The following is a 72,089-nucleotide window of genomic DNA, read 5'->3' on the forward strand; positions in this document are numbered from 1 at the left end:
TGAGGTCTTAAGGTTAAGCAAATATGCTCCTCAAATGACTGAGGCCAAGAGAGTCTGTGGCTTAGGGTGTGTTGAAGAAGCCTCTTCACAGTCTCAAGCCCATATTGAGACGACCTGATAACATCTTCTGCTCATGAATAGCAATGACTTGTACCATTGGTAAAATGTATATTACCAAAGTCCACCATTTTGAAAGAAATGATCTCACATGAGATACTGAGATCTAAGCACGGGCCCTAACCTGTGCATTACTTTTACTTCATCTTCACAGCATCCGTTGTGCCAAATGCTGTTTTATTGCCAAATTTAGTGAAAGTGAAAACAAAGTGCTGGCAAACACATCAAAGTGGAAGCACAAACCTGTTAATCCTGCTCAGTTAGCGCTCTAGGTTGTTGTTGTTGTATATTGAATGTCAATCAAGTAATCAGTCATTGTTGTTGGGTAGCGCATGTCTGACATTAACTGTTTGAATAGTCAATCAAGAGGGGGAGTGTTCAAAAAAAACTGTTCAGTTACCCATGAATTAGATATTGTATCCCTGAAATTGACTCTGAAACATAGAAATGATTTAAAGCATGACTCGATTAGACATTGAAGAATACAATTGAGGAACACAGTAAACCAGTGTTCTTTAGTAGTTTGTCAACCATCAGCTGAATTATGACTTCTATTTCCAACCAGGGTCAGAAATTGTGGAAGCTAGTTGGAGTCTTCTTGCCCTTACAAGGGGGCTAATGCTGTATAGCTGGAGGCAAGAGAGGCTCAGTCTACCTCCTTGTGGAAAAAGAGAGTTACACTGGAAGCACCTCCCAGTAGAGATCAACTACTTAGACAGCCATTAATTCATCCATATATTCTAGGTACGAAGGTACGGGCCTATATGTCTATTTGGGTAAGGTCTTCACAAGGTGTCTCTTAAACGGCTGGATTAGATGATATTAGTATGCGACCTGTGAAGCATGCACAGGATCACATTCTGCAGACTTATTCCTGCTGCATCGAGCTTGAAGGGCAGACAAAAGTGGCCTTTTGTTGTAGCATCAAACATGGCCGTCTTCCACTTTCTGAATGTTGAATTTCATATAATTTTATTTTTCAAAAGAAATTGAGGCCACATGGGAGACTCCTCTTAAGTGACAGGTTTTAAAAACATTTACGGTAGATGTGATGACGGTTCATGCAGGCTCGGGTGGACTGATCATCGAACAGCTCTGGCAGAGCCACACGAGGCGTAAAGCCACAGAAATAGGGTCTCAAGGGCATCTTCAAAAGAGATATGAGAGTGGATCAAGCCACCTTTCAACTGTGTGCACGCTCGTTATATTGTGAGCTTTTCTCCTCACCAGGTATTTTTTAGATTTTGCCTGAAATGAGAAAGAAAACTGCGAGGAGAGAGGAAAGTCAAAGGTATTCTATATGTTATTCTTTGTCAGTCATACTTTGACTGTCAGTCATTCAAATGTATCCCAATTAATAACCAACTGCGAGAAAATCATATACAGTCATTTTCTGCCTGCCTGCAGGTACTGAGATTAATACCATCCATCCATCCATCCATCGTCAAACCGCTTATCCTGCACACAGGGTCGCGGGGGGGCTGGAGTCCATCCCAGCCAACTTTGGGCGATAGACAGGGTACACCCTGGATTGGTCGCCAGCCAATCGCAGGGCAACACAGAGACACACAACCATTCACACTCACATTCACACAACTACGGGCAATTTAAAGTCCCCAATTAACCTGATCCCCAGAGCATGTCTTTGGACTGTGGGAGGAAGCCGGAGAACCCGGAGAGAACCCACGCAGACACGGGGAGAACATGCAGACTCCACACAGAAAGGCCACTGGGCGGAATCGAACCCAGGACCTTCTTGCTGTGACGGAAAAAAATTGGATGAAAGGAACTTAAAAAAAAAAAATCCAAATTTTTGTCGAAACACGCTCAAGCAATCATTTCATTGTGAACTTTTTGTCTTCAGAGGAAGAAACAAAAAAAACATTGTTAGGTTGGCGAAAATATTGTGATTTGATTGAAAGTAACTAAAGAAGTGACCAAGACAAATAGATATTGATTTCTTGGCTTCACAAGGGACACAAACTTCAGCATAGTGGGGAAGGTCAGTCAGTTTTTTGACCTCCCAGTGCACCCAGAATTTATCGCTCTTGGTTCAAGATGATAGTATGAATTGATTTCTTGGGATAGGCTATATATAAAGAATTACAGTAAATCCATTATTGTAGTATGAGGATACTGAGAGAACAGACTGAAGGGCAATCTTTGTATATAAAATGAAAAATAATAGAATACCAGCAGCTGTGGCCACTGTAGTCTACAAAAGTACCCGTTTTTAATAGTTAATAGTTCTTTTTCCTCTTGTGGATCTATAGCTCTCCAACAAGGCACATCATGCCGAATGTCAAGGGACTTTAAACATCCAATGTTTCCCACATTGGATATCAGTCTTCAGCAGGAAAGACATAATGTGGAGAAACACAAGTGTAGTGACAGAGACCACCGAAAACCAACACCATCAATGTACGATGAGTTGCAGAGGAAGAGACACCACTGAATGCAAAGATATTTTTAAAACATGGTTATTGGATCAACAAATTTGCAGCGCTTGGACCTCCAACAGTAGGAACAACAAATTGAAGGTTTTGTTCAGAGTAACTGCGGGTGGGGGGGAGGATGCGGAGGACGGGAGGGAGCTCTGGATGGAGTCTGGGGGGGGGGGTGAAAGTAAGTGATGTGAGGAAGGTAAAGACTCCTCTGCTCGGAGGTGGGGAGAACACTGAGGATCAGAGCCGGTCACTGATGATAAGGGTGGAGACTCTTCCTAGGCGGGGGCCTCCTTTCCTGAAGGTCTGTACTGCGATGTTATCTCATGCAGCTCCCTCACACTCTGTACACCTTTTGGATTTTAATCGTAGACGAGCGACCAAAGGAAAAGAGGGTTGCAGTCTTTAGTTTCACCAAAACAAAGAAAAGAAACTGAGCTAAGACAATACACCGTATTCAGCTGTTGATTTTGAGTGTGTGCAATACATAAAACCATCCTTTTTTTTAGACAATTGTTACTGTTTTCATTGTCGAACAAACTTGAAACTGTTTGTTCTGGTCCCCCGGATACACTGACCACATTGTACCTTTTTTATGAGGCAGTGGACAGCCTCTGATCCTCCAGCAAAGCCCCTCTGGCTCATCCAACATTTAGAATCAAACAAAGGGACAACTGTGATTTGTGAACAGCCTACCTGAGGAGCTCGGGCAATAACTGAATCAATATAGTTTTACCGGAATTAAACGAATTTTTGTGTCTTTTTATTTGATGGGGGCACTTTTGCCTCCAAAGGCGCTTTTTTCTGTTGTTTTCCTCCTGCGGTCAAATGCCAAGCATGCTGGGAAAGACCGCTGCTGCACTTCTACTCTAAAGTGGCTTAAAAAGTGCATGCATTTTATTGTTTTGTTTTCCAGCCTCCTTGTTGTACTTTTTTTGATTTTTTTGTTATTGAGTTTTTAAGTGGTGTAGAAATTGCATTACTGTTTTTAATTTAATTTAAATGTGTTTAATTTAATTTAAATGTGTTTATTCACAAAATAAAACATATTTATTATCCAAGCTTTTAATGAAGTGCTCATTAGAACATTAAAAACAATTACGGTCGTCTCGCTTTATTAATCCAGCTTGCATTCAAGTCGGGTTTAATGTTTTTGCCCGTGCATGTAAATTTTTTGAGTGTGTCTAAAACCTGAAATTATTAGGCCGTACAGGATGGATATTTTCACACTCATATTTGCTTCCTTATGTTTAATCAAAGTGAAAAGGACATCTAAGAGCACACAGTTTTACCACAAGAGAGCAGTCAATTACTAAACTCATATCCGTCTACTTAGCTTGTGATTGGCCTCGTGTTGCCTTTCAGTAAGAGGGCAGGTGGGCATTCATACATTCACAAAGGCACCGAGGAATCACATTGTTTCTGTCGACAATGGAAAATAGTGCTGAAGTAACCAGCGGAACCTTCTACCCCTGAAAACTTGCTCGCTCTTTAACCTCCGCTTTCACAATATTGGTCACCTGACCTCCGGCCGTCCGGTTGACGTCGTTTTGTAGCGAGCTTGTCCTTAAGGCGCCCTCTTCTTCCGTCTGTGACTCCGGAGCTCGGGCTGACCTACATTCCTGTACATCCATCCAGACCATGACATTTGCTTGTCATTTGGCAAATGCTGTCGGGTTAAAGGCTGTGATTATTAATGAATGGCCAAATCACTTCTTGGCAAATTCACACAAATAAAAACATACAGTGTGGCAGCAATGAGGTCAATGCAGCGGTAACAATGTGCATTTTGATGAAGGCAGATGGTTTAAATGTCATTCAAATTGTGAGTTTGGACTTAATTTAATGACCACACATTTACCCAGGCTATTTATCAAAGCCCATAATGTTTCAACACTGTAAAATATGGTTATTGTTATTCAGACTATTGAAATTGTATGTAAAATGCCAATGCAAAATGCAATTTGACACTAAAATGTCGATTTGTCACACTTTATTTGCAAATGAACAAAATCTGCTCTTGTCTGCATCTTTCATATACTTGCGTAGACAAAAAGCTGCAATGCTTTGAATTTTCCCCAGTTGCTGCCACTTCATAAAAAAAACAACAACTATAAAACTTCCTTTTTGTTTAGCGGTGATGGATAATGTAGCTCAGCTCTCTAGTCAGTTTAGTCGGTGCTCAGCAGATAATCAGTGGATACTTTAGACCTACTGAGGATAAAAAAGCTGACCTTTTTTATTTGTAGCTGAAGGCAAGTAAATATGAATCCCACGGTTTGAGTGGCCATTTTACCTGCAGATCATAACGATAAAAGCATCAACGTACGCCTCAGCATCCTCTCGGCAGCTATGACAATTACAGTAGTTTGGCAGGAGGGAACCATGCTGAGAGGAAAGTCTTTGTTTGATGTGGCCTGTCATGTGGTTCGTTTGTTTCCATCCTGGGCTCTGGCTGTCCCCATGGTGTAAATGCAAGTTGGCTGCACAATTACTCATAATTCAGGTGACATCTAAACAAACAAGTGGCAAAAAACGTTAGTATTATATATACCTGGCCCCGATCTCATTTGCTGAGTAATGTTATTCAGTCATTTAAGTGAGATGTAGGTTTTTTTACCCAAAAAATTAAATATTTATTTCTTTTTTTTTTTTCAATACATTTGCAATTTCAGGTCAACAACTAACAGGTTGTGGATATCAAGCGGATGTGATGGGTCCATTCATCAGGTGTCACCCTTAAAGCATTCCCCTTTAATTAGGCACCTCCATCCGCTAAAGGAAACAAAATGGCCAAAAGAAAATCTGATGTCTCGGGATATCAAATGAATAAAACATATTGTACACACAGCCACAAAATCAGGAATGAAAGCTGGCTTCTGCGGGTCAATGCTGGCAACCGACCAATTCCATTGAACAGTAATTTTGTTAAGTGTTAAATCATTGTTGCGGTTTGTGCCTCATTGCCTTACAATTGGCTGTGGAAAGAATAAGAATAAGAAAAGAAACTGTTAACGCACAATTGTCCTGTGGTCGGAAACCGTCAAAAAACCTTTTATAAATCACTAAAATACAGCAAAAGTAAGTCAGTCTCAACAGTTCAATTAATTCCCAGCTTTTTTTCTACAGTTCTTTCACTCCATCTTTTCAATCTATTTGTACTTGCCTCGGCTTTTCAACAAAGACTTGAAAAGAAAAACGTTGGTTATTTTACAAAAGTGGTCATAGAAAATAAATACAAATATTTTCCAGAATGTCATTTTGTATGTCCCAGATGTCTCATCCTTAACTGCAGTCTTTTCTTCTTCCGTGTTGTCTGTCATTTGTTCTGATAATGTCCTCCTCCCCTCGATTCGTCTTTAGCACTTCAGCAGAGTTCATTCTTTCGGTTAACGTAGCGGTCATCGCGTTGATAAATAAATAAATAAATACTTAAAAAAAAAAAAATACATAAATACATAAATACTTTTTTTTCCCTCAATAAATACCTGTTTGACAGCTTGGCTTGGCATAGTTTGACCCCTCCCACACCATGTCATTACTTTGAGAACAGTCTCACCGCTCAAATTAAAGGTTGTAATGTGTGATTCTGGAGAGCGAAAAATCACCCATGTAGCGTAAGAAGCAATGTTCGTGTGTACATTTTTCAGTTAGAGCCAAAGGCTGAAAACTTTTAAACTGTAGTTAAAAGAAAAAAGCAATCTTGATTTCAGAGTTTCAGAGATTTTCGGGTTGTACACAGTGCCAGAAGGACAAAGCAGTTCAAACGTCTCGCTCCGGAGGGGACGCTGTGCTAGGACCCTTCCTCCTCAGGATTTCCTGGCGCGTAGTAGCCCGCCAGTTGCCTGAAACGTGGTCCCCAGTCGCTGAGGTAGGAGAAATCTTGCTCGGAGGTGGTGGACAGCGTGTGGATGGAGCTCAGCGACAGCGCCGGTGAACTGGTGCCCTCGAAGGCGTACGTCTGGAAGGAGTCGTACGGCGGCACCGTCAGATCAGCGTCGGCCTGCTCCACCTTCTTTCGGATGTAGCCTTTGAATAGTGAGAAGTCTGCCGCCGCTGCCGCCGCAGCGCCCTCTGCACCGCCGCCCGCCTGGTTGGACTGTATCCATTGCGGCAGCGAGCGGATGTCCGGGCCAGAGTCGCTGCTCTTTGCCTCCGGGAAGTCGTAGAGGTTTCTCAGGGCGCTCATGTCGTACGCCTGAGTGTCCTGCTCCCCTCCGCCCTCGTCGTTGTACTTGATGACGTTGTCCCTCATGTCCTCCTCGTCCTCCGTCATCCTCTGGCCTTTCCTGTGGCGTTTCAGGGTCAGGATCAGCAAGACGAGGACTGATGAGGGGAAAGGGGAGTCATTTCATGTTAATTAAACGAGTTTACAAAGAGCACCGTTGTATAAGCGTTGGCGCACATTGCAGCCTTGTGTTGTTGCATAATGGCAACTTAACACTTAACACTCAAAAAAACACAAAATTCTCGATCATTCTAAGACAGCAAAACTCATATTCTGCACATTCTGTACACAAACATACGTGTGCTGAAGGTGTTCTTGGCTTATGTCGGTGGCTTCAGATCAAACATGCGCTGGATCTGATGGATCTACCGGGACTTTTTCATGCAAAAGTTTCTAAAAACGCCCATTGCAATTTTTAACTCACCTCTCAGGTTAAAGGTGGAGCAAAGGAAGATAATACATCAAGGTTTCCATTTCAGATGCATGACCATTGATTTTTTTCCACAATCCTGACTGCCTTGCCCAGAAATATGATTCAAATGGATTCATCCTAATCGAGTAAAACTAAGAACTTGTGGTTCAATCACTACTTAAAACCAGAGGCAACCGCCTACAAAGAAAAAGAAAATACTAAATAAATAAAGTCTGGATTAAAGAAAGGAAAGCAATTGAGATTGATCACGTTGCAGACTAATGAGACTCGAGGAAAACAAAAGCTGTATGCAGGGCTAAATCAAAGAGGCTTTTAATTTCAGTTTAGTTATTTTAATTACTGTCTAAATTTGTAATTAGACAAGTCTCTGTTAGCTCAGACACTGACCCCCCGTCTGCATCGGCTCTCCACGGGAATGCACCCAGAATTGTTCCAGACTTGCAGCAATATGAAATTACATTTCCAGGGATGCCAAAAATCCTATTACAGGCAGTTTATGAATGAATGATGCACAATGGAGAGTATGAGAAATGCAACGCACTACATTTACAATGGTATCATCGACAGATTCATACCTCTTTTTCATAAAATAACTAATAAGAAAATGACTAATATACAGTATGTAGGAAATACAGAAAGAAAGTAGGTACAATAAACCTATATATATATATATATATATATATATATATATATATATATATATATATATATATATATATCAGAATAGATTTAGTAAAAGTTATTTTATTCTCCATGATAACTAAAAACTGAAGTAATGTGATTTTCTTTTCGGAAAGTGTATTTTTTTCCCTATTCTCCCACTTTGCAGTAGCAACTGAATTATTAAGTAAGAAACGAGTGGCATTTCAGAAAATGTCATACCTGCTGAGAAAAAAACACAATGGCGATAAAACTCATTATTGGTCACGAATTTCGGTGACAAAAGATTAGAAAGTGGTTTGATTAGCAGCAGGATAAATTTCCTGTGGCCAGTTACAGATTTTTTCTTCCCCTTTTAGCCCAGGAACAATGAGTAACCACTCTAAAGGGAGGCTACGGAAGGGCTATTAAGATGGATTATTAACCAGTGGGATCCATGCCTCTTCTAAAACAGATAGCCTGTTGCCTAAACAAATGCCTACAAGCCCTAAGAGGTAAAAAGACTATCAATTTGAAAGGAGCCTGCGCTGTCTGGGACGGCGCACATTGTTTGATGCTCCGAACTCAACAGAACAGCCATCCATACATTGTGAGAATGAGATATGCCCCTTGTTGCGCCACAGCCAAACTGGATCAATGTCATGACTTTACGTGCTGTGTACAGGATATTCATGCGCGTGAAAGCACATTAGTATGCGAAGAAAAAAAGCCCCCACAGACGAATGCACTCTTACGAAGGGACCTTGGGAGTCAGGATGTGACTATAAAACATGTTTCACACTTCAGCTTTTTAATGTCTTTCGCTATTTCTTTTTTTTCTCCATAGCAAAGTGCAAAAAAATAAAAAACAACCATGGGAAAATATCGGTTACAAACATATAACCTGTACAAATGACTAGCTGCTCCAGCTAATTGTCTTGATTTGGCTCGAATGTTTTAGAAAATAACTCCGGGAGTGAAAACGCACAAGCTGTGCCAGCCTAAAGAGCCTTGCTGATCTTGAATGGAGACTTAATGCGGTATCTCTGTCTGATAATGTACGCTCGTTCTCCTCTCACATTGTTTGCAGGGCTCCATTGGGAGTGCGTTTGGCTGTAACCATTGTGTTTATTCTTCGGCTCCATGAATAGGGTGAATTAATTGCCGCGGGGTTGAAAACAGTCATGGTTTGTGGTAAATTGTTGTGTACGCCGCCGTGCATACTAATCGAGCCGTGGGACAATTAAACCAATTTCAGACTAATGAGGAGAGTAACAGGAGGTAGAAAACTTGATGCTACAAAATTCCTCATACACGCAGATCAGCTGCTTTTTTTTTCCTTACCTTTTTAGTAAACACTATTGAAGGAAAGGGAGTAGGTGGCCGTTTAGTCTGAATCCGATGACCTCGCTCTGAAAAACCCTTCCGCACTATTAACAATGTGAGTGTCACTGCCTATTAGGTACCCAGACGCTTACACTGTCAGGAATTGGAAACGTATTGATTCTATTAGAGATTAACACGCCTCCGGCAATGTTAATACAACACGGTGTACAGAGTTTACCTTTAGTAGAAGGCATATGTACCTGTGCACAGCTGCCTCTTATACATACAAAGCTTGTCCCTGGTGTGCAGATGTTGCGATAAGCGTTCCTGACAAGACGGTTAATATACCCTGGGCAACGCTGGTTGCCCCCACCCAGGAGTTCATCCCAAGCAGATGGGAGGTAATTGGAATGGATGCATGCAGATGCTGCTACGCAGTGGAATGGATTCATCACATCAGGCCTATAAACGAACTGATGGAGGGACTGTTTGTTTGTAAGGTAATTAGGCAGAAATTTGTTTTCATTTTTCTCATCATCCAGAAATTGATGTAATGGAGGCCGTCCAGCCTCTGGAGAGAGGGGGTGCAGGCTGGCTGGCTGCTTAGGTAGTCGCTGTGTGTGAGAGGAGGTTGGGTGTGTGTGTGTGTGTGTGTGTGTGTGTGTGCGAAAGAGAAGACAAGAAGCACACAGTAATGGCACATTGAGAGAACGGATTGCTTTGCAGTTTATAGGTGAGGAGTGATTTGTCCAAGAGTGGATGTGTGCTTACCATGCACAGATACCCTGTGTGTGTGTGTGTGTGTGTGTGTGTGGTTAAGCAGGAACAGGAAGGTGTAAGGCAATGTGAAGTTGGCATGCTGCCTCATGCCTCAGTCCCGTCTGTTATTCACACCACATAATAGTTGAGAAAACACGGCACATCACCACTGATGCCGGAGCCCCCGGCCGCCCTGAGTTTACGCTGCCCGCAGGATGACTGGCAGAGGCCGGGCCCTCCGACCTCGCCTGTCCTGCTCTGACGAGGCCTTTTGCGTCCACTCCGCCTATCGCTCACTCAACGTGGTACGGACTTACAGATGATTAGAGTCACTGATACCTATCGGAGCCGACGTCGAGATAAGACGCAAAAAACGGCACAAGTCACATAAGTAAATTGCAAAATAGTGGCTTCACCGCAGCCGTTAATGCCGGCATATTACTCTGCGTGATGGTTTCATCCAAATCCCAGCGGCGGCAACGAAAAACAAGCTTTACAATGCCTCAGTCGCGTCTGTTATTCACACCACACCATAGTTGTGAAAACACAGACTCACTACCACAATTTTTGCTTTACCCAGCAGCCTTTGAGCGGGTGCCATCTATCCCAGAACACAACCCCCAATACGCTGCAAACAGTTTTTTTTCTAGACAGCAGGGATTGCCTCAGATTTGTACATAACATTTTTGTTGAGGCTTTTAAATCCCTGATGAATAAATGATTGCTCTGCTTTTCACGTCGGCCTTAGAAGACGCTTTGCTTTATTGTAGACTGAGCTTCAACAACTCTCATTAGAAAAAGCTCTTAAGAGAAACAGACAGCGAGGTAAGTCGCTGTTTAAAGCTGTCGGGTGTCGCATCATCCGTCATTCACTGGCGCTACCGTGTAGAACAGGCGCGAGTCGGGGGGGACGAGGGGGGGAGGAACAAAACTATCTGACAGCGCTGTCGTCCCCGTCTGTCACAGAGGAGGGAGATGCTGGGACACGCGGGCGGGGAAGAACTCAAAGCGAACTCATAAAAATTTCAGATTCGACAATACTAAACCTCGCCTGGGCTCTGAGAGGGTTAGCTTGAGCACGTGTGCGTATAAAAATGGGAGAATGTCTGGAAAGTCGTGTCTATTTAAAGCCTGCTGTTGCAGGGGTACGCAAGTGCTGAGACAGCTCTTTTGCCTGTTTGCCTGCGCTCTCTAACCCTAACCCCACTCCACTTCATTTCATTTCCATTCATTCTCTCAGTCTGTGTTGTGAGGATCAAAGAGCCTTGGAAATCATTCATAAACCCGGGCATCATGTGTGCTCCTGTTTAAACAAAAAGCCTTCGGCTCAGAGAGGCAGCAACAAAAGCTCCAGTACGAAGTCCGCTCATGGAAGGCAAATAAAAAATTGATCTTATTTTTTTTTTTTTTTCAGGTGACTCAACGTTTCTGCATGAAATATAGACGACCTAAAAGAGCATTTAAAGACACATGCTTGGCTGCGTGACTTTATGAGCAGCAGACTTGTTGTGCTTGCCTTTTTTTACGTGAACGTACCACCATCGAACACACTTGATTGGCGGCGATCCTGCAGGTGAACGCAGTAATGCCTCCGAACAAGAAATACTAAAAGAACTGTGCATCACCTTCTGGTCACACCAGTAAATGCATACATGAGTGCATCCATCTGCTTACCTATGAGGATGAGCATGCAGACCAGTAGTGCTATGAGTGCCCCCGGGCTGAGAGCGGCACTTATTACGTAGGCCGTGGCGTTGCACGACTGGATGGCTCCTTCTGTGTTGGAAAAGAGAAACAGTTTATTTACTGTACAGATTGGAAGCTGGTTGTGACTCACTTCAGTGCATCAAGAAAAAAAGAAAAGAAAAAAACGTTTTTATCGTGTAGATATTACATTTCATCCCTGTGGAATCCCTGTTGAAGGCCATTTGTCTGCAGATTTATGCCCTTGTGTTTAATTCTCTCCGCAAACACAAGCTGATAAAACCTGTTTACCGACCGAAACAATGGCACATAGATGACCTTTGCAGCGGTGCCGCTGATGAACATCAAGGTGACGTCGATGCCGATGTGAATATGGCAGCGGCTCCTTCGGTGGATCTCACCTGTGTCGCAGCCACAGACGTGGATGGTCAGGGTGCCTGTGGAGCTGAGGGAGGGGGGCCCGCTGTCGACCACCAGGATGGGCAGGAAGTACACATTCTGCTCATGGCGGTTGAAGCCTGACCGCTGGGTCCGGATGCCGGCTGTGTTGTCTAGGCAGGGGGTGTGAGTGTGTCGAGGCGGGGGGTGTGGGGGGGGTCAGAGAGACGAGGTAAAGTGGAGGAAAAACACATTAGAGAAAACCTTCTTTTATGCTCACTCATGTCTCATTTTTTACCACGGGAGTGTTTTCATTCGTCTCTTCCACTCAAGTTGGAAGTAGAAAAAGGGTGGCGATCATGCAGGCTTCTTAGACGTTACTAAAATGTCAGGAAAAATCCTGTTTTTAAAGACTTCAGGCTTTATAGGGTAATATATTTACTGCTTGATTAAATAAAAAGGAAGATGACTTCCTCAAGACAAAGAGAAACATAGCGTCCTTGTTATCCAATAATTGGACATAATGCATAGTTCAAGGTCTCTGTCCAGGATTATCAAGTTTAAATGATTTTCCCGGGAAAGAGCACACTGCCTTTGTTCCATTAACATCCATCATTTGTCTTTGAGAAAATGAGTGAGAGAAAACCACTGTTTGAAATGAAACTTCACCAGCGTGTGTGTGTGTACATATGAGGCCTCTCCCGGAGACACAGACAAATGTAACAAAGAATACCGGAGGAGACTCTGATGAATAGTGTCGGGGAAGCTTTGTGAGTAGACTTGTGGAAAGCGAGCAATCCATCTCCCAGAGTATATATCAGCGTTATCCATGTCGCCCTGGAGCTCCTCTCTGGCACGTGTAGAACAATCTTCATATTACTGTTCATGTGCATGAACGTTACGCCCCTCTTTGACTTTAACGCAACGTATTGCTCCACGGCTGTCTGCTCCAGAGAGAATCTCTCTCTGGAGCAGACAGCATGAATAATCATAAGACTGCGGCACCTTCTGAAGTTTTTATCCAAAACAAAAGAAAACTAATAATGGCCGTTCATATTGTTTGATCAGAAAAAACTCCCGCATCCTTTTATCTTTTATCTGAAGGGAGTTAATAAATAGGGGCAGTAAGTCACAGGAACTTAAACAAAACAATGAGTTTTGACTGAGTGGCTGTGAGGAATTACTTTACCAACGTTGTGTGGCATTTGCAATGAAAGTTGTATTACTTCGAATGGTTGTCAACGACTGACAACAATAGGATTTATTTTTAAGAACGACATGGGACATTATCCCGGTAACATGAAGGCAGTTTGTTAAAGATGAGGTTGGGCTCTACAGACTGCTGCAGCCTCTTGAACACATTTAGCAGTATGTTGGGGGGGGGGGGGGTTCATCACTTTGTGTCACGACCTGGAGAAAGAACGCAATGTGAGGCCATGACGGCGAACAGAAGTGACGGATTGAAAGTGACGGGTTGGCAAATGTGTCAATGAAAAGAGACACCATGGTGAAAAAGAGAGAGTGGGGGGGGGGGGGGGGGGGGGAGTCTACGCAAGGTTTTGTTTGTCTTTAAAAAAAGATATATACAGTCATCATTATTGTTTTTGTATACGTTTTGTATATGCGGTGAATGGGAACATTGTTATATCCAAGCATCAATATACAAGGATTATTAATCATTCTCCCTTGTCATCTAAACACAAACAACCCAAGGTTGTTGTGAAAAAAACAAAACGAAAAGAATAGCCGACTGATGGTCTGCATGCTGTGTTGGTGGGAATGTGTGTCTGTGTGTGTATTTTGTGTGTAGGAGAGAAGGTGAAAGCCGCAGGGACACTATTTTCCTATTTCTCTCTGCACGTTTGTGTGCAGAATGTGCGTGCATGTACTTTAGGCCAGTCCAATGTTCGGTGTGCATCCATTCGCATGCATGTAAGGGGGCTGCAGCCGGCCTCGCTGCATTCGTGTGGTGACATTTCCCTTGCTAGGGCTGCTCCCCTGACATTTTCCTGGTGTCAGATCAATCTTGATTTAACCAGATGTCACATTCAGTTAGGAGAACTCCTCTAAACGAGGGATCTGCAAGCGCGTTTGCAAAAAGCACAGACAAGCGTGAAAAAAAAAAAGAAAATCTTGCTGACAAAGCAAAGTCATCAATGGGGAGGATGGTGATTTTAATGTTTCCTTACATACAGCACGTCTATGTTTTTAATTCAAAAGGCCATTTTCAAGATGACGCCCTGGACAATTATGTTTGCTGTCGACATTCTCTTCATGATGAATCAGGGGAAAGATTCACTTCACAAAGATCAACACTTTTTAAAATACAGAGACAATGATGTTAATATAAAACGCTGCAGTGTAAAAAATAAAAAAATAAACAGGAATTCTGAACACAGGAAATGATGTGTGATACTTTCTAATGGATAATGGTAGGAAAACAGGGATATGTGTTTATTCAAAGAAATATGTCTGATGCAAAGCAATAGAAAAAAAAAAATAAACTATTTGTCCATTTACTTTTAAAAGCCTCTGCGATTTCTCAAAATCCTCTGGTGGTGCACTCTATGAATGATCTTTGTTTGAAAAAATCAACCATCTGGCAGCTGAATTAGGTAACTAGGACATTGTCAAAATACTCTAAGTAATAAGCTGCAGTATTTTAAACTTGATATTGCGATCTACATTCCCGGGATGCCTTGAGGCATTTCACCAAACTCGCATTGCTGATCACTCGGGAAAAGAGGGAAGCGCTCTGAAACTCATCGGCATCCCAATATTTCAGTCAAGCATAATGTTGCTGAAACTGTGTATGTTTAAAATGCATCTTCGCATACACATCCCCACTAAAACTATATTAAAACGGGCTTAACGGATTCCTGCTGAGTAGCGTGTTATGCTCATTAATACGATATTGCACATATTTGACTTTACCGATATGCCCACATGTAGGACCTTTAGCGTTCTCACCTTTGACATCCCAGAGGGTGAAGTGTCGATTGCTGGAGGCCTCGGGGGCGAGGGTGAAGTAGAAGCGATGACCTGATTGTGGCTCGTCTCTGTCCACCACACTGATGGTGTGAATTAGCTGAGAGAAGATGCGACCGATGCAGGAAAGGAAGAGAAGGACGATGATGAAAGAGAAACGGAGATTAGATCAGCTGAGATACACACAATAGAAAGGACATAAATGTGAAAAACACTTTACAATATACATTTCAAACGTCTCTTTTATGAGGGAGGGGGGTGGAGCGAGGGTACTTGATGTAACACACTGAGATGGATTCCCGTCAAAGTGCAGTTGAAAAGGGAGATAAAAAGACATCTTTCTCCAGAAAATTGACATACAAGATGAAATGAATTTCTGAAAGTTAGAAATTCTAAACTATTGTATTCTTCCCTATTGGCTCCAAGACAGGATAAAGAAAAAATGCAGCAAGACGGATGCAGAGACTCAGTGAAGCTGTAGTCCTCCTATCTGATGCTACAAAATAATAGTGATCTACATTCAAAGATAAAACTCAACCGTGATCCAATTTTGAGAACTCCGTGTGAACACAATAAGGTGAGATACGATTCACCGTGAGCTGAACCGATATCAAACAGCCCCCGGAGATCGTTTCACCCAAACACAGGCCTCTTGGTGGCAGTTCCTCCTCCTCCTCCTCCTCCTCCTCTTCCTCCTCTTCCTATAAATCTGCAGCCACAAGCTGAACAACGATACTTTCATGTTGAATCCGTCAGCTCTGTTTTCTTCTCTGTCCTCCCCTTTGCTATCAATTCACTTTCCCTCACCTTTGGTTCAAAACGCGTCCCCCCTAAAAGTCAGATCTGCTGTTCAGTGCTGCTGAATATAATAAACCAAAGACCAAGCCCAGTTTTGCCAAGTCTTTTCCAAGAAAAGTGGCTAGCATCTCGAGCTGTAAGTACTATACTAAGTACTAAGTACTATAGTGCTATATTTAGTTTAGTGTGACAGAATCATAAGAAGTTTGGAGGAAATTTGTTCAAACCTACAACACAAATTACAATGGTGCAAATGTCCACTCGGAGTGAAGGATAAAGCGATTATGATGTAATGTTGATGAGCATGTTTACGGCTCAGCCCAAGAAGGAGTATGCTAATTATGACAAATCCACTGTAATATCTAATGGAATGAATGAATGACATTTTGGAGATGCAGCGACGCAAACCACAACACGGCTGGTTGGCGTAGGGATGCAACTGTGAGTGGGTAATTGTTATTCATCTTTGTGAAACCTTGTAAATGCTCCTGAATGTTTTGGAGACTTTTTGAAATATATTTTTTCAGAACAGATTCTCCCTCCGCCTCTCACACCTCTGTTTCTCTCTCGCGTGCACGCCAGAAAGCTGCTCTGGAGACCCGCAGAGATGCACACGGCAAACAAACCCCAGAACTATTTTTAGGTGGTTAAAGACGGGTGTTCAATGGCTGTAATTCCCTTGTATCGTATGACGAAACCTTATGGGATCAGATTAGATGAAAAGAAAAAGCAATGCCTCACAGCGGTCTCCTCTTTGAGGGAAACGGCACTCATCAAATCGTAAACATGAGCTTGTATACTCAACAGAATTCTTCTTCTGTCTATCTTTATGTTCCACCTACCTCTGTATTCATCACCGTGATTTCTTTTTACATTTATTCTTTTTCCAAAGTCGGTCGTCTCCAGAGACATGTACACCTTGTTAATCATCCTCCTAGAAATTGATTATGCAATACTTTAAATATTCTCACACACACACACACACTTCTGGCACATGAAGACATCAATTGTGTAACTTTTACGCTGATGTAGCCCGTCTGAGAAAGACGTCCTCATTCATTCACGGTACTATATACAACTCTTTAATTTATGAGCCTGAGCCGTGGCTTTGCCTTACTGTGACTAAGCTGCTGCGGAGCACACTCGCGGGCCACGATTGTGCTTTTCGCAGTAAACGGCTCCTCGGCATTGACGGTGCATCACAGACAGAGAACAGGCTTAGTCATACCCGCAGATCAGGGAGGTTGTTTGGGATAATGTGGCTTACTTTGTAATTACAAACTGCTTCGGCGTGATTTCAGGGTAAATCACATGCGTCTCGCAGAGCACAGAATCTGAACTCGTGAAACACACAAACACTTGGAAACGAACCAGGAATTTCCACGTGTTTTTCGACAAAAGGTGTTTATAAGAGAACATATGATTACATGCCATTGGAAGCCAAGATTACTATAGCTTCTGTAATAGCTATTCGTAGCAAAAGGAATGATGTGAAAATGTTCAGATTGCATTTATCTTTTAAATTTATCAGACCTGATGCTCATGCTGTGTTACGTCTCTAGATCTTTGATGATTTGATGAAATTGCACTTTGTTTCTTGTTCTCCTGAGTTCGTGGACTTATGGTTGAAGTGCACTTATTGTAAGTCACTTTGGATAAAAGCGTCAGCTAAAGTAAATCATTGACTGCTAAATTTTTCTGAAAGACGAGGACAAAAACACGATCAAAGTTGAGTATATTCAACATTACAGCAATGGTTTTCCCCCCTTTGGAAAAGGATTAATTAAACATTACACTAAGTCATCCTTTGTATCAACAGCACCATGATCAAAAAGCACATTGCCACACTACCGTACAACTCACACGAATAACCGCACCATGCAGTTTTTAAGTCACGTTTCATTATTTGAAAGACCAACAGGCATCTAGTCAATGCAAAGGGATCCATAACGGATCCAACCGAGTGTGTCGAATGCCGAAGCAGGCCTGGTCTTATTTCCTCATCATTCTTTGCATGCCCTTTCATTTATTTATTTGAGTTCTAAGGAAGAAGAATAACGATCAAAAAAAGAAGACAAGAAGAAAAAGCTTCATCAGCTGAGGGACGCTCATCAACGTCTCAGGGTGAGTGCAAGGCGCTGAGGGACGGGGGGGGGGGGGGAATGTAAACTGGGAGAGAAGCAATAGCAAAGCGTGTGGGAGTTTATCGAGCAAATAGCAAAGCTCCCTCAAGCACAATCACCTAATTAGATTTCTATCTAGCGGCCCCCTTTCGTGACCCCTTTAAATCTCTCGCATCCCTGGAAAGCTAGAAGAGAGACTTTCGCCAAAAGGGCATCGCGTATCATCGCATGCACGAGAGGTGTGTGAGGGGTCAAGGTTGTGAGAAGCAGGTGGCTCGCTCACTCACAGCGGCGATCGAGCATTTCAGAAAGGATGCGGGGAGGTAATGAATAAATAAATAAATAAATAAAACGCACATCTACTGGTCAGCTCCGGAGCGTGGAACGCACCAAGCGTGAGAGGTGTGTTTTTAAAGACATGCATTATTTTCCAGAGTTAAAAAGCATCCTCACTGTGTCCCGTGGGGCATTAAATATGTCTAAAATGGTCTAAAATAGATAGCAGTTTCAGAGAGAATAGAATGTTTTATTAGACGGGCATCAAAATAAATGTGCATATTGAGCATAATCAATAGATAGCCAGTGTACGCTTGGTTATATAACATGTTAAAAACTTTTAGTCTTTTAGGGTTAAGAAGCCAGTGCAAAGCAGCGCGACAATACAGCATTGCTTAAAATGACTCGGCCTTGGAGTTGCATCACTAAAAATTGCATTTGCCAGAAAAAAAAAGGTTTATGTTGAAGACAAAAGAATCCATCACATATATTTGTCTGCTGCATTGGCATGAATCCTAAAAAAAAACCTTGCAGGAAACAGTGAATATTCCGGTCTCTCCTGGGTTTGTCTTATTTAACGTTCACATTTTTGAGACAAAAGGAAGAGGCATTTGGTTAGAAGCTAGGATGACTCACTTAGTCTACTCATGGAACATTGTCTGGCAAAACTGAGTCTGTCTGGCTTTTTTCCTCATCAGTGTGTACTCGATTCCGCTCCGTGTGTGTGTGTGTCTGTTTTGGTCTTCTTTCTGTATGTGAAGGAGGTGAGTAATCACGTGTATCCGATGTGTGTGTGTGTGTGTTTCAGACAGGCTTTTAACATTCAGCGATTTCAAACCGACTGTCCCGGGGGAGGGGGGTTTGGATGTTAGCGGTGACGTGGCCGAACCGAGGTGATGTGACGCAGTGACCCCCCCCCCCCTCAGCCAGCTGTGAGGCGGCACGGCACAGCTGACAGGCCTCCCTCACCTCGGGCCATACTTCCTATTTGGCTTTTCCACCCACCCAGCCTTTTTTTTTTTTTTTTTCCTGCACACACGGCGCTATGTGATATCTGTCCCTCTGCATTCAGTCAGATAAATACCACAAGGTGGGCGGGGAAGGGGCTGAGAGGCAAAGATTGCGCTCACGTGTGCTTCAGTGAAGTGCAGCGATTTGGGAAAACGGCTAAATGTGGAAATGAATCCACAAAAGTGGGAATTTGAGTCTTGTGAGCTAAAATAACTATAACATCACTGAGCTTTTTGTCATTTTTGACTGATCCTATACACGGTTAAATGACATTGGTGGTTTTTGAGCAGAGTGATATGTGTGGAACTAAATTGCTCGTCTCTTAGCTTTCTGTATATTTACAGTGAAATACATTTATATTCACATTTTTATCACTCTCTTATCAAGATAAGCCAGATATGCGTTTTTTGCAGATGCAATTTGTGTTGCAAACAAGGGTTTCTTGCACACCAGGGAACACCGGGTGTCTTTGTCCTGGTTTACGTAGTCATCTCTACTGGGACTAGAGCTGGTTATAAAAAAAAAAAGCTCTAAAAACGACCTGGATAAAAACAGGAGGAGGATATTAATATTTTTACTGTACTGATGGACTTTATAAATGGATTGTCCTACATAGTAGTATCGTAGAAGTGCTAATCCCATCTTTAATTACCCGGCGCCTTTTCCTTGCTTTTTCCTCCCTCATTCCGTCTCACTGTAACTCTGCAAGTCACTTGTCTCTTTCCATCTCTGACCATCAACTTAAAGAGCGAGTCACGGCCCCGGCTTGAACTATGTCCCTGAGCAAAAAGCTACCAACCCCTGTGTCATCCATTTTTATTTTTTTTTATTTACTCCATACGTGTTCTTCCTCTAAACACAAACAAAATAGCTTGTGCTGCCAACTCTCGAGTAAGATCAAATCCAGCCGTGGTTAAAAGGCTTAGGTTAATCCCATCTTCTCTGCGGTTCCACCCAAAAGCTCGACCCGAGCCAGGGGGGGGCGACGCTCCGCGTGCGAGGCCGGGCGATAACATAGCGGGGAAACAAAGGAACGCTCCTCATTAGCTCCGTAAACCGGGGCGGGACGTATTAAGAGCGGGACAGTGAAGGCTGCGAGTACACAGCGTGTGTGTGTATGTGTGTGTGTGTGCGTGCACGTCGTCTTTTCCTTGCAGCACGCGCCTGTGGAGAGACGGGCCTCTGTAATTGTCTTTGTGATGTCGTTTCTGTGTGTAAACAGAAAGGGCAAGTGAATTACGGCTGAGATGGACGGAGGGAAGAGATGAGTGAGGCAATTTTTTTGCTGTCGCGAGAAAAAGCTCTTGTGACGGGAGGTGAGCCCCTAAAACATCACTGTGAAAATGATCCTTACACACAATACATACACACCAACGCACACATGCACAAAGGAGAGAGGCAACGTAAACAAATTATTTGCTGACTTGTGTTTTTATAAAATGGTAAAGAAACACCAACAAAACACACTAAGTACATTAAGTCTTGTTCCACTGACGGCTTGAAGGATCGATTCATTCACAACATAAATGACTGTTTACTTTTAATTTGCCACAATCAAGTCCTGCTATCAATCACGTGATTCTCATTATGACTCACGAGTGGGTTTCAGCTGATTTGCAATGTCAACATGGAAAAGTTGTGAAACTTGAACCAAGCAAACTGACAGTAAGAAATTACTTAGTTAATAACTAATTAAGTAGTTGTTGTTTTTTCTATTCTGTTTGCGCACTTCATCCAGTCCCAAAAACAATCATTTGAACCAGCTACAGATGTGCACCTGAAAGGTTGAATATGTGTAGTCTAGCAACAGACCGCCTTTGAGAAAAACTGTGAAATTAGATTTAATGTGACATCCTTGATTATAATTAGTTGCATGTCAAGCTGGCACCTAGTTAACGTAGATTTGCACAAGAATGGAAACACAACGCACAGATGCAAACAATTACTAACATTGTGAAAAATGAATGGAAGCCATTCTTTGAACGTGCTGCGATAATTAATGACAAGAGAAGATACACCACATAATGAACGAAGTGAAACGCCTCAAACAAACTTAAATACATGCAACCCTTCTAACGCTGCAATTTCTGCTGTTTGTTGATATTAAAGGGGCATTTCAGAAAGTGGCATCGAGCTCTTTTAACTCGCGGATCCAGAATGAGGAGAGCATACTATATATCAATGGCAGAGATTCAAAACAGGCTGTGTGACAACATCTTGTTTGCTCCAAATCACTAAGCTGGCTTGAATATCGAATGTGCCCAAATTGCTCCGATTGAACATTTGCCAAATTAACTTGATTTCCTCTCCAGAGACCAGAGAAGTTTCGGTGAGTGCCAGTTGTCTGCTGTGAGCGGAAATTTCACTTATCGATGAGGAGAAATTCTGTAGCTGTAAAACAACTTGTGTTTGTGATTTTTCTCTTTTTTCGGGGGTTTCAACACTGTTCATCCTGTCATTACATTAACGTGCATTTGTCTCACCTCGATGGAAATGCGTACAAACAAGTAACTGGTTGAAAGGATTTTGCTCATTCACCTGACTCGCTGGGTTGAAAGGACCCGAACAAAAAAAAGCAAAATCAAGAGACTCCAAAAACATTTTCTTCACATCGCTGACTCTCTGTGTGTTAAAGGTAAAAATGTACTGACGGCCAAGAACTATAAGAAAGGATTTTTTTCTTTCTTTTTTATTATTATTTGGAAAATAACACAGGGGAGAAAATTGCCCCCCCCCCCCCCCCCCCCCTTTCCCTCAGGCCCTCCAGTTGTTACCACTGGGGGTGAAATGAGCATTAGAAAGCCTTTGACCGAAGGCAACACGTTTTCATTCAATCTCAGCGGCCGAATCCGACGGAGCTCCACACGACATAAAGAAGAGAATCTACCGAAGAGAGACAAAAAAACGGATACAAAAATAAAAACGAACAGATATTTTCCAATGTTCCTTTCCCAAGAGGGCCGCGTTTAGACAGACTGCGTCATAACTGCGTAATAAAAGAGAAGTTGTTGCATCGGCGAGCACAGCAAGGAAGCTGAATGTCAAATTCTCCCCCATTTTTGTGCGTTGAGATCACGCTGTTGAATATTTCTACCGCATTTCTCTCTAATGAAGCCGTTAAACACCTTTTTATTTAACAATGCCGAGAGTCGGCGGTGATCTTTTTGCTGGAAGACTAATCACCTCAGTGTGATTAGGAGCTGAAGGTTAATGTGGGCCCTCGCAGATGGGGGGAGAGAGAGAGAGAGAGAGAGAAAGAGAGCGAGAGAGAGCGAGGTGGGACCGAGGGAGATCAGAGCAGACGGGCTTCCAGAAAGGCACAGGGGGGCTATAAGTGGTTAACAGTGTGCGGATCAAGGGGAGGGGAGGCCTGAGTCTCATTACACATGTAAATGCAGCTTCCAGCATGGAGGTCCCACTTTAAAGCCTTTTTTTAAATTATAAATTTGCTCCGCACATGATAATTGGATTCAACTTAGCCCGAGGCCTGTTGACTGCAAACAAAACACCCTAATGACTCTGTCCTTATTTAATGATGCTACAGTATTGAAAAAACAATTGTTGGATTACCTTTTTGTCTCCAATTTTTTCAAACAGGTTCACATATTTATTGGGGCATTATGTCATGTTTATAATTGTCTCACCTGTTTGACATTTAGGAATTTCTCTGACATGGTTTCACAAAAAAAAGGTCTAAAACTGCCATAAGCAGAACGTTTAGATTTCGTTTACTGTTTAGCTTTTGCAATGAAACAAATTAAGGATTTATTTTTGAGAAAATACTTGATAAATGGCACAAATAAATTGGTTTAGACAATTTCCTTCCCTCAGACGGGACTTTCCCAACTCGCAACTATCTTAAGTTTGACCAACAGCACTGACAAGAATAACAATATCAACAATGAAATCTGTGTAGTATAACTTATTATACTACTACTTTAAACCATTATAAATGAGGGAGCATAAATATAGCACCATCTCTACCTTGTGACCACTCAAAGCTACTATATTTTCATCTGAAACAGAACTGCATATATTCTTTGAAAAGCGTTTATTTCTTTCTGACCGCCTTTGGCCATCTGTGCCTTTGCCCGAATGCTGAGTTGTACATTTCCGTTGTTATAAATTGTCAGATAGATCATAGTGTATGACTGAAAACGATAGTAACCAGAAATATGGAAATACTGAGGCAGTTGTATGCCGAAAACGTCTTGAGAGTGCGAGTATAATAAAATAATTTAAACTCAAGGTTTATTCCTTGGCTTTTGACCACAGGGAGTTTTATAGCAAATCAATTGGTCCACGGGGCCATTATGTGTTATTATAAGGAAGTATGTATGTTTTGTAGGTCATGCCTGAGCAACTTCCCATCATTGGCTTTTGCATCGGCCCAAGGGCAAAAATACACAAAATTTAGCAATACATTGTAATATGGTCTTTTCCTTTTGCTGTATCGACGCGCTGCCAAAGATAGCTGATGTGACTGTAACGGTGTTCACTTTTCAACACTGCTTACACTTTATCTTCACACGCTTTTGCTTTCTAATGATTCCGGCAGTTCATTGGTTTTTAAATTTCAATGAAAACGCGCATGCATTCTTTACTGCTATTGTTGTGTTCAAAATGCGAAAAAAAGACTTCAAATTTCAATATTACAAATTTTAGTCTCTTGCAAGATGTCACACATACAAAAGCTGTATCGTTTTGGTGCATGTAAACCGGGAGTGACCTGATATCTAGATCAAGATAAAAGTGGAAGGAAGGTGCCGGTGGCCATGCTGCTACCAGTGACCAACCAATTTAGTCCAAATAAAATAAGCTCACAGAGCAAAGACATCTCAGTATCAGACACCTTCAGGTATATCAAAAATGTTCCTTTGTCTATTCATATTTTCAGTGAAGATAGAAGTCAGAATTATTTAACAAAGTGTCTTTGTAGAACAGAGACCAGTTCCAATCAAGAATATTCATGATTATTTCTACTTTCACAATGTTTGATGTCATGATGGATTTATTAGAATCGAGCTATGTAACTGTAATATGTGTAATTATTTAATGTATGAATTGCTTACTTGCTCATCTTATTCATACAGTCCCCCTGTGATTAATGTGTAAGCTGCAAAAATCACTGATTTTCTATCGTACCGTCACCGGCTGAGTACACTTCAGCTCACTTCACCTACAGGAATGAGTTGAATGTTTCGGGTGCTGCTTTTCAAACTGAATTACTTGCAGGTAATAGGTTACTTTGTGGCATTGTATTGCCAAACCTATAGCACCAAGTATTTGTTAGTTATACTGCTATTTCATGTAATTGATAAGTTATTTAGCACAGCACTAATTCTTACTGTTATTATTAACAGCAATGAAAAGGAGGATGGATTTCTAACAGTAACATCACAGTATTTAGCTTTAACACGGTGCAAAAAGATGATACGCATATCTCATTTTGTGTTCCTGAATGTATACATTTAATTCTTAATCATAATCTTTTTTAAGAATCAGAAAAAACGCACCTGTCCCGGTTTGGCATCTTCGCATATGGAGGCTTCGTATGGTGTGGCGAGTTCGGGAGGATTGTCGTTTACATCCAGAATACGGATACTGAGTGCCGAGTGGGACGCCATGGTGTGATTATCTATAGGAGGCAAGAATAAACAACAACGGGATCCATTTAGACACCATTTAATAGCGGAAGGAGCTGTGGGAGATGTGAGATCAGAGCTGCATTCGATTCATTTACAAAAAATTCCCAACAGTGGTGTATTACAGTGGATGCATTTCAGTCACAAGCTTTCAATGGCGTATTTTTAGCACATCCAAATTATTCAGCTTGAATCAAAAAAGCTCAACACTCAAAGTTGTTGCTTTACGCACATAGCTGCAACCTTAAAAAAGCTACATTTTGAATCTTCAATTCTTTCACATTCATGTGCGTAAGTACATAAATGCATAACGTGAATACCGCCTGGCGGAACAAATCTAATTTTTAAAGGCTCGTCACAAGGTGAGAGAGTCCATGAGCAGGACCGTCAATGTCTTATCTGACTTTGTTATGAACAAGACACAACTCTGACGCAATCTCCCACAGGAAAGAAGACAACTGGTATTGTGGCTGGTTTAAATTGAATGGCTCCTCAAATTGGAGTAATTAACACTTCCTGGCACCAGCGAGATACATGAACATCCTCGTCCCATCTGTCCACTAAGGAAGCTACAGTAAGGAGCTATTTAATGGTCTGAGTGCAAGAGACGCACACCTCAGCACATTTTTTTTCTTATTTTGACAATATTGCAAATGCACAGCTTCATTTCATTTAATCATGACATTTACGCCTTGATGGAAAACCTCGAAAAAACACCACAATGCTCTCTCAAGAAATGATTCCTAATGGGCCGGCATAAAAGTGTGGGGGTGGAGAAGATTATATAATTAGCACAAGCAAAACACTCTTCAGACGATCTGTGCTTCTCGGTTCCCATTCTTAATCATATGATAATGTGTGATGGAGTTTCCCTTTTATTCATCAAACACTTTGTAGCGTTCAGGAGGCCCCCAGTGTCTGTGTGTGTGTATGTGAGTAACAGGGGAAGAGAGAGAACATGATTTCTGTGTTAAATGAGTGATCTGTGAACTCCGGTGTTGGATATTCTGGTAAATTACCAGTACATATTTTATGAATAAATCATTACACACGGCTGTCACCAAAGTTTATGCACCCTACAGAAAATGCAACCACACAGCTACTGACAATTATCCAATGATAATAAAAACACATAAATCTCTGCAGTAAAAAGAGTTCCCGTGAACCGATTTATAATAGCAATTATGTAAATACTTTGTGAAACGACTGACGCATGTACTAATAAGCTAAATGAACACTTAGAAGTGCTCCAGGTTAGTGTTGGCTATTTCAATAGCTAGTTAAGTAGTAACAAATTAGTACTGGAATTAGATAAATGAAGTAGATCAACAAGTCTCACAACACTTGTTGGCAGTGCCTGAATGCAAATCTACAATTTGTAAATGCTTTTTTTAGTTTGCACCCAAAGGTAAGTTTTTGACACAGCATTTACGGATTTTCAGAGTTTGATACTATTTAAAAATGTAAGTTGCAAAAATTAAATTAAAATTACAAAATTAGGAAAACCATACATTGCAAGCTGAATAGAACAGGACACTGTCACTGAAACTCAACTGCATTCTGGTAGTTTGACTCCCCAAACATCCGGTCTCTGATAAGCCACTGGTCCGATGTCCTTAGAAAGAACCTGAACTCCTTTACAAAGTCATTTTCTGTATATTTTGGTTTTAAAAGTCACTCCTCTAGTCTGTGATTTTGCATTTTGCAGCGATTATTGAAATAACTGTTCCATAAAGACGACATTAAGGCTCAACGCATGACATGTTTGTAGGCGTGTTTGCCTAATTAAGTGGTAATTGCCCCATCTCAGCTCCACCCAGTTTCCTCTTAGTTGCCCGCATATCGATTTTCCCGCTCCAGCAGCTTGTCACAAGGTGATTTTAAGGGTAAAATTCAGGCTTAAAACAGTAACGGAAAACTTTTTGTGAACAACGAGCAGAACAAAAGCAGTAATCAACACACTTTTTTAGGCCTCTATCTCAGCGCAAAATTCTGCTCAACAGTTGAACGGCAGCTAATGAGAACGCTGGTCCCAACTAATAGCATGATCCTTACATCAATGCAGGGTTTTAATGGACAGTCTTTTTGCAAGAGCAGCAAGAACTTAAATGCACAGAGAGCTCCAGCAAGGCTGTATATCTCCTCTGCTCTCCCCACATTGTGCCGTTGTCCCTGTCCCCAACCATCGGATGTTACACATTTTTACATTTCAATTCCCAGAAAAAGAACAGATGACTTTCTCCTCTACCCCCACCCACCAACCCAATCTCCCTTCATGGGGAAAAAAGAGGGTATTCAGTGAGACGGGTTCATTCACGGGGACCAAGTGGCGTCGTTATAAATCAGTCTTTAGCTACCGAGGAGAAAAAAAGAACTTCAACAGATTATTGGCATCGTCTGCATCTCTGCAGCGTCCCTCCCCAGCGTCCCTCCCCAGCTGTTACAAATCCTTCTGGACGATGGAAAGTGCATTAAACTGACATAACTTCAGGGAGGACGGAGGGGCGCGTGTGGGTGGGTGTCTTTGAATACACGTGCGTGCTTGCATGTGTGAGGGGAAGCGAGTGGGTAGGTGGGGAGGGTGGGGGGGTTGGGCGACCAAATCCCTCATCTGCTTTGCTGGAGGGAACGGTTTGGTTTTAAAATGTCACTTTTGTCAGGAGGGAAATTTGGAATGCAAATGCACTGTCATAATACCTTCATGGACGTTTGTGCGTCTAAGAACTAACAGCTTTTAATGCTTTGTGAGTAACAAAAGAAAAACATAACATTTCAAGACCATTTGAACACGCTGAATAATTGAAATATTCATATTTGCTTTTCCAAACAGATAACAGGGGCTGGTGACAGACGCTCATTTCATTACAGCAAAGAAATATGGAAAATAGCTTCCACCACCAACTAAAGATGTGTAGCAACTGGGAGTACACGCATGTCTGATCCAAGGCTAATCAAAACACGCTTGTAAATGCACAGGTTTTCTTGCTGCTTTTCAAGAATTTCCATGACAAAAGAATGTAAAAAAAACCTCAGGGACAAAATCAGAGCAAATAATAATCTCACCAAACTTATAAGCACGAATCTTCTCCCTATTCCAAGTGAGAAATGTTCACTTGTACACACTAATTGATGCTTAATAAATAAAACTAATCCAGATTAATTTCCCTTTGTTGTGATCAAACAATGAGACAAAATGTAAAGTTTAACAGTTTAAGGGGACAATGGCAGAATTACAACATAATACCATTAAATCTGTTAAACATCTTTATTAGTAACACCAGACTGTTGTTTTGAGTCAAACCTGGGGCCCGTACCACAAAGTAAGGTAAACGGGTGTTTTTTAATTGGGCTGTAAAAGCACATTAGGGCGACGGGGATTCGCAGGGTGCAACAGGTTGCATGGACCAGTCGACCGTCATAAGAACTGCCGATTTAACAAATGAATAGTTATTGTGTAGATGCAAAGCCTGATCCTTATCACATCTGAAGGCAAATGAAGCTTTGGACAATTTGGCTAATGTGTACTTCTCAGCCTGCTTACTGCTATGATGTATGGCTTGTTTATTGATCTGCTCTGTCCCTCAACACGTTGTAGATGAAAGAATAAGGTAGGGGGCAGTGATGTTGCAGGCCTGTATATTTAAATATAAACTGTTCTTTTTTTCCCAGCTGTTGTTTCTGCATCTGTCAATTTGAACTTTGTTGATTTCATGCTAGATTATTTTTTCTTCATACTTCAAAATATTATCTCACACCGCCGCTGCATGGCGTCCTGGTACGAGGCCTTGGGCAACGCTGCCAGAGGGGAATTTTCCAGAAAGGAATTTCTCAACATCCAATTTGTGAGATTTAAACCGGCGTTGATCGTAAGCTCTTAACCAACACGTCTCTGCAGGTGTTTAAAGAACTGAACATTAGCGGAGGTGAATGCGTCCCAATTTGAGTTTAAATACTCCCCAAATACTTTGATGCGAAGTTATTCTACGTCCCTCCAGAATCACATGCCGCTTCTGTGAGGGACAAATAAGTAATCACAGCAATAATGTGATTATTAACATTCTGTAGGGCTGGATGCCTCGATTCTAATCGAAACTTACCGAGTTGAGTTTTAATCATCAATTCACAGATGATGAAGCAACCAAACAAAGTGCACTTCATATTCATCAATACTGCTCTGCTATAAAGCTCATAATTAGACAGCAAAAAAACACATTTGCATAACCCTGATGGCTATCGCGTCGATGTAACCATTCATCTTCACACAGAGACTTACTCTGCCACTTTCTCCTTAAGTACCAAGACCATAACCTCGATCAAATAAATGATGTCAACCTAGGAAAACAAAACCCATCATTCAACTGTTTGTGTATTCAGGAGCTCCTCTGCAGCAGCTGCAGCAGCAAGTATGGACATGTAAGCAATTATATAACAGGACACACATCAACCAGGTCACAGCCTCTTGAGCCTGATTACACATCTCCTCGTCCTCGTTGACAGACGAGCGTAGCAACACGATAGCATCGAATACTTTAATCCAGGCAGAGCACTTTAAACTCTCTGTGGTGTAATTTACAAGAAATAGTATCCAAAGTCTTGTCATTTTTACTTGTTAATTTTACGCAAAGCACATTTTGTACTCAACAAGTTATTTCTTTCTTCCCTCTTTTTGTCACATTTATCTCCCTGCACAACGCTGGAACAGGTGTGCGATTCATTTGGAATCGGGGAGAGTAATGTTCTAATGGTAAAACAAATCAAACGGTGTAGCATTTGTGTGCCAGACAGCAGGTGAGAAAAGTTACGCTGTAAACATGTCTCTTCCCTGCAGCAGTGCAGGAGATAAAGACTTTTCTAGCTCTGTATCTTTCTGCCCCCAGGGTGATGCACTTTTTTTTTTTTCCTCCACTTGCCTGTCTGGGGAAAAGAAAATATCATACTTTCTATCAGTTCTCCAAAATTATATGTCAATCTAACTTATCCCTGGTATGTTTCCATGGAGAAGACTGTCAGGAAGTACGAGCAGCGCAGCTAGTGACGGTGCACCGAAATGCTCATCCTTTACCCAGGAGACAAGCACTATACAGATGAGATGTTATTTCCTCTACCGTGGAAAAATAGAAGTAGACGCAGATGAATTTTGAAGACCTGCCGTGCATAAGTGTGTCTTTGTGGTCCATTGTGTATCACTTGTCTATCATCGCAGTGCAGTCTGGTCACACTTGGATTTAAACTTCTCTACTCATGTGCAGTAATTTACATCCACTGTGTTTCTTGTAGTTTCGTAGTGGGGGTTAATCACGGGGCACAGACCAGTGCATTGTCATTATGTTGCTGTCACTTGTCAAAGCCTTATACAATGGTCATGTAAGAGTTTAAAGGTCAATAATAGGGCGGAGGGATGATTAACAGTTGTGCCTCAAAACTGTAGTTTTGACAAAGTTCTCATACAAGTTGACCTTGCGGCTCTCCGGTCGTAATGAGCAGAAGGCGAAGAAAAAACATGGGATGAAAAAAGTATATATATTTTGTTAAATGAAGTCTTTTGTTAAAATACTCTTCCTGCTTCACGAGTCTCTGCTTCTCCCTCTATTCCCATGTTTCTTTTTTATGTGCCATCTACGTCTCCGTATTTTCCTCCGTCTCCTGTTTGTTCGTGTGCAGCGCTCAGGACTCCGTGAGCTAACTGTTGATAAAGATAAAGAAACATTCTGAACGGGAATTTTGATGCTGTTGACCGCTGACTCCGCCTGTCGGCTTGTTTCCTCGGACGGCAATGTGAGAGGCTTTATCTATCAAGTGCAGCCGTGTGTTTATGTCTGATATTGGCGGGGTTAAGGCCGCTTTAAATGTTCAATTAACATTAAAATGTGCCTCTGACATAATGCCAAGCACAAAGAAGGAGGAGAACAAAAGCTGCCAAATTGCACTGGGAATTCCACTTGAAAAAAAGGAGAAAAGACTGACTTTATCTTTGTGTTGGGGTTTTTGTTTAGTGTTTAGTTGAGGCAGTATTGATTATTGGAATATCAAAAACTGATGCTAAATGAGAGAGGCGCAAATATGAAAATATAATTTTTTATTTTATGTGAATTGTTTCCTTCTTTTAGGTGAAAGGTAAAAGAAAATTCTGAATGCAATCTCTGCTTTCACTGCAATCCCACAATCACTTCATCTGTATGAGATTGAAAAAGTGAGGGATACCGAGCCTCATTTTCTCAAGTTTACCTCTAATGGTTTAGTAATAACTTCTCAGCTCCCCAAAGTTATTACTTTCTTTTTTTTTTTACTGTGGCAAGAGACACCCAACGAGATGAATACAAAAAATGTGAGGACATCCTTCTTTTTCAGCTTCAAGATACTAAATAAATGCGTATTCTCCACCTCATATCAGAGAGATGCCTTTGATTGCTACTGAGGACTATCATGTCCTTGATAAGCAAGCAGAACCTATGAAAACCAGCAGAGTTGTGAAGTTGAACGACATGAAGTCACAGCAATAGTGTAATGAAAGTGCTTGGACGTCATTCTTCACAAGCCGGAGTTTCAGATTGACGCCGTCGCCATGCCAACAATGTCCCACCGCTTCCTCCAGTCCGATCACGATGACAACATCTCATTTTCGCTGTCAATTGAATGAACGCATGCTTTCATGTTCAGGCGGCTCGAACACAGAGGAAAATCTACGCCTTTCCCCTTGCAGACGATAGCAATGAGTACAAGGGACGACTGTTTGATGGTCTCCAGCACCAATGACAGAGCTACGGAGATCCCACTGCAGTGGATACGCAACCATGACACGAGGGTGTTGGACTAGTGGTGTTTTATCGCCGGCAACCTCCTTGAGCTGCATGTGTTTGTGGTTCTCCAGCAATTTCAGCACCCTAAATACAGGGGAAGTACGTGCTCGCGAGGAGGGGGAGCTTGTAGTCTTAGAGCACCTATACTCTCTCGGAAAGGCTTCACGCATGCTGTGTTCATGTCGAGGGGGCTTACAAGTAACAAACGAGTTGAACCTTCTCCCAGAGGTGGATAAGAGGGAGCGGATCCGCCCGCAACACCCGCTGCCCACGATGCTTCTCACCGGCACAGTGGGATGATCCATCTCTGGCGGCGGATACGTTTTGTTCATGAAAAATTGCTTTAGTCCTTCTGGTAGCCCCCGGGTTGCTGCTCGGCGCCATTGGTACGCGGACGTTCCAAAGATGGCGGCCCAGTTCTGGGGCGTTCTGTTTTTAGGAAGCGTGTGCAATGAGAGCGCTGCCCGTCCTGGGCCATCCTCTCCAGGCTTGGCCGGGGACGGGCTCAGGAGGCCCGTAATGTCTTTCCAGGTTTTGCAAAACATGCAGGCAGCAGGAGCGGGATTCATCATTGCATGTTACAAAGGAAAGTGGCATATGCACAGAATGCATAGAAGAGAAGAGTCTAGATCCCCTTTCGCACAACAGTACAGAAATAGTAGCGCGCAAAAACAAAAATTGTCTGCAAAAAGTCATTTGTATTTCTTTCGTGAAAGTCATTATTACATTTTCATACGATAAAACTTGGCGCGTCTTGTTCGCAGATGATGAATCTAGTTTGCTCATCAAAGCGGTGTTCTGCTGCCGTCGCAATGCTCATCTGCTGTAAATATGCCAGAAGCTTAAGTAGCTAATGATCACAGCAGTTTGAGGATGTCTGTCTCCCTTATCACCCTGGTGGGAGAAGATGTTGGAAGAGCTATTTCAACATGCGTGGTCTTCATCACTGGCAGGCACTGTGTGTAGTGAAAACCAGCCAATCATCAGAGTTCCTATATTTCCTTAACTTTTAAACAACCAGGCCGTGAGCTTATTACAATAAATACAAATATTCTTCATTAGAGCAGCGTTAGTGGCCCCTTATCTGTCTGACCCTAGTCGTGCTTTATTCATTTTTACCTGCAATATGAGAAGGAGTAAACAGCTCCTTTTACTCATAATTACCTATGAAGATGAAAAGTAATTATTCTTTCATTACATTGCTCATTAATTGGTATGATGTCAATGGTCCATTTCAGCGAGGCTTTGTTTTGTCATCTTAAAATCAGCGTGTCTTACAAAATATTTAAAAAAGGAAGATGTAAAATGTACCTGGTGGAATTAATTATACAGGTTGTTAAACTGTCATTTGTAGTTTTACAATCTTCGGTCGGCAATAAGTAAGTAATACCACATTATTCTACAACCCGTCTGTGCGATAAGCTCTTCTTTGTGATGGGCAGCGATGTACCTGCTTCTACAGCCCTCACTGTGATGTTGTGCCATCCTGCCGTCTCACGGTCCAAAATCTTTTCCAGCGTGATGGCACCCGAATCGGGATCGATATGGAAGATCATGTCCTGGTCCGTGGTCCGATCGATGGAGAACCTTTAACAGACACAAGAGGAGATGTAAATGTTGCCGATGAGAAGACGTCAATCATTATGCAGTAATATCCATTTTTAAGTATCTAATAAATGTATTACTATTTTAGGGGCCAGGTTGAACTCATGCCGATCGCCGACTTCCTTGACTAATTTGGTTTGGTTTGGGGAACCTAGTGTGCAACATTAAACCAGCACGAGCAAGTTCTGTAGAACCAACTCTGCTGTCTTTGATGATGTCTGCTGTAAAGGGCGCAGATATGTTTTTTCACTACAGTCTATTAATCTACTTTATTACATGTATCTGTATTCAATATATGTCGGACTGGAGAGAAACGCTTTTTTTTCCACCTCTTTGTATGTTTTGTACGTTTTTGACTTTTGAGTCCAACTCTTAATTAGTTCGGGCAAATTCCTAAACCTAAATTCCTTCACTGTGATTCAAACGGAGAAAATGATCCTTTGGATTCCAGTACATGACTTCACGGGACTTCATTTTGTGGGATTGGAGTAGGAGGACCTCATCCCCCTTTTTAGTCTCTTTCCAAAGCCTTTGTACATAAACACTGAGTCTGAGACGCCTTCATCAAAGAGAAAACTTGGCGGCGGCGCGCATGGTTTCCCACGTCTCCACCGCGAGAAAAGTAGTACTTGTGTCCTTCAAACTAGAAAATCGTTTTTTTGATCTTGTTTGTATGGCATGAAAGAGCTTTTGACAGGTGCATCTGCCTTTTGATAACCCGCTTGCAACGTTGTATGTCAACGGGGGGTTGGGGGGGGGTCTATTTGGAGAAACCTTGTTTTTAGTGACAGAATCTCCCTCTGCAATAGAGAGCAGTCTTGCTGATAAGATCCGCAGTAAAAGCTCGTCCCTTTCTCAGTAGGTGGCTCCTCGCCAACCAATCTCTCTCCTTTTCGCTCACTAACTCAAACACACACACACACACTAATATATGCTTGCACACGTGTCACACGCACACTTTCCGCTCCAGGCTGCCAGGACGACAGATCTGCCATTGTGTTGTACTTTAGTACACCTGAAACTCTGAGCCTCATGCATTTTTGATGGAGGTAATTTGCACGAGGCGCTGCGTGTCTCTGTGTAGACTCTGTCGGCGAGACTGTCCTGGCCCTTATCGACGAACCCCCTCTCACACTGCGATTGCTCATCTGAGGACGTGTAAAACGCAGACATTGGTACGGGAGATTACGAGGCGATATTGTTGTTTTTTTTATCACATGCAGTCACCCGAAAGCAAAAAAAAAAAGACAGCTCAGCTTCATCCTCCGAAGGTCCCACAAATTCACATTTTTCTTGGGATTTCATTCTAACTTCGAGAGGAATTGTTAAGTGTCGTCAAGCAAAACATTGCTCTTTAATAGCATTAGTTGTTTTTTAGCAGTAATCTTTTAACAGCAATAGTTTAGTGCCAATGTTGTGGTTGATATATTTTATCAGGCTACCTACTGTTGCAAAAAGCAGCAGTGTGCCTACAGGACCAAAGTAGTGTTATAATAGTAAATCTTCATCACTCTTTGAAAAAACAAGAAGAAGAAGTTGCTTAATGGCAAATATGAAAATATTTGAAGAGAGAAACATTGTCTCCTTTTAAAGCTCCAGTCTTTTCTATGCATTATATAATTAGTATTTTCTATAAAAGGAAATTCCTGCAATTGCTTGCATGCTTTTTTCAAGGAGCTCACGTCCTTCCAACATACTAGGAGGACTAGTAGTACTTTTTGGAGGACTTTTTGCTTCTGCTGACGTCGACTTAGTGCCTGTGCCGTACCTGACAGGTTTATTCTTCACATCTGGATCCCTTGCAGCCACGACGCCAACCAGCGCTCCTACTTTGGCGTCCTCCTGCACCTCCATGATAGCGCCCTCCGCTGGTTGGAAGACGGGAGGCTCGTCCACGTCTGACACACTTACGCAAACGATGGTCTCGTCTCGGAAGGAACCGAGGTTGGCGAAGCGGGGGTCGACGTGCTTATTCACGGCCTCCACAACAACATTGTGTGTGCGCTTGGCCTCGAAGTCCAGTGGCTGAAAGACAAACGAGATTCCGCTTCAAGTCTCTTTCTTTAACACGAGGGATTTAAAGGGGGATCATGTATGGCGCTGACACTGGTGGCCAAAACGTGTATCCCATCTTGTTCATGTTGTTACTTACCACCAAGTCAACACCATTGGTGGCTAAAAAGAAAAACATGTTGTTGATAGTCCAGTGAGGCAAAACTCTTCTGCTGGCTGAGTGTTTCATATCTGCTATTGGGCGTAATTCACAACAAAGATGTGTCGGCTGGGAGAAACATTCGGCCATCTGTGCATTTCAATGAAAAAATACTACTGCTAGGCATTTTATTTAAGGGGGGGAAAAAGTTGAAAACACTTCGGCACTGCCAGCACCTGGCAAACCCCAGTGCAAAACAAATGATCATCAATCATTAAAGCCCAATCGTCTCTTTTTCTACATCTCTTCCGACACGCATTGAATGTCATTGTCGGAAAAGGAGCTGTTCCGCTTATTGACCAGAACGATTAAGCTGATGGGAGCCCCCAAACAGTTTTTGATGATTATTAAGCAGCAGATGCACAGTCACCTGCTGATTTCCAGCCAAACGAATCCTAATCACTTTTTCTTTAAGATTGCAAAATAGTATGAGGTCTGGAAAGGCTTGATATGTGTGACAAAGAAGCTTGATCTAATATCTATAGATCAATTAAAAAACAACCAGCACACACGGGAATAATAGACAATTTGATTTTTTGTAACCTTTTTCTAGCACAAAAACACCAGCACTTGATAGTAATTTGTTTAAAATTTGCAACACAGGAAGAAATATCTCGTAGCTCGCACATTCACCTCAATGGGGCCATTCTGAGGACAACAGAAACTTAATAACCAACCATTTTGTTTGCAATTACTAGGTAGAGTCTTCCTATGTTAAAATGTTACATAGGAAAAAGAAACAGCACGAGTCAACCGTACCTTCTTGATGGAGACAACAGCTTCCTGTGTCTCTACGTCTGTAGTGACCTTAAAGAGCTCTCCTTCCTCTTTGATCAGATAGCTCATGTCGGTGTTATCTCCCATGTCGGCATCCGTTGCAATGACGCGTCCAACCGGAGTACCCACAGCCGCCCCCTCTGACACCGAAAACTGGTACATCTCTGGATTACAGAGTCGGTGGCCGCAGGTGGAAACGACAATTGTCGGATAAAACAGGAGGAGAGTTTGGTTTAGCGAAGCAAAAAAAAAACACTAGGTAGGAGTAGTAAAACATCTCAAAAGAGAAAGGATGAGGGACAAAAGTGAGGCGGAGGAGGTGGGAAATGACAGCAATGGACGAAAGATAGATGGCTGAAGGTGGAGAGGTTGGAGGTGAGAGTGCTGGTAGAAGAGATGGATGGGAGTATAAAAGGAAACGTAGGAAGATGAAAGGGTGAGAGAGTAACAAAGATAAAGAAGCTAAAGACGGGTAGAGAAAAAAGGACGTGGGTTGGGATTGTAATGAATGAACTTCAGGCGGTCACTACTGAATTCATATTAAAGAGAGAGTGCGACATTATATTTTTGTTCATACACAACAAACTAAACGGTAGCCCTACTCTGATCACTGTGAAAACATAATTGCAACCCTGACTCAAACACGTTGTCAGTCCTGAATCTGAATTTCTATCCTAAAGGACAAAACAGACTGAAGGAAATTTTCAAATCTGCCAGATTTCATTAAAAATACATGAAGGTAAATGTAAGAAGATGAAGCTTGATGTGATCACATCAAAGTCCTTACACATACACAACGCCTTGCATCTTATTTATGAAGCTGCTTTCCAAACTCTATCTATTCCCCACACCATACCCTGAAGATACTCTAATCCTGCAGGGTTTATCCTTCTGACTGGGTAAATATGATTTACTGAGATGGAAAAAAAGGGATTTGTACAGAAATAAGAAGAGGTGTGGAGACATATCTAATACAATCCACCAGGCTGTCAGACGCTGTTCCCCCAGCTGTAACAAAAGTAATAGTGGTCTGACTTTACACCAAAAGGGGGGGAAAAATAAAGAGTTAACATGAAAGCAAAAAAAGGAAGTAGCCTACTTTTTAGTGTCTTATATATATATTTAAATAAAACAATAGTGGCTTGTGAGATCTGACTTTTAGATGCATTCACTTTTTATTTTGCTACGAATACTTATGCAGAAATACATACAACCCCTGATGCTGTTTGCTCTATTGACAGCCTGTGGTGAGCTGGACGTTTTAACTATTACTTGTTTCGTATCAGTGCAGTTAAAATCCACGTGAAAATCCATGTTAGCACCAAAACGACTTGACCGACGTAAACCCGGAACACTACAATGAGGCAACAATAAAGCGCATTGATTCAGTGCTCTCTTGAGCCTCACTTAAAAGGACTGATCAAACCTGCGGTGGAACGTAGCAATTCTCCACACTTTGTCAGGAGCTACAGGTTTGATAGGCTCATGAATTTAAGTGAGTTGATTATCTCGGAACCTCACGCAGGCCGTTCAATACGGTCTCTGATGCTTCGATTGCAAATTGGTGTGAGCGGCCGGCATTTCGCGAACTCCCTTGTTTGTTGTTTCTTTTATCATCCTCTCAGTGCTTCCGCGTTGGCTCATTACTCTCGTTCGTCTCCCTTAACTCTCACTTCTGTATTTCACATTCTCAGATATTCCTTTCCTCTGCCTCGCCCGTCTCTCTCCGTGCCCTAAAGTAAGATCATGTGCATGAGACACTTACTCTGTGGGAAGCGCGGCGGGTTGTCATTAACATCTGTGATCACTATGGTCACCGTGGTGGAGCCCGAGAGACCGCCCATTTGTCCGGCCATGTCTGTTGCCTTGACGACCAACTCATACCGATCCTGTGTCTCACGGTCCAAATCTGCCACTGCTGTCATGATGATTCCTAATAATTGAGGGATGGAGGACAGAGATTAAAGGGAGAGAGACAGAGTGAGAAAGTGGGGAAAAGTACGAGTAATAAGTGAGGTTACTTGAAAGATTCCATTAGTGGTTAGCACTCAGAATAACCGACTATATCGCAGTTTAAATATCAACTTCTGCATGATGGGGACACATAGACTGTGCAGCACATTCCACTTCCACTCCACATGACAGACTGACTGTATGGGAGAGATTGTGGCATATTTGCCACTCTGCTCAAACCACATTTTATGGCTGAGCTGTATGGGAATAATATATGGGAGTGGATTGAAAGCATGCCTCAGCCACTCTAAATGGCATCCCCGGTTGGTAAGACTGCACTAAAACTTAAAAAGTGGATCTCCAAAGAGCAATGGGGGGGCATGGAGAAAATAATATAATATGTATAGTATAATAGTGAGTGAGTTGTAAGGCACACAGACAGAGCGAGGGAAAACAATACGCAAAGCCATTGTTCACGCACATGGACTCATGTGCTGTTGTGTTTTAGTGCAGTTGGAGGTGAGAGTGCGACGGAATATGGAGGCAACAGGACATTTTGGCATCGGAAACCATTCGTTTTTTCAATTTAAGTAGCTTTGGGTTCGGCTTCATGTTGTTGTCAGAAGAAAAAAATACCGTAAATTTGCCTCCTGACGTTGCCATATAGAAACTATACATTTGTTTACTCAAATAGCCAGTACTGTGGCCTCTCTTTACATTCAATATCTGTTTCCCACACAAACCAGCACATAGTCCTTCTTGGTTTAAAAGAGATATTCTCATTCTTGTCCCAGTAGCAGCAGCATCAGTAGCTGGCTGGTTTACTGGGCTGTAATATAATTCCACTTCACCCCTTGGGATTTCCCACATCAGAATCTATTGATGCATTTTCTGGGCTTGGTGTGCTGTCTCTCTCCCAAAGGTTTGCATTGTGTTGGGTACACAACTTGCTGATTCACGTTTAGCCCGGGGCCATGTTCTATGAGTAGCCAAAATACAGTACAGCGCTGGAGTTAAGGAGGGAGACAGATGACACGCTCCTCTTTCATCCACCAAAGACCTGAGGGGATGCATCTAAACTACCATTGTCACAAGTAAAGCCCCAATCCGCAGCTAGTGTACAGCACTATTGCTCCAGCACCCCGGTAGAGACTGAATGTAGATGGGTCTACTTGGACTGAATGAATGCAATTCAAATTCCAATGCATATCACGGAGCTTTAACATTAACCAATTTAACACAGTAATAGGGCCTCGCACACCAAGTGTGAAATGGAGCAGCCTCAGTATGATCATTTATTGCCTTTTATATAAAAAAATGGTGTTCTGATGTTTTTCTACTCGCATCAATTGCACTGGTGTTTTTATCTCGCGGGGGCAATGACAATCTGATCTCCTGTGAAATCCGCCCCTCGCCCGAGACGCCTGAAAACAACAGTCGCCAAAACGACAAAAGGAACATAGTGATTTGCTGCGTAGTCTGTTGTCAAGGTGAGACAGATTGATATTAATGAGGCAAATTTCAGTGCTGTTTTGTCTGTTCTTCAATTTGCCCCTTTTGGCTCGCACCCATTAGGCCAGACCGTCTCCCTGCAACGTGGGGGGAAGAGAGTGGGTGGAATCGGGGTCCTGAGACAGAAGCTGTGATGAACCGTCCAGTCCCACTGAGGCAGAGCCATTTATCATCCACGCACACAGGCTGACCAAGTCAAAGTGGTATAGAGACCAAAAAAGAAATCATTAAAACGTTAGTGCTGTTCCCTGGTGGGAGGGAGGGAGGGGATTCCAAGGCAACGCTGAAACTAAGCTACCCCTGAAAGATTTTTTGGAATTTCCCATTAAATAGTTGGGGTGGATCTGGATCTGGAGGAAAAATAACCCCAACAAATGTACTAGTGGGGCAAAAAATTCCAAATTCTGGTTTCTACTAAACACTGTGGCACTGTGTGCCATGAGGCATTTTGGGTGTTTGCTAAAAGTAGCCAGTAGTTACTGGCTGAAGCTTTATATGATGGCCAATCGATTTTGATTGATCTAGGATCTGCGGTCTCTTGGATTGACATTGATTAATGTTTTGCAGCAAAAGAAGAAGAAGAAGCACAAAAACAAAGGCGGGGGGCCGAATGCCGTCGCTGTCATCCTTCTTACCTGTGTGTCTGTCGACAGTGAAAATCTTCTCTCCATCCAGTACGCTGTACACAACCCTGGCACTGCTGCCGTAGGTGGGGTCGTCAGCATCTGATGCAGTCACCTTCATAACGGATGTTCCTGTTGAAAAGAGACCCAAATTGTGTGAGAGGGATGAGTAAATAAGAGGGAGGAGGCCACTGGGGAAACTTTAAACAAGTGCCATTGAGAGTGAGGAGATGTGTACTGGCTCCTTTGAGGAGGGGCGTGAAGGGAACACGTTCCTTAGGGTTCTTCTGAAATGTTAGTTTGCGTCGTGGTGTCATGAGAGACGGTTGCTAGGTAAGTCGGGGTTAGCGTTAAATACGGACTCACACGTGACAGAAATGAAGTTTTGAGTTTGTTTCCAGGCCTGTTTGTTTCTGTGATTATAGTTGGCAAAGTCCTATTAATGCATTTGGATAGCACTACGCCAGAGAGCTGTTTTATCTCGATTTCTAAACTAGTTTTTAATGTTAAAAATAACCTTTTCACTACTCTGCTGCTCGGAGTTGTTTTGCCTCTCATTGGCGAGGAAGTTGCGTTTCAGAGATGAAAGGAAACATGGTGGCATGAAGTCAACATTTATCTTCAAAGACTGTAGGAAGCTCAAAAAAATCTACAACAAACAATTATTTGTGATTACCGCGCTGAGGCAGAGAATATTATTTCAACATGAAGCCTCAACATTTGAATTTGTGGAGCAGGTGTTAAATTAATTATTTCCAGTGCAGTACATTTGTCAACAACAGTGTTCATATACAAGCCCGTGGCAGTGAATAGGCTGGCACCCCCCCCCCCCCCCCCCCACACACCATTTAGTCACACATTTTATTAAAACTTCCTTTTTTTAGGGTAAGAAACAACTGTTTGCTTGCCTCTCAGCAAGTAAGCACTTTTTTGTCCCTTTCTGTAAATAATTTTACTACGGGAAAAACGACAATAAAAAGGGGGACGTTACTGGGTTCCATAGGTCCTCAAGGACAAGAAGTCGGTCTTTGTCTCCATGCTTCTGGCCAATGCTACGGGTAATTACTGACAGCTGGTGTTGTCTGCCAAAGGTCGCCGCTTGTAGCTTTTCTCGGAGGCCTGTCATGCTACTGTCCGGCCACATAATGGCCCGTATGCTAATGTTGCTAATTAGCGGGAAGTGTCAGAGCACTGTTTGTTTCCTGTCATCCAATGGAGCTCTTAAGGGGCGTAGAGGAAAGGAAAGGCCAGTGGATTATCATTAAAGTCAGCTGGCCATTAAATCAGACGGCTCAGATCCCCTGCAGCACTCTCTTTCTTCTCCCTCTAGGTAAATAGGAACTAGCCATCACCTGGTTAGTGATGAGAGGGAAACGAATGAGGATTTTTCTGTTTTGCAGTTTATACCGATCGACGTGGGAATGCGACAATAGCTCAAAGGTAAATTATCCTGAGGAACAATCAGATGGAAATGGGACACGTGAGGAAACACAGAACAGCCAATAACAGGCTTGTGTCCTGATATATTGCAGCTAACGGTGGATTGAAAGAACTGCATATTACCTCAGATGGAATGAGCCATTAATTCATATTCTAGGTCTTACCTGCCGCTGTAGGTCCAACCAAGTCATTTTTGTCCACGGGATTACTCCCGTATCTTAATTTTCCCCAGGTAACAATCAGTTTGATGCTCAGCTGTTTCATGGGTACTTGGCTTGCAGCAACGTTAGATGGCTTGGAAGGACTATATAAATGCAAATGTTTCTTTATTGTGTTTATATTAAAAAGAGAAGTGAACCAGGGAGTTTTGCACTCAGGGTTTGCATAAAAGCTCCAACCTGCATCTGTGTTTCTAGTGGGAGAAGTCATTACTTATAGTATTTGTTGGCATGGGATTTTTTTTCTCACTCACGTAGATTTTACTGTTGATGGAGTTGTGGAGATTCAATAAAAATTGACTTTCTTGGATTCAAATGTAATGCATATTGGAATAGGAGAAGTATGTCTAATGGAGAGGAGCTCTCGATATTCATTAGCTCAAGAGTTCTTTTTCTCTCACTGCCTATAACTTGAATCACAAATTGCTCTCAGATGAGACGAACCGTAGCAATACTCATTTTAATTATCAAAATATACAGGTTTGCTTGTCTTTATTCCCCCTAATGGACACATCTGTTTTGGATGAGTCTTGGTTTGGTGATAAAACAACTGTATTTCAATCTATTAAACTATATTATATTTCTGTTGCCATTACCTTTTGTTGTCAATTTGTGTGTGTGTGTGTGTGTTCAGTATAACGCATTACTGTTGGGAGACCTGGTGAGGTTAGATGAGGTCGACATTGCAACCAGCAGGCAGAGGGCCTCGGAAACGATGCTTTTCTGCTCGAAATTTTACACAAATGCAACCTCCGTAATTCAGAATTGTGCCGTTTTCTGAACAAATGGATATTTATTCCCCTCACTTACTTATACATTCTGAGCCTGGAGATATTTACACCATCAAAACAATATTAAAATAGAAAAGTCAGCGACGTTCCAATTTTCATATGCAAATGTTTTTCAAATGTAACACAAGTGACTTTCAGTTTAATAACTGACATGACAGCAAAGCATTCACGAGGACGGCGCTATACGCGGTTTCAAGTGGCCTTGCAGCTTTAACGAGGATGTGGTTAGATTAATCAATTAACCCTCAGAGCAAAATGCTTGAGACATACAGTAATTGAGGCTGTTTATTTAACACTTTTTAACATCTCTTTAATTCACTAAACAATGCAGCCATGGAAGTAAATACAACATTTTTAGAATTTTATGATCTAACATTATTCGTTTCTATGAATTAGTCAATACTTCTCACAATGCTTTAATCTTTTCACGGAAGGAAGAAAAAAGCAGAATTCAACACGCAGTCTCTCTTGAAGGATAATGTAAATAAAATTCTGATGCAAACTAACCCAGGGACCAACTCTGATTAAATACAATAAGAAATAGGGGTTGTTTTTCGTGGGCCATGAGGATTCGTGACGATAGCCCCATAGATAGATTTATGCACAAGTTTGGTTTAATGGCATCAACATAGGCTTCCCACACCATTTCAGCACTCTGGGAGAGACGGTTCAATTACTGTGAGGGGAGCTGCAGGAGTGTGAGACACTAGACTGACAGCTATTTAAGAGGCAGCCTCATAAAAGAGATTTGTGCCCATCTCAGCCGGTGCCGTGCTGGTGCGCGCCGCAGCGGAGGGGTCTAACGGCTGCGGCACTGAGCCTCTTTGGCGCTACGACCCGCCTTAATCTGGAGGACTGAGTGCTCCCCGCCCGCATTATGGATCATTTAGTAAAGCCATAAAAGCTGAGGTGTTTTCACATGAAAAGTTATTTCTTCACTACTTCCACTGTGATTCATGCCTCTCTCGTCCGCGTAAATGCCACAGGAGAGAGAGGTAGGGGGGGGGGGGGGGGGGTGAACAGAAAAGAAGGGTGAGAGAGAACGAAGTAGAAAAAGGGGAGAAAATCACGCCATGTATGAACGCCAACGGCTTGCTTGCGTTGATCCTCTTCCAGATCTCTACAAGGATTTGGGATGTTTTTCATCTCTTCTGACAGATTGTAAGCGTAATCTTTGTTAGCCTGGCAACAGTTGTCTTTTAATCCTCCCATACTTTTTATATTTTATTCCTCCGCCGTATGGCCAGCGTCAATTTCAGTCACGGAAATGGCAGCAAAGGGACCTGATGATTATGATTATTATTTCTTTTGGAGAACAAATTGTGGGCCAGCAAGCCATGTCATTTAAAAAAAATGAGTATCTTATAAATTTTAAGCTTTTTTCAGTGTCTGTGTAAAACAACTTGTGACACCCTTGTATCTGCAAGCCAGGAATAACATAGAGACATAGACATTTATACATAGCTTAATCCTTGAACAAGTCAAAATGTCAGACGCACAATAAAGATGGTGTCAATACTACATCACGTCTCCACAACAACTAAGTACTTCAAGCCTTAATAAAGGTCACGGCTGCAACTGTGTTGCCGTTGTCCTCTTCCATGCCTCCTCATCCACCGAATAACACCCTCTCTCAATCCCTCCCGCTGCCACATCCACGCTTATTCATACACATGACCACGCACACCATCAGCCCAAATCAATTACATCAAGCACTGTGGTTAAGCGCATAATGGTGGATGTTACTGGTCATATACATGAAGCAGGTTGGCAGAGGATATTGGTTGTAAGTTGCTCATGCCATGTTGCATTGCTCACTCCCGTGATTCTGCAGCTCTAAATGTCTCATCTTCAGTTAGCAGGACAGGCCCCGGCTGTCTCAGTGGTGACTGCGGTAATTTGCAGCCTCCTCCTGGGCAACCTCTGTGGACCACATCAACAGGAAAGGCCATTATGACTTCAACCCACTTGTGGAGACCTTACATTACATGCAAAGGAAGTGGGGGGGACTTATCTCTCATGCTGACTGTGCTGAAGGTTAGAGCGAGAAAGAGGAGGACAGAGAGAGAGAGAGAAAAAGGTCAACGGAACATGAAGTGATAAATCAATGGAAATAATACATGCATTGCTGTTTCACCGGAACGGAATGCTGTGTGGTTTCTGTTGACTGACAACGTCATTCACACAAAGGCCTCTTTGTTCTTGATTTGCTGCGTGTGTACAGGTCACTTGCCAAAATAAAAGTGGAACATTTTTCATTTTCAGGGACACCAAATAATTGTTAAATATTGTTGCGAAAAGAGAGCTCTGTCAATAACCGTCATTGACAGAGCCTTCTTTTCTTCCAGCTTTGTACTCCCTCGTGTTATTTTCTGTGTCACCTTCAAAAATGCTGTTATTTTGTGTATTACAGATGGGGCAGTGACCTTCGTGAAGACACTCGAAACATACATTTCACAAGGCTTCTCCTGTGCTGCAACTGTTCATTCCATTCTCCATAACTCATTTCAGATATGTGGAGACCGAAGCACCAGTCTGCTAGTGGACCAGCACCAGTCTGCTAGTGGATGTCCTTTTCAGTAGTAAATCATCCCGTGAAGATACTGCTGATGCTTGACCTATTCAGAACCTGTGCACGAGTCATGTTGGACCTTAAAGAAGTCTGCTTGGTTCTTCAAATCCTCACAGTTTCCAGTGAAATGAACATTTTGTCCAAAGAGCCACTGCTACAAAATCATATACAAATAATCCTTTTAGTTTTATGACATTAACAGAGATAGACATCGAGTTATGCAAGAAAGCCTCAGATGCTCAGATTTGTTTAGTAGATTAAAAAGCAGGACACTTTATCCGACTGCTATTTTATCCGGGAGATTTTTTATTTTTTTTGGAGTCAGTGACTTGTCAGTCAGCGTTACCTGAGGTTAGAAGCTGCGGAGCGGATGTCGCGTCGGGCCACATCTCTGCCACTCAAAGGTCCTCAGGTCCTCTCTAATGGAACCACACCAGTCACAGGATTAGCTACGTGGAAACGTTTCACCCCTGTTGGGGTTCTGCCGCCGCCCCCCCCCCCCCCCCCCCCTCGCCACGTTTCCACCGGATTCCCCCGCTGTCGTGCGACTTTTGAGAGGAAGGCGGAGGATGCCTTCGTCAGTGACTAAATGCTTTCAAACACAAACAAACTGCGCCGCTTTGACAGCCGGCTCACATTGCGGCCCGAGAGAAAAGTGACGGATGTCTCAGTATGCATGTTGTAACACGGTGTAATACTGATTTCAAATTGGAAGAGGCTTGTCTTTATTGCTTTAATATCGGCTGAGCGCGCAGAGCAAACGCATTAGATTGAGGTGTCACTGTGTCACCGACGTTGTGTCTTAAAACCCATCCAATGCTTAAGTGAACAACAATGTCGGGTATTATACTAGTTTGACAGCACATTAGCCGCTGGGTTTTTAAAACTATTGAGGCGTAGCTCAAAGCTACATTAATATTTAAACACTTAACATTGCTGGTACCAAAGGCAATTCAAATATTTATCAGGCTTTCCAAAACATACATATTTCCCCCAAATATCTACATAAGGTACGTGTTATGACCAATGGAAAAGCTGTCATGCTGCCTGAGGCGTCAAAAAAGAAATATTTTCACATTTATTAATCTTGGTCCCAAAATAGAGTTATCCATTATATTTTTGGGAATGAATAATCACAAGGAATCACAAAGAAAACCCAAAATAATTTTTTCACATTCACATTAACTGTCAATTGCATGAATTTGCCTACTATGACAAAACCAGAAACATCAACTTCAAACACGTTTTGACTGTTGCTTTTCTGCTTTTTGTTGGACCACCTTTCCAAACCAAATAGAACTCTATATTCATTCACTGAGAATGAGAATGTAAGAACTATTTCTTACAGAGGGTAATGCCATGGACATGAAGGTTATCCACACCACCTTGCCCCTTACGCAAAATGCCTTCATGCAGATTACATATCGGCCATCGGATCAGTGCAAGAAAGCCTCTCCGGTGGTTGTTTTGCAACCTCATGGGGATGAAAAGCCTTGAGAAACTAACGATGTACGTATGTAACGCCCACGAGGGGTCCTTTATTAGGAATTGAGGAAAGGATTTTCATCCGTGATTATCCACACCTACGAGGGCTTTATTACACTTACACCATTTCATCATTTACCACCGAAGGAAATATCCCCTACAACTGATAAGCCATGTGTACTTTCAGCAGCAGGCCTCCGGCTGTGACCCACGTTGAAGGTCACGGTGCACTTTGGGTGGAGGTGGAGAAGATTTCCAATCTCATGACCATTTAGAAAGCTTGCAACTTGCAATTGGATACAGTAGATCCCCCAAGCCTGACAAGCATGAACCCTCTTAGGTAATCCTTGTCTGGGTAATTCGGGGTTTATGCTATTAGTTTGTGCATTGTGTGCCCTGCGGAACTACAAAGGTGGTTTGTTTCACCTCAGCCTCGATGCAGTGCAGCACTGCAGGTTGAATGCTGACCATCCGCCTCACTGCAGTGAGACACGGCAGATGCCATTCAGCGATCTCCTTGACCGATGTCACAAAGATGGCGCACACTCTTTAGAACTGGAGCTGAATTGACCAGGTCTTTGGGGTCCCCTTCTGAGTCAATAGGGCAAATAAAAATGGCAAATATCCCTAAAAACACTTTCTCTCAAGATACCGTCTCTCAGTACAGCGCCCCTCCTTCCCACGAAGGGAGTGAGTGTGCGATGTCGGTCTCGCCTGCAAATACATCTATTTTGTCAAGAAGCATTTACCTGATCCGATTGTTCCTTCCTGCTTATTGTAATGCGGAGGAAGAAATGTGTCACCGACTCTAGTGATCGCTTTGTCTCAGTACGTCGTAGTAAAATTTACCATTAAGAGGATGCAGAAGCTGTTTTTTTTTGTTTGCAGAGGACACTCACACGGCGGGATACTGACAATGAGTTGCATTGCACAATCAGTGACATTGTCTTACTGATTGTGTGGTGACATCACACAGGCCTGCAGGGCAGTGGGAGTACAGCCTCTGCAGGGCATTGTGTGGGGGGAGGAGGGGCGGGGGGGGGGCACGCTCCGCATTTACCGTACCCTCATCCGTGGTTTGCCCAGAGAGATGACGGCGGCAGACATCCGTGCCATTTCGCCCGTTTGTGTCTGCGAGATGTATCTGAATCTTCCCGGACTCATTCCGCGTTGAACGTGCTTAATGGAACCGGGAGCGCCGCAGATCAAGCGCTTTCACACACATGCTCTAATCCGATCCTCACCGTTTAGCAGAATTAACGCCCTTAATCCTTTTCATCGACAGCGCTGTATTCATTCACGTTTTGCCTTCCTGCTTCATTACGGCGTAGGTTGGAAACTAGTTTTCTGTTGCCTGCTCGTGGACCGTGGTGTCACGGTGGGTCTTAGTGGGTCTCAGTGGGACTACAGCAGATTGACCCTTGACCCAATAGGCCCGGCTCTTGCAGGGCAAAAGCCAATACTAAAAGTATCATGACAGCATGAGTAAAGGCACAGCCCCGACATTTGTGACTCATCTCGCTCCTTCTGAGCCAGCTGCTAAAAATGTTTGAAGCAAGGGCGCGAAACACGTGTTACAAGCTGTGCATATGTTTAGTGATTAACCAAATAGTGGCAGTTCCTAGACGGCTAAACCAATACTAGTTACTACTAGGAGTAACAAAACATAACTAGTGTTGTGATTAGACGTTGTGTGTGTGAATTAACATCTGATTAGATCAGATTGTGATGGGAAGGTGGACTATTGCACGGGATTTAGCAGATATATCAGTACATTTGAAGAAAATATCAGCGAGGGAATTAATATTTGAAATTAATATATACTATTATACTATCACATTTTTAATTGTCACCTTAAAATAAAGGATTTTTCTTTTCTTTTCCAAAAAAAAACCCAGTTGTATCATCAATTGGTATAAATTCTCTGAAAGTGAATAATGTGTAAAATGTTCAACAAATGATCTATGTGTTCAGTTAAAGAAGGTTATAGTTATTAGAGCTTCAATTATTACGGGTAGTCCCTAAGCTCCATCTTCTAGTCACTTTCTTTTTTGGTTGTGTTCAGTCCAGGATGTCCTCTACCAATGGATTGTATTAAATCAATTCTTCACAGTCTTTATCATCATGAGTCAGAGGACACAGCAAGTGTACTAGAGAGACTCCATCCATGTTCCCTCTTTTTTCCTAACATAAAGTCATGCACAGTTCTCCAAGCAATATTCAATCATCCATGCAGCACAAATTTGATTTAGGACTGCAATTTCATTAGCCGCAAATTTTTCAAAGGACAACACAGAGCTCCGGCCCTCACATTTCATCATCATCTTCGCCGCTCGTATGTTATTTGCCCTCTCTTCTCCTTTTCAGAGTTAACCAACCCTTAAAAACAAGCAGACAAATTATTATTTTTTTTGTAGCAGATGCTGAGCTAGCACACGGAGAGACAGACATAAAGCACAAAGAGGGAGGGTTTGAGGCGTTAAAAGCTACGACAGAGGCCGGCAATGGGGGACACAACAGGAGTGATGGCTAATATGCTTTATGCAGCTGACCACTGATTACTTTCCGACGATTATGCCCTCACGTTTTCTAAAGCAGTTTTCTGTGTGGTTGCACATCACTGGTGCGGCCGACGCTCGCAATCTGCTTCTAACACGGCGTAAAAATCAACCATGTCTCGGGTTTTCAGGAGCTTTGTAATAATTACGTAAAAGAAAAACTGACTCTAAGCAGGGTTTGAGTGCAATACGAATACGATGAGAAATGGAAGAATAGCTGGCTATGGTTGGGAGAAATTACAAACACACAAACATTAAAACAATTTCAGATGTTTCTGAGCTCAAAATGATGAAATTGCAAATAAGTGGCTGGTGTTTTTTGGGTATCTGATTTTAGTGTTCAGACTAAAAACAGCAATTTGTCTGTCCCTCAAGGAATAAGAACTAACCTTCTGCATACAGCAATCAGCCACAAATCCATTTTTAATTATCAAAATTTAAAACCGGTTACACAAATCTAGTTTGATTTTCAGAGTAGGCAAAGTAAGTTACCAAACAAAGCTGGTTTTTAGCTATTTTTACTCCAACTTTTGAAACACTACATTAGTTGGGGATTAGTTTTAGCTGTGGATTAATACACATTTGGGGCTGAGTGTGATTATTTGGCAACCGGGCAATCACTCAGAGTTAAGGCGTTTATTACTGTAGGACAACAACAGACAGACATCTACGGCAACGAGGGATTCATCGAGCAAAGGCGAAGCTCGGGTCTTGCTCACAATGTTAATACTTGTTAGTGAGGTAGAACCTGTTAGTTTGCTGAAACTAAAGTAAATTATTCCGAATATAAAAGTTTTCTCCAGCTATTTTCAGCTGCAGCTGTGTGGGAGGTAAGAGGACAATGTGCAGCAAAAGCTTTAGAGCCGCTGAGTAAATGGCGGTGGTCAAGGTGGTCGGCCCTGTACCTTTTTTTGTTTTCTTTTTAATCCCTTCATTTGCATTACTGAGCCTCTCACCTTAGCACTGAAATGCACCAATAAAATATCGGAACAGCGCGACGAAAAAGAAACAGCGACGGCGGAGGCGACTGCCTGACTAAGCGGTAGCCGCTACCTCATTAGTGCCGGCGCTCCACAGCGATGTTTAAAACATGAACTGCACACTTATTCAGTGCGTCATCTGACTGAGGTGCAACAGGGTCGAACAAAAGGGGGGGGAGCAGCCAAAGTGTAAGGGTCGTGATCATTAAGATTACATTAACAAACATTAACTACGCGGGATGGCTGTGACTCCGTGTCCCTCCTTCATGAAACGATAACAGCGCTCCTGCTTCCCGAGCGATTGCATCCTTTTCTGAATCTCCGGGGTTATTTCTATGCTATTCATCTCTCTACTTATTTGTGGTAGCCTTCCGTTGCAGGGTCATTCACTCTGCCGCTGCCTCCTCCACACACACACACACACACACACACACGAACGCAGACACACACTCCATTCAGTTTTAGAGAGCACTGTAGGCAGAAATGTGCACAGTTTGGATCATGCTGAGGAAGCAGGAATTAATTCCAATCAGACTCGAACAGGGAAGAGCCATTCTATTCTGCATCACTCCTGGAGTCACTCACCCAAGAAGCTACCCCACCTCTACTGCATACGCGTGACAACACGCACGCACACAGACACACACACACGCACATGCAAAATCTGTATCACACACAACGCACACATGGCTTCGTGATATCGCTTGGTAGCCAAACAGAATTATGTTTATTGGACTTCAGCGGGGCATGTGACATTAATACCATGCTAATGAAGCCCCCGACCCCCCTCGTTCACCTGTCTTTTCCATTTTTCATGAGAACTTTAAGGAGCCACGGTGTGCCGCTAATACTGTTGCTCACAATAACAACATGTTTGTCAGGATTAAAAGCATTGTGGTTTCATTGTCAGAAGACTCTATGTAAATAAGATAAACCCTCGCCATTTTCCCCCCCTCCCTCCCGCCCTTATTCCCCGTTCGTGATTTACCTCATAACAGTGTTTCAGAGAACAAAAGCCACAAAGCTCATCTGGGAGTAATGCAATTTGCCTCTCCTTTCTCCATGTGACTTTTCAGTTATTTCTCCATATTTTCCTACCTAAGGGGCGTAGCTCTGATATAGATGCTCCTCAAATGTCCTTGACACCATTCTACTACTTTCTTATCGACCATGGATTCACTGACTCCAGATGTGTTTTCATCTATAGTAACATCTCCTTGGCTTTTTTTTTTCCCTCATGTGCACAATGGGGAAGAAATTTAGCATATGGCTCTTCTTGACATTTTTTCCCCTGAGCCAACATAAACAAAGAGTTATGTTAAAGGCCTTACTTATGCATCATGAAAACAGTTGTAAAACTGTTCTTTTCTTACAGTATGTGCACCTTTGGGGCATCCTGAGCTCAACGGCGGTAAAATGTCTAATATCCCCGATGGCCCCTGACAGGCTACCGTGTGTCTTGCCTCACCTATGGGGGACAGCTCTGCCACACTGCCGATGTAGGGACCCTCCAAGAACTTGGGCTCACTGTCGTTGATGTCCTGGACCTTGATGACAAACTCCGACTCTGGTTCCAGGGGGTCATTGGAAAGCTGGTCCCGGGCCCGGGCCCTAAGTGTGTAAAACGCTTTCTCTTCTCGGTCCAGCCTCTCTGTAGCGTGGATGTCCCCCGTTTGCTCATCAATGATGAATATAGAGCCCGCACCTTCTCCAGAGATAGTGTACTTGATGTTCCCCTCTCCTTCGTCAGAATCTGTGTGGATCTGTAAATTGAGGCAAAATACGGTTTTAAAATCTGACTTTGCAACAGAGAATACACTTAGAAACAATTAGAAATGGGAGGTAATGCTCCCAGGTTACCTTTTTTACCAACTATTATAGGAAAAACAGAATAGTCGTAGACTGTCAAAACCTTTAGTGGACACTTTTCATTATTTTGGACTAATCATTCATCTGCGGTTTCAGCATGGAGAAAGAATGAAGCGGGTGCAAGTAGAATGCTGGTGTTCTAATCAGCAGTGACCAAAAGAATGAAGAATTTCTTCTGATCACTAGACACAAGATCTTATTCCCAATAGCAATTGCAGCTAAAGGCCTCCTCATTGCTCCCTACAGAGCAGCCATCATCACCACGGTTCTAGAGATGATTTACACCTTTTCTGCACACTGTGCCCTTCACAGGATGTGATGCCCAAATTAGGAGATCAAAGTCATTTCAAAGATTGTTAAAGGTAGAGACATAGAGGTGCCGGGGCTAAGAAGTGAACTTAAAAGAGCCCTTATAAATCAGAGCTATAGTTCCCCCCCTAATGTGATTAGAAGACATTCCAGGGGCAGCAATAGGAGCGGCATTGGTCCCCCATCTCAACCTCCCCTTTGGCTCTTTAGTAAGCAGTAGATCTGCTCTCTCTCTCTCTCCCTTTCACCTTCCATCTGAAATTATAATTCAGTGCTGTCTATGCAGTGTAACTGTGGTTCAATCTACTGAGAAGACCAGGAGAGGGGGAATTACCCTGGCCTCCACGGTTAATATTTTATAAAGGCTTAATTAAATACAGGCTTCTATCACCCTTGCGGGGTTTCATTAAGTATTTGTCGTAAAACTGCAGAATAATGCAAGCCTGCGCCTCGATATTGCCTTCCTCATCTATTTTCCGCTGCCATTTTATCTCTCTGTTTTTGCCTTTTCTCCCTATTCTCAATCATCCTGAAGACAAATGCACGAACAGTCAGAGAAAAAATACTGCTGGATACTTCGGCGTTATCAATATTTCAGTTCTAATAAAATAAATTCATTGGTCCAAACTCCAGTTATCCAATAAAAGTTTCCATAGTCATGCGCCACTGGTTATGTCTCCCTAACCCGCTCCCTGTATTTCTAAATTAGATTCTGCAGACATGAACAAGTGTGAAATGTCGTCATCATCGGCTAATTCAATTGCACAAATACCGGCCCCATAAGGTTCCTAACTACTGTACATGTGTTGCACACGAGCTACTATGTTTGTGTGTGCTTGCCAACATGTGGACAAACACACAAGCGCGCACATGTAGAAACAAACATAGAGACTTCATCATTCTGCTAAGATGACGCTATCCCCCTCCTCCCCCCTCCGGCTGGATATACCCGTCCGTCCGTCAGTCAGTCTGTCCTCACTGTGAGTGATTCAAGTTGTCAGCTTGAAAAACACGCACAGCACGCTTAGCTAAGTTGTTCCAAGCGAACTAAAGGTCAGCGCCCGGACGTCACGGTGTTAGCAAAAAAATAACCAGGATTGCAAGTGTGGCTCTAACGATGTCGCATGAGAAGTCAGCGGCTGCTTGGCAGGAATCACGGTCACGTATTTCTGAGCTTTTTGCATTCTAGATTTTGCAGCCGTGTAACCAAATCAGTACCTGGAGCAGTGATTATGCCGCTGCGTTATTATGCATCCTATTGTGCAACATTTAGACGATTGACTCAAGTGCTCATGTTAACTAATGTGCATATTCCCTTCTTGACTATAGTAAACAGAAATACAGTAATGTGAAGTTTTGTGTGTTTTTGCTTGACGTGTGTGATTTTTTTAGTATTAGTGGTGAGAAGGGTATGAAGACCATAAACAAACGCCTTTTCCACGCCATGAATGTTAAATTTCTCAACACAAAGCCTACCTCTTGATGATCAAACACTCATTGAGGACACAACTCATGCAGCTTGCTGTGTTTGACACGATGACCACGGAAATGGGCAGCAGGAAGGTGTGGCATGCAACATGGCATTGTGAGTTTGCAGTTTGAAAAATGTCTATAGCCAACATGAAATGGGTTGCCACTGAATGAATTTTTCCGCTTTTTACATTACAATTCATTCACACGCATTCATTCACCGATAGCAGGCTGAACATCCTGGCACTTGCCCATCAAGACCCATTCACACCCATCCGTACAGAGATCCAACAGCCAAACAGGCTTTATCTCCGGAGAAAAATGTACGTGCGACGTTAAGAATAATCTTTTGGGTCTGCTCGCTTCATGTGTCATCATGCTAACCTCAAACTGCGAGACACGAATTGTGAGTGAGGGGGTGTGGAGCCGGAGACAAGAGGCCCAGAAACAGCAAAGAGGGGAAAGAGATGATGAATGCCGGTGTTCACAAAGTGAGTTATTGTCACTTAATCCAGTGACAGTTGAACATCCCTGGCTAAACGAGAAACTGTACCGCAAGCAATTTATCTAACTTAATGGCACCAATCTGTCAACAAATATATACGACAAATAATATATTTACTGATTACTGGGGATCAGAAACTTTCAAATAAATACTGTTAATTTGCATTTTTAGCATGAGCATATGCAGCTATGTTGTGGCTCGAAGGTGAACTTTTTGCAGATAGTAGTTAGGGAAGCATCGGGGGTTCACGGTGCAGCATTGCCGGGTGACTCAGGGAAGATGGAGGTCGCTGATGCCTCGTCAGTTTCACCTTTGGGTCATCAAAGTGTCTTGCTGTCACTGTGGGCTAACCTGCTGAACGGGGGTGACATGTGACGCACATGCACTGTCAGAGATGTTCCTTCTTTTTTTTTGGGTGGTCAGCTCTTTTGAGTTGAGTTGCAAAAGTATTTTAACGCAAACACTCTGCTTGAGTAGATGTATTACATTCATTTTTAAAAACTAAAAATGTTCTATTGACAGCCATGTTGAGTTTAAAATGTTTACAGCTGTCAAGGCAAAAGTAAATGCACTTCAAAAAAGCGGAATCACATGACGGAAGAAAAGAACGCAATAGAATAGTGAGACATTTACGAAGCAGGCTTTCACATTTCCACTGGAGATACCAGAACCCGGGCTGAACCGAAGCCTCGGTTTATTGAGGGTTTCAAAGCGGGAGCAAATTGCCTGTCTTATATTTAAGTCTGTGTAATCAGCAGTCGGCCTGCCACTTTTCACTGCAGCTTGTCAAGCTCTCTGATCTTAATAGCTTCAAAGTGTTAACAAGGTGACGGTATGAGAGACAAGCTAGGTGGAGACAGCTCCGGCAGAGGGAAGGGTTCAGACGATGGGAGACGCAGCCAGAGACGAGAGTAAAACGGTAGCATGGTGCACAGGAAGAAGGAAAGAGAAGAAAGTCGGAGGGAGAAGTATTGTTCAAATGGAGGAGCGATGGTGCTGGGATGAGATGGGATGGGAGACCTGCTGAGGCTGAGACAGAAGACAGAGAACGCAAACACGCAAATACGGAATGAAAGAGCTACGGAAATTATAATGGCAGAATTTGAGATGACAAAGCCGAGTAAACAAAAGCCTTTTTCATCTTAAAAAATGGGAAATGTGGCTCCCTAAGTGAGTGTCCCACAGCACCGCATTTTCAGATGGCTTTTATTTAGTTTTAATTTAATAATTGAATTCTTCCCAGTTATCCCTTCGTAGGCTTGTTTGTTTCTCTTTGATGAAAACCTCGGATTGTTTAGATCCTTAGATTTGACTAATTATAGTTGTGTCATTACGACGGTGAGAATGGCTTCAACAGGCAGTGTGTGCATTTGATCGATTGTGTCCATTGGCCAAACACTATTATCTCTTATCCATAATGAAGAAGCGACAAGAAATCAGTTGCGTGCTGAGACCTGATGAGGAAATCTACTCCAGATAGATTCATCAAAATTAAAGAGGAGGCTACAAAAGAGACTGGGAATCTGAACCCTTGAGCTATACTACTTTGTGTTGCTGGAATATAAAAGCATACACGCACAAGCTGCTCATATAGAGAGTCCATCTCTCGCTTTCCCTGTATCACACACACACCTCCAAAATGGATTCATGTCTGACAGCTTTTGTCCAAATAGAGAAAAGTCTCGGGACCTCGGAGAAGAAGAATATGTCATTTGTGCCTCCTCTACTTCCTTTAACAGCCTTTTAGGATTATCTGGGCTCTACAGCAACTCGTACAAAAGTGCTCTTTCTGTAAGTTCCCCACTCCACTCCGTCCTCTCTGCCTTCATTCACTCACTCCAAACATAGTTCCACCATTTATATCTGCAAGTATCATTTAAAGGTACTACTCGACGCTGCCAGTGTGAAGCCATGTGAGTGACCATTTTATTGCTGAATCTGATTTAATTAGCAGAGTGGCGGCAGCCAAAGTGGGAAAGAGGGAGAGAGAGAGAGAGAGAGAGCGTTAAAGTTTGCTGAGTTGGGGTGAGGTCATTTAAAAAATAAAGAAAAAAAACAGCTTGTCGTAATTATCCAGTGCACAGGCACGCTGCCTGGCTTTAATCCTCTACTGCTCATACTAAAGTGTTGATACTTCGGTGCGGGGGGAGTTACACGCAGACATCCATACTCAAACAAACCATTAATATTACTACTACTGGCCTCTGCCCGAGTCACAGGGAGTCCAATGACTTTAAATAATGATATCAATAAAATGATCTCCCTGCGCCTCCTGCTGCGTCTCTCCCTCAAGCTGCGCTCGGCCCTCTCGAGCTTCCCTCAAACCTTTTATATCAGTTCACAGCGCCGTGTCCTCTAATGAATCACAAGTCAGTGTGTGAAGTCTCTTCTCTACCATCTTCCTTTTGCAACCTTCCCTCTTCCTCTGTTAATTACTCTCTGTGTATCCCTCTGCTATGCTCTATGTGTTGTTCGTTTGCCACCAGAAATAATGGCCAAAAGTATTCATTAACACCCTGACCCTTCTGGGGAAAAAAAAAACTCCAAAAATTTGACAAAACAGATCAATATAAAATTGCATCAATATGTATGCAGATGAAATATTAGCTGGTCGTGTCTAAGTGATTAGAAACAGAGGGTTCACGCGATTGATGTGTGTGACTCATCGCTGAGTCTCATGCTGTCTGAATTAATGTCACGTCTTTCCAAATTACGCTCTGTGTAAGGCAATGGAACTGTACACGCTGTCCACTTTCATCAACTCGATAAAGTTGGATTGAAGAGCAGCTCATCAATGGGATTTGGGCAAGAAAAGTGGAAAAAATACAACCAAATGGACAAATAGCACTGACAGCAAAATGAATTTGACCTGTACTCATTCGCTATAATCACATTCAATTACAACATTGCCAACCGCATCGCTAACAACGCCGTTGAGGCGCTGCACACTAAGTAACATTGTTGTTTGACCAGTTTGTGGATGAAAAGGATTAAAAAAATAAAGCACAATTTTGAGGCGGGTTCACTAATCGATGCAAATAGTTTGAATTGAGTTGTACACATGGGATTGTTTTTGTCGAACTGTATGATCTGCCTGAACAATCAGGACATTAGTTAGTTAGTCATCTTCAATTTAGGGAAAAGCAATTAGATCAATTAGATTATGACTCAATAGTTGTGTATTTAACAACTCAAATCTCGAAGCATATGATTCTGCAACAGCGGGATGTCCGTTCCTCATCACCGCCTTTTGAACGCAGCAGACGGTTTATGTTCTAAACTATAATAAATACTGGCGACGTTCTAATGCGGGCTTGTGAGCTCGAGCAACCAAATAAAATAATACCAAAATAATAGCTAAACCATAGAAGCATTTCCCTTCCTCATCCGCATAACTAGGGCGAAGCGGGTCACAAACTTGCACACTTTGGACCTGATATACAAAATCCATCTCAACGTCTTTGTTTTACACACACGGACACTCCACAAAAAGAACGACACTAAAGTTGTGGAATCACAGAGGAAAGTGTCCAGGATGCCAGTAACACGCTATGGGTGGACATTTATTGCCGCAGAATCATGTGTGATTGTAACTGCACACGTTTATCACTGTATGTATAGTTTTACAACGTGTTCACAGAGTGTTACTTTTGAATGAAAGCTGAGAGCTGGTTGCCTATAAAAGGGTCATTTGCTTTCTTTGTGAGGGCAGCTCGTTGAGCGTAGCGGAGGTCGTGAGCTAATTATTGGAGCAGGCTCACATGCACAAACATGCACCAAAAGTCTTTCCAGGCGACCTGGTTGTGTCAACAAACGAAGGTGATACCTGGAAATAACCAAACACACAGAGAGATAGTGGCTCCATTTTCAGCTCGGTTACACATTGCTCCACTATATCATCACGCAAATGGTTGTTCGCTGATACATCACTCTTCAAAGTGTTAAATAATGCTCCTTTGATGACAAGAGGGAGGTTGGATGTCCACAACAAGTGATTATTGCCTCTCCTTTGCATCAGTATGTCTTCAAATACTATTTGAACTTGATACCAAAGGATGTCAAAATGTATGTTTAATATTTGCTATAGTATTCAGTTTGTGTCTACTCAAAATGTGCTTTGAAGCTTGAATCATCTTAAAGTCAAATTGAGGAGCAGAAACCGTCCTACGAAAAGCTTTTGACATGAAGCATCAGGAGGAAGTACTCAGATTGTAATACAGGAAGCCGATGGACGTTAACAGCTTTCAGAGATTCTACAGCACAACAAAGGAGAGCGAATGAGAGGACAATGACATTTCTATGGATAGATAACAATGAGAACAAGAACGTGGGATTAAAACAAAACTCAAAACCACATCAACACCCACGTCACAGAGCTATGCTAGTGACAGCTGGAGGTACATACTTAAAAACCTTACAAAGTCTCTTTCTCCTCAATTGAAGGTGGTTACACGTAACTCATTCTATAACTTGCCACATATTTTGACTTCATTATCAAAACATTTTTGACCTAATATTCTTTTAATTAAAAATAAGAAAAAAATTAACCTCATATCTTGGGAGTATTTTTCCATTGCATGTTTTTACTTTATATATTTTGATTCTTTTTTTTAAAACCTTTTTTTAACTATTGTCTTTTGACTTTTTTGAACTGACATATACATTTTTCCTTTTTTTCCATGCCATATATATTTCTTCTTTTCAAAAAGAATAAATAAATGAATGTTGCCTAATATTTTGACACTTTTTTCCATGACATGTGACCTTACATATTTTGACTTTAAAAAAAGGAAAAATATAGGAGGTCATAATATGTCATGGAAAAAAAAGTTATTTGAATATTTTTTTGAATAACAGCGCATTGTCTTTTGGGCTTTTAATGTTGGATGAAATCGGCCTCCGATGTGGAAGACATACTTGTACTCTTTTTACAAATAAAAAAAAATGGTCATCTAAATCCCTTTACAAATAAACACAGCTATTGATTCATTAGAAAATTTAATTTCCTTACCTTTCCTACATAGAGGGGCTCTGTCCCTGTGTACTCTTCCACGACAAAAAACTGGTTCCACACCCATCCTCTCTTCACTCGTTCCAACGATGAGGCTCCTTGGTCCTGTGTACTTCCTCCCGATGTTGAACCAATAGTCCTTGAGGCGTCACACCAGCCGAAACTACTGCAGCCAAGAAAAGCCAATGCTGCCAATGTCCAAGTCCTTGCTGTCCACAAAAGAGCCATTTTGATGAAAAACAAAATAAAGAAAAAATAAACTCACCCTGGTTATTTATCTGTAATATAAAAGATGCATGAGTTTTCTTTTCGGTTGTATTTTCAAATACAAAAGGCCTTTGTGTAAGATCTTAGAAGTAAATCAATAAGATCACAAATAAATATGAGGTTATCTGCTGAATACAGGGCACTTCATGGAGCATTTTGGAATCATACCACCTGCAGAGTACCTGCTTTTGTTGCAGCATGAACAGTCATTTTGATTATAGTATCTTTCACTGCAGTTTTTAAATTATGACCATAAGGATAATACCTTGAGGGGCAATTTTTAAAGCAACAAAAATAACAATTTTATTGCATTGTCTCAAAGCAGGCCATCTAAAACTAAGCTATCTTAATATTACTATTTTGAACTTATTTTGTGATGACAGCTTTTCTAAAGTTCATCTGCTTGGAAAGTCATGAATAATTCTGTCTCCCAAAGAAGAATCCTTGATCTGAGAAAAGGCCAACTGATTTCGCTGTTGATGACTTTTCTTTGACCTTGGACGCCTTTTCCCTCCAGAACAATCCAGTGGTTCGGAAAATTCATTCTTCAAAGGTCCACTGGTATTTCTTTGAGCATCATGACAACTCCATCAGTCTTTAAAAAGGAACAGTGGGACAAACCTGTAAAATAGAAAAAGTACGTTTTAATTTGCAAGATGTAAATATTGTTTTAAGCAGTATTGATATGGGATTGATAACCCAAAACGGGTTGCTATTTATGAATAGTACATTAGGAAAATACATGATCAAACACCACTTTTATACTTTCTTTCACCTTTCTTTTTAACCCAAAACATTTTTTTCATGGATATTGGAATGAAACAGTTTTCCGGAACAGCGAGAAGAAGTTCGCGGTGTGTGGTGAATATGAAAGGGAGCGGGACACAAATAGAGAGAGAAGGTGCGAAAGGGAAAGGTCAATGTTCAACGCACACCAGATCCAAAGCATCTGTCTGCCCTTCGTCCGACTGATGGAGCGGCCCTCACATCCGCCAGCTGATTATTTGCATGAGGGAACACTAATTGGATAAAGGTATTAATCAATTAATTCCATCAAAAAAGGCCCAAACTCCCTAATACTGACAAACATTGGAGAGTGGTAGCGGAGCGCAGATATGGTCCTTCACGGTTGTGAGACATGTATAGAGGATGAAAAGAAAGACACAGTTAACAGAGCGGACGAGCAGAGCGAGAGGTTAGAGGGAGAGTCGAGTCAAAAGAGAACTGAAAGAGGAAATAATGAGTTAAAAAAAATGAATGAGAACAACAGACAGTGTGGCCGAGGATGCAATTAATGGTCTCTTTGAAATGTTCAGAACAAAGGGCACATGACAGAAAGGGAGAAAAAATAACACTTAGAACGTCTCTAGCCTTGCAACCCTCAAGAAAGAAAGATCGCAACACCAGTCGAAGGAAAGCTCCTGAGGCCAGCAGGTGGTTTAACCTATTGTATTTCTGCTGGCTGGGAGAAGACTTCTAATCTCGCTCTCCTCCTGCCCGGTAGCGTGCTTGGAGCTTGCGGAAATAATTCCTTCTCAGACTTTCGGCCAAGGCAATGTCCGTGGTATTGGAAAAGCAACTTCTCTGTGGGTTTCCAATCTCCGGAGCAAACAGTCCAGAAGCAATGTAACAGCTTCTACCTCTTTGTTCACTGAGTTCACTCAGCGTTGTTGATGAAGGAACCGTGGGTGTTCGTGCATGTAGCATGTTGTTGATGTTGTCAAACATACAGCGTATTCACTCATGTGATGTCTGCAAAAGGTCAGCATGCCAACCCTGCGTGACCAAGCAAACACATTGAAGTGTTTGCCACAATAACACATCAGCTATCATTACATTTAAAATACAAATCAGGCTGTTTGGAATAGCATTTGTTTAAAGGTATTGTAAAAATGAAAGTTTTGACTGTGTGATACCACAGTTAGGGACAACTAAAGTCATCACATTTCATTCCGAAGGAGACACAAATATGTGCAGCTCACGGCATCAAATTGAGATATTTCCAAAAAATCGCAACTTCAAAATGGCCGTCTAGGAAGAATTAAAAGGATCAGCAGGTGAGTATAGGCTTAATCCTTTAGGGAAGTTGAACAGTTCAAAACAATTTTATTGCCCTACAGTCATTAGTTTAACGTTTCAGAGAGAACCAAACTTGTGAACCGACCATCAACCGCACAGCGGGGCGAGCAATCAAATAATTTCACCAGAGGCAGAGATATCTTGACTTTTAGAAGCTAATGTGGGTCAAGCTCACAAAAAAGCAATTTCTTTCTTTCCATTTATTTCATTCAAGCCGCCGAGCTTTCCATAAAAAAACAAAGAACATAAAAAAAGAGAAAACTATAGTTCATTCCAGTGTGCACACTGAATCCTCAACCAGGGCGCCGCCGTACATAAGTGCTCAACGCCATCAAACAAGACTGCCAACGATGCCCCGCTGCGTTCGAAGGGGTTCGCTCAAATTGTCAACAAGCTTCGGAAATGCACTCAGAATCCATCTCATCAGGCACTTCTTGGATACAGGATACAGGGCTTTACCAGGCACACCATCCGGGGAGCACATGAATAGCTGTTCGGCTTGACCGATTTGGGCCGTGCGTTCAACATAACATTCCCACACACAAACTGGGAAGAAGTAACTTTGCCTCAGTTTGCATGTGATGAAAGATGCAAAATGCATCAAGCTGTAAAACTATGTTATTGTGGACAGAGGAGGGACCTGGTCTGAAGGTGTCTACAGCCACAATGGAGCAGAAAAAGCTGCAGTCGGTGGAAGCAGAAAAGCTGTCTTGAATGACAACGCCTTGAGGGCTGCAGCAGGGGAAGGACCAGGCAGAGCGGCGTGAAGGCGGCAAAAGCAGCTTTCATGGCCGCGGCCCGTTTTCAAATGCGTCCACCCCCAGGGGTGGATCGTCCTTCTCTGCCAAGGACAACCATAGCGGGCAGTGGGTGTTGTGTCAGTTGCTGAACAGATCCACAGATTGGAGGATTGGAGGCCGCCACCATTAGGACGCCCCTTTTCCTGTGACGGTGTAGTGCACAGTGTGTGCACTTCACCCTCTTAAAAGCCCCTGGTTGTGTTGCTACGCTTTGTCTCGACTTTCATCTTAGGTTAAGTGAGCGTCAAGTGGCGGCTGATCAGAAGCTTCTCCTCATCCAGGTGTTAAAAAAACTTACATCGATTCAAAGATTCCTTCAGTCGCATTTTATTCAGGAGACAAGTGAATGATTTGTAGTCATCATTTATTATGCGATCATATGTTTCACATCATTTCAACGGGGGGATTTGAGATCGAGCTGTGCCCGCCCTGAGCGGGAGCCATAAATGAAGGTGTCACTCTTGAGGTCGAGGTCACTCAGAGCAGAGAAATCACATCAAAGCATCAGATCCTGATCACGTATGCGCAGAACAAAGTAGAAACCGGAGAATATTTGTATTTATCTGCAAGCATACGTGTCCATTAGAGCCAAAGTCATTACACAACTATTGGCGTCACATTTAGGGCAGTGTTCACCAGCCGGCTTGTGACTATTGATGGATGAGATGAGAGAAAGGATGGGAGCTGACTTAATAAACTAAATAAGAGACATGACAACAATGAATTCCAGAGAGACAGACATGGACAAAATCGTCTCTGACGCCGATACTGTACTTTTCCCATTGTTGCCCTGCACTGATTGACAGGGCCGACCAACGCCAGCGGCGCGTTGTGCCTCGGCACTGAGCGCGCCGCTGCCTGCTGCATCCACTGAAAGTGTAGGAGTGTGTTTCTTGGAAATGGAAAGCCCATCTTTCAGCACTGCCCAGCTCGGCTGTGCCAGTAGTGAAGCAGAATGTAACTGGGCTCTTTTGGCTCTGCCCCGTGACCGTCTCCGAGATCCGCCATTTGCCCCCGCGAAGAATGACGAACAACAATGACATACTGTTATCATTCTCTGCTGAGGCAGAGCCGTGTTGCACTACAGCCTGGTCATCAACATAGTGTTGTCAAAAGGCAAGCTCCAACAGTCCTGAGTCTCCAGTTCCACAGTGGCAGTGACTCAAGGTTTCCCCAAACAGGCCGTGCTACTGTCGTATCAGTTCATGTCTCTGCGTTCTCTCCCTGCAGAGATGTAAAGTGCCCTGGGGATAGTAATCTCTTGCATGTATGAACAATGTCCTGTGCCTCCACCACCTGCTTTGGTGGAATGAGATTCAGAGGAATTCATGCAAAATAAATAAATGTATTGGACATGCGACTGTAATTGCCATATAATTCCATTCAGATTTTGTCTTCCCAATGTAACATTGTACTGCTCCTGATGAATTAATAAAACTATTGCAACCATGGCAGCTTTCCCGAGCGATAATGTGTCACAAACTATTTTGTCTGGGATTCCAGAAACTGGACTTCCTGGATCTTATTCCATTCCACAATTCCACTTCCTGTAGCAAATATGTTCAAACCAGTGCAGCACCACGTGTGTTACCAACACAATGCCATATCAGCGCTGATCTGCAATAACCCTCAGGCAGGCAAAGCCTGGTCATCTGCCTGGTGCTTGCAGATCACTGTCGATCAGGAAACACGTTGAGATGCACCATTATTATATTCTTAGTATTACTAACAATATATTACTTACAAATTACACCCATTACGTTACGTCTTGCAAGCCAGTACAGTATACGACACTTATATTCCACCATGAATATTTAATTCCTTACATTAGTTCATTCATTGGTTAATTTTGAATGGCAATTACATTTTTTCAGACATATGCATGTAAATATAACATACATATTTATATAATGTTTATTCCTCTGTGTCTCAGAGGCAAACAGCGTTGGGAAGATAACATGTATTTTCCCTGTTCTCTTACAGGAGATGACTTCACAGTGCGGCAGGCAATGTGAATATGTTTAATTAGAAAGCCGTTCTATCAAATATATTTTTCTACGTGCACCAACATCCCAGAAGTTGCCTTGCAAAAATGAAACATTTGCTGAGCACCAACTGTTTGATGTAAAAACAGAATCTGCACTCCTCCAATAGATCTGCTTCTCCTTCTGTTCTTCCTCCCCACTTGGGGAATTTCATTAAGTGTATACACATTTGCTCATCATCACATCTAGGTCTAAATGTGGGGAAGTCTAATGAGCAAGAGGGGAAGGCTGCAAAAAAAAACTCAGTGTGATCATATTTCATTCAAACTTGGCCGTCACTACAGTTGACTCACAAGCCGTCACTAAGAGAATCAAATTAGCGTCAATTACTGCAATTTCTTCACCAGCAGTCGTTGGCAAAAAAACCTGTTGTTGAAGATTAAAATGTGGCTGACATATCTGTCTCTGCCTGCGTGCAGATCCTTCTTGTATCTGTCTTTACACTGTACCTCGTCTACTCATTCTCCAATTCAAAGCTACTGGCGAGCATTGTGCGCCCATACGTGACCTATTAGAGTGCTGGATTGATTGTAGAGCGTGGCTGCAGCCTGTCATCATTGGGCAGGCCCAGAGCATGCCCTTTGACAGCTGGCGGTGGACAGACAACAGTCGGGCGGCCAGGCACCGATCACTGTGAACCGGTAGGCACGGGGCCAATAGTGGCAGATAGCCCTCTCTGTCTCTGACAGAAATTCTCAAACACGCACGCGTGTCCACGAGTGTGTCGTTATGCAATGGAGGCGTGCGTTTTTGCATCTGGGGAAATTTTGTCTGGCTTGTTGGTGAGTCTCTAAATGTCTGTTAATTTATGTTTTTGAGCCAAGAGGGGATGAATGTGAGAGGCCATATTCATGCTATTCACGACTCACGTACACTAGGCAGGAAGGGGCCGGTGTGAACCGGAAGTAGATTGGTTGCTTGGTTACAGAGTATGTTGTACTCTTATATAATACAAGTTGCTTCATATTCTTCCCGTATGAACTGAAACAGACAAGACGGACACTAACTTACCGCGCAAGAGGGATTGCTCAGTCACTCTCACAAGCACACAAAATTTGCTTCAAAATAAAACTTGACAATATAATTTAATGAGAAGGTGACTGGTACCGAATAACTATATGGAATGACAGCATCAAAGAGAAATATACCTACCTCCTTATATACGTTGATTTGATTTTCTTGGAGCTTTTATGAAGATAAAGGCCAGGGTTTGGCTGTTGTATGAGGTTACCCCAAGTGATTGGTCAGTGTTTTCTTCCTTTTTCAAACTTTGCCATTCTTGTTATCCTTGCCTCTATGCACTGCCATTAGCCAGCTTTCCTCTCTATTGTGCATTCCTCAACCAATCAGATTAGGTGCCACTTCAGAGAGCTCTGTGGAATGCAGATGAGTACCGTGAATTACTGTGTGAAAAAAGGCTGGTTCTTTTTTTAACGGAAACACTGTTTAACTCGGGTGGAAAATGAAGAATCAGTCTCTGTAATGGTTTGGACCATTAGTCAGTGATTTTCGTTTAAAGCAGATCACGCTTAGCACCTCTTATTTCTAAGGCACTGACAGCTATTGCAAGCCAGGCAACACAAGCTGGTCAAACAGGTAGCTCATAACACCCTTAATGTACTGTCAGGAGGGTGCAATATCTCAAAAAACATCGAATGGATTGCCATGCCATACGACACAGATCGTCAATGGGCTCAAGAGGACAGATCCCGTTGACTGACAGCGCCGTAAAACTTTTATCGTCCAGCACTGTCTTTTATCGTCACATACCTTCAGAAAAAATGCAACGCCTGTTGCTTGCTGACACACAAAATGAAGACATACCAATGCTAAATGTTAGACCTGCTCAACATCGTGTTAGCATTGTCTTTGTGAGAGTGTTACCATAATAATGATTTAATGAGTGCATTTATGCATTTAATGAGTCCAAACTAAATCATACATCCATTCACTTCTCAGTAAAACATTGCTAATGGACTAAAGGAATGTTGTGGTTCAAAGTATCTAGGTTGTCTACAGAGTTTCAATTGCAAGCAGATACATTTGAAGAAATCCCGAATAACTATTATGATAAAAGCATTGAGTCTACAGGTCCAAACTCAAAGATGACAACCACCAACAGCCGAACTGAACTTGTCGGAGTGACGTGCAGCTGTAAGTTATCGCCTGGGACCGCGCTACGTTCTGAGGTGGGGAATTTGAAATGTACCATATAATGAATTTCCGCATGAGCATAAAATGCCGTATTGTAATTTACGATTCATGAGCTCACAGTCGTGTACTGGAATGTGCTCCTGCTAGACTGAAACGTTATTTGTCACCCCTCGGAGGCTGGTATAATCCAAAATATAGATCTATGCAGACACTCTCTCATTCTGACTGAAATATGTGCAGACTTTTTACTCACAGACATATGCACAGAAAATGCATGCAAACTAGTGTCAACATTTGATTTTATTAATATATGCAAATGTGCACACAGAGCCTCACTGCCGCCATCAACATCTTACTCTCTTTTCTCTTTTCCACTCTTCATTTCTAAACCTCTTCTTTATTCCATGCACCTTTCTGCCTTCTCTGTCTTTGCCTCTGTATCCAACCCACTGTCAACAGGTTATGAAGCCCATGCCTTTTAGCCTTGCAATCTTTCTGTGTCACGTTGTTTAGTTGTAGTGTGCTTTGGCTTCGCTTGCTTTCACCCTGACCTCAGACCTTTTCTATCATCCCTCGTGCTGTCTGCCCATCCGTACAGTGTGTTTCACTGATTTCTTTGCACTTTAAAGCCACCTTTATTTGCTTTTGTATTACCTGTCTTACCCATTGTATGCTTGACATTCACAGCAGGCTCCCTCTGCAGGTTCATCTGCTTGTGCTCTTTGTTATTCAGTTCGATCCCATGTTACTTTGAAACGCATTTTTTTTCAGGGCGATGTTGTGTTATTTCATTAGCCTCCCCTTGGGTTTTTCCTGCACACCATCATGCTAACGCTTCTCTTTGCATCCTCACATACCCAAACGTACAATGTGGCAACGCCGTTGGGCCTGCAATCATTAGGGAATATTGCTGCGATTCTCTCTAATAACAACTTCTCATTTCAAGGGCCACTGTGTCAAATAAAGGCAGTGATTACTATCTGAGGGAAGGTTTATATTTGGAAGTTAACAGCCTGAGGCCACGTTCATTCCCCCCAGAGCCTGCTCGCTAGCCACAGTATATCTTTGCTTCGGATTGATGTGTGTGCTGATTTTGCGTTTACTCAAAAACACCCGTGCGCACGCTGACAGACACACACACATGCAAAGCTTAACACACTCACGCCAGAGATAGCGAGACTCCATCGGCTCCATCTTCCATTGGCAGAGTCTCTCGCATCAGATAGATGAAAGCTGCCATCAAAGCCGGGCCCAGGAGGAGTTCAGACGGTCTGCTTATTTGAGTGAACCCGACACCAGTGTCCAATCTCCTCTGCCATGCTTATTAAATAGCCTATTTTGTCATTTCCAATCCCAATTTGTCACAGTCACTTGGATCAGCAGCCGTGTGCCTTGGCACAGAGGAGTGCAAAAAAAAAAAACGCCGAACAGTAAACATGTCTGTTTAAGTAGTGTGTCTAGCAATGGTAACGTTTTAATGGGCTGTTTGCCGTGGGTCTGACAGAATAAAAAAAAGGTGAGTCTGAAAGCAAAAAAAGGTGTTTCTAAAGGCCCTGCTAAACCAGCAAAAATGATTTCATAAGAAACATATCTACAATTCAAATGCAACTTTAAAGTTATTAGTAGTATTGTTTACTGTTTATTGCGTTAGATTTTGTTTAAAAAAAATAACATACAAAGTAATGTCCAATTAAATAATGACAAAGTCTATAAAATTGACGTCTGACCCTGTAATTGTCCAAACATCAATTCGGAAAGATATATAATATTTCATTCAACCCCCCACAGCACCAACATCTAACACATTTCATTCATTGAGTTAATCAGTTCCAATGGACTGTAGTTTAGCAAGAACCCAAACCCCCCCAACCGGACTCTATATTCTGAATCCCAAACCCCAGGTTGTATTGGCAAGTCAATGATATTCAGCTGAGCGTGACTGGGGAGAACAAAATCTGCATTGACACAGGGAACTGTCTAGAGAATGGGTGCTGCCTTGCATTAGGCGGCTGTGTTTGCTTATGGCTTATAATGAGAGGGGACATATTGTCAGTGCCTTGCTAAAGCTGGTCTCCTAATTACACTAATTGCTGCTTTTCCACCCACCTCCCTCCCTTCCTCTTCAAATCCCTGCCCTCCCCCATCACCTCCCTATCCCCCACCCTTGTGCCCATGCCAATAATGCTGCTTCTCTTCAAAAGTCAAAACGTAACATGGTGAGCCTGCATCAATTCCCTCACTTTCTCTTTACGTCCGTTCATATGCGTTGAAGAAGAGTTTTCATGAGCAGCCACCCCCTCCAGTCCTTTCGGTCAGGCTCTCCATCTCTGCCGCGTCCCTTTTTTTCTTTCTTGCCTTTCCCCCATTGGGCTAGCCTTTGTGCCCATACATGCCACAGCGTCCACTACTGCTGCACAGGCCCCCACGCCGAGGCTGCCAGCTGCACAATTACTAAATCGCTCATCTCACGGGTGGCTGGCGCTCTGAATCCCCAGATTTGGCTGGGGGGGGGGGGGGGGGGGGGGGGTAGGGGGGTGAGAGAGAGGGAAATAGAAAGAGAGAGGCGAGAGTGTGTGTGGAGGATGGAGTGGGGGTGAAAATAGAAAGAGCAAGAATAAGAAAGGCAACATATGAATGAAATAAGAAGGAAAGGGCAGTGGGATCCGGGGGGGGAGAAGGGAGGAGGGGGGGCATGACTCTGGATTATTCGTTTCTGCTCATGCTTGTGTGCATGCTTTAGCGCAAAGGGGATATTCTGTATGTGTACACTTGTACAGGAGGTCCCCGTGTGCATCGCTTGTTGAAAGACAGGTGATGGGCCCGGTAGTCGACAGGTGTCAGTGCACATGTGCTCGGGATGGTAGAAGCGCACTGGTTTCTGTCATCCCACTGCTCTGGCTGCCCCGAGCTTCAGGCTGGCTATGCTTAGGACCCTCTCAGGACAACCAGAGACCACTGGTGCCCATCACAACCTCTTCCAGCCAATTCAAATGGAAAGCTAAGCTAGCTGGATGGACCGCTGGGATGTCAACGAGTCGAGCATCGTGCTACGCAAGGAGGATTCGTTCATCTCGGAGAAGAGGACTAGTCTGGAGCAGAGGAATACATTTCCTACATTTTTTAAAGCAATAGAATCCTGTGCCACTGCACACTAGCCTACGGTCCCCTTGGCATCGAGTCCTGACAACATCTTCCTATAAATGGGTGTACCATGCTAAGGGCACCAGTTTCCTGTGCAAGCCTGTTCTGCCGCTTTTAATGTTGGAAACTGTGCAACAACATGGAAAGGCAATTATTTTAGCAAGCGTTTATAACTGTATTTGCTTTCATAGAAACGTAAAAATAGACATGTAGCTATAGAGGGTAAGTTTAGTATTGAACATTGTGTCACCCATTTCAAGTATTTTTCACAAATTGCCATCCCTCATTCCCTCTCTAAAGAACATCATTTTTTTAAATAGGTAATGCACAAAATGCATTCACCAATGGGTTTTGAAAAACAATATGTATTGAAGGTCAAAAACAGCAAACAAACATTTTTTTTTTCAGATGTTGTTACTTTTTCCAAGAGATTGACATTAATTCCCACAGCTAAGTGATGAAGGGAGGGAACTCAATTATGATATGATTTGGTAGCATGCCTATAATGCACCTTTATCTTTGCTGCCAATGGCGTATAATATAGCTGCCATTAAAGTAAAAAATAAATGACTATTATTGGTTGAGATTTTGTCCTTACATTGCTCGAGCATTCATGTTGGTGAGAGAACATGCAGGACACTGGATGTCATGTTATGATACTTAAATGAATGCTTGCTCTGTGCACAGAACCATCGGAAGCATCAGTCAGAGATAAATGTATATTTATTTAGCGGCGTTTTCATAAAATCGCAGGTAAATCTCTAAAAGTGTTTTTTCCGGGATTTTTGCTTCTTCTATATGTTAATAATGTTCTGTTTTTTCATTAATGAAAAAAGAAATCCTGTTTTGAAATAATCTCTTAATCCGTTTCATCATTTCTGTTTATCCCTTACCTTTTCCGCCTCCTGTGTTTACGGCTGTGTGTGTGTGTTTAGTCTCTGCCTCACTTTGATCACACTTCAGCTGCTTTGTTCATAATCATGTTACAAAAAATCTCTATTCCTTTAATATATTCAGAGTAATAGACACGTCAAGAGGAGCTTAGAGGAAGTGTTTATTTAACTTTGTTCTTTTTCTCCGTGTAAATCTAGAGAACCAATGTACAGTGACAACATCCGATCTCAAACCCGAGACAAGCGACAAATGTGCTGCAAAGTAGAAAAACAAATGAATAAGAATTGCATGTATACATACAAATATATGGGTGAAAATACAGTATGAAAACCTAAACACATCCTGCCCCGTTTCCCCCTCCACTACTACAATACCGCCCTATCTTTTCCTCTCGGTGCAGTTCATTTTTCCTGCTGGAATGCTTTTAATAGGTGACCATGCATCCCGACTCTGTGTGCTGTGTGGCGCACTGAGCCATAAGATTCCCATTAGGCCAGGTTGTGGTCAGAATGGACCGAACCTGACTGCGTGTTTCTTCTCACTCTCCACAATCCACTGATGGTTGAGCGTGTGTGTGTGTGTGTGTGTGTGTGTGTGTGTGTGTGTGAGTGTGTGGTTGTGAAATTGTGTGTGACGCCTTCCCCAATTGCCTCTCTTCTCAAGTCCTGGGTGCAGCACTATAGCCAAGGATGGATGATCAAATCCAAAATGTTATTAAAATATGTAGTGTGCAAACACGGTATATATGCCGGTCCGAGTAGACAATAGGAAATGGCATCCTTGTATCACATTAAGGGAAACGGACGTGTTATTTGTGGGAAAGGTCAGGCCTCCTCTCCTGGTGATGGGTTGAATAACTGCAGTAATTATTACACCGCTTCACAGATATTGGAGAAAACCTTGTGTCAAATGTCGACAGTTTGGATACATGACGTTTGAATCCTCACCTAAGGGTTTTAGCAAATGCCAGAGTTGAGGAAGCTAAGAAAGGAAATTGATGAAACACAATTTTCTCGACTCAGTTCCTGGTGTTACTCACTTTCCAAAAGCTGTGGCGGTTTTTGCCCCGCTGTTCACATCTTGTTCAGAAGACATCTGAAAGCCTGTATCGAGCAGCATTTCCTCCACTGCTCATCTCTGCATTTGCCATCTG

The 72,089-nt window shown here is 42.5% G+C and overlaps 1 protein-coding gene across 1 annotated transcript; it reads right to left on the reverse strand.

Moving 5' to 3' along the window:
- Nucleotides 1–5,172: 5,172 nt before the first annotated feature.
- cdh22 (cadherin 22) lies at nt 5,173–60,445 on the reverse strand. Its single transcript, XM_078092955.1, has 12 exons — nt 59,557–60,445; nt 51,861–52,155; nt 40,361–40,480; nt 38,026–38,193; nt 36,243–36,424; nt 35,040–35,296; nt 33,117–33,253; nt 24,741–24,862; nt 14,999–15,116; nt 12,052–12,201; nt 11,621–11,722; nt 5,173–6,887 (listed from the first exon to the last, which is right to left on the reverse strand). The coding sequence occupies exons 1-12, from the start codon at nt 59,782–59,784 to the stop codon at nt 6,355–6,357; spliced, it is 2,412 nt and encodes an 803-aa protein (XP_077949081.1). The 5' UTR covers nt 59,785–60,445; the 3' UTR covers nt 5,173–6,354.
- Between the last annotated feature and the right edge of the window lie 11,644 nt (nt 60,446–72,089).

The sequence above is a fragment of the Gasterosteus aculeatus genome, chromosome 17 (assembly GCF_964276395.1).
Source record: "Gasterosteus aculeatus chromosome 17, fGasAcu3.hap1.1, whole genome shotgun sequence".
NCBI lineage: Eukaryota > Metazoa > Chordata > Actinopteri > Perciformes > Gasterosteidae > Gasterosteus > Gasterosteus aculeatus.

What these genes read in the sequence shown, in the direction of transcription:
- cdh22 (XM_078092955.1), bottom strand. Translation starts at nt 59,784, where the DNA reads ATGGCTCTTTTGTGGACAGCAAGGACTTGGACATTGGCAGCATTGGCT. An exon ending in AAGATGCCAAACCGGGACAG is followed by an intron (nt 15,117 to 24,740) that starts GTGCGTTTTTTC and finishes ATCTTCTCTCAG; the next exon opens with CTAATTCACACCATCAGTGT. An exon ending in CGTCTGTGGCTGCGACACAG is followed by an intron (nt 11,723 to 12,051) that starts GTGAGATCCACC and finishes TTTCCAACACAG; the next exon opens with AAGGAGCCATCCAGTCGTGC.